Genomic DNA, 70,974 nt, shown 5'->3' on the forward strand with positions numbered 1-70,974 from the left:
TGTCACCATTTATGTCCTCAACAAGCTGATTCCCCCCAGTGGCCTGAATAAGCCGAGGCAGTAGGAGGTCCCACTGATCGACCCAAAGTCCTTCTCTTCAGTGAGGCAGTCAGCTCTGGCCCCTCCCCATGGGCGGGTTTTCTGGAAACAAGACCCCTAGCTCCTGATGCCCACTTCTCCTGTCCTCCCTCCCCCAACCCTCGATAGCCCCAGTTGTGAAAGAACAATTGCCCCAGGCACTTGTTAAAAACAAGCCTTTATTCACAACTATTGCAGCAGCGGAGAGAGCCTGAACTCAACTCAAGGGGAACTAGTGAGACATACAGGGAGGAGATGGATTTTCACTAAGAGGCTCTTGGGTAAATGGTGATCACGGAAATCTCAGGAACCAGCTCGGCAGGATTCTTGCTACAGCTGGGCCCCCAGGCCAAGGACAGGCCCCCGGCAAGAGGCCGGGTCAGACGCAGGCTCGGAGGAGCCTGATGAAAGACCAGTCTGGGAGGCGTCTCTCCAGCACGCATCCCACGAGGCCCTGCGGCTCCGCTACGCACACACTCTGTGGGTGTCCCTGAAGACTTGTCTGCCTGGTCACCTGAAACCTCCTGTTTGTAAAGAATTTGGTTGAGACTCTTTGCTTTAATTATCTGCATTTCACATTCCAAACCCCTCTGCTCATTTCCAGTTTAATCAGCGTCACCCGGCTGTGTTGGGGGTGAGCTGGGTCGCCTTCTCCTGGTCCCTCTCCTTCTCAGAGCTGAGGAGGCTCAGGTCATGCACACTCTGTGATCGTGACCTGTCAGGATTCACTCTGCATGTGAGAGAACAGACGTCAGATGGCAAAGCAAGGCTGTGATTGCTTATCTGTGTTCAAATCACACAAAAAACCCCGGCCAAACTTCCGACACTCTCACAGAGGGAGCGACAGCAACAGTGTTAGAACGTGGTCTCCCTCACGTCAACCGAGGGGGCTGTCCTCATGCTTTTTATTCATTAACTAACCCGATTCATGAATGTATTCAATCAATCAATGAAAAAGTATCCATCGTGCCAGGCACCAAGCAGGCCGTGCCCGGGCAGAGCGTCTGCCTGTGGGACCCCCGTCTGACCGCACCAGGTCTGTTGGGTGAAGCTCGGCAGTGTGCCATGGGTGACTCACTGACTCGGTCCTCCCGATCCTGAGTGGGAGGACGGAGCCTCGTGACAACAGGAAGTGAATCAGAGGTCGAAGGAAACGGAAGCCCTGCAATGTCCACACCCGCTCGGGCCAAGTAGTTCCCTGGGTCACGATGGGAAGTGTCTTGCTGTCAGCAGTCAGAGAGGTGTGCTCTGAGGGACAGAAATGCACCAGGAGTCCTTGGCCAAGTTCTCAGCAAGAGAAAACTTTTAGGCTCAGTTTTGTTCATCCTGATTACAATCTAAATTATGCTGCCTCTCTGCCCAAGGCCCAAGGGAAAGGCCTCCATCTCCACCTCTGCAGACCGAGACAGGAAGGCGAGAGGGTAAGAAGCAGGTGGTCCTTCTATAGCCCAGGGGCTGGGCCCTGAAGGGAGCAGGCACAGGCCAGGGAGTAGACACCACCTCACCACTTCAGGAGCCCCTGCTCGGCCGAGTGGAAGAAGAAGGGCATTCTGACGCCTGGATGGTCAGGCCACCTCCAAGTCACTTGCTGAATTCCCACTGGCTCCCGAGAGAAGATCTGGAAGTGCAGTGGCTGGAACAGGAGGCATAGTAATTGCACTGGGTCTGCAGAGGCTCCACTAACGGCTTGCAGGAAGAGGAGAGGGGTCCCTGAGTCCCTCAAGAGGGCCACGGCCTGGTGCCCACTCAGACGGAAGGAACCTGGATTCCATCACCTTGAGGACGAACCCAGGTGCACTAACAGAAGCCCACACAGGCTTCCCCTGCTGCTTTCATCTTCACTTTCTTAGGAAAAAGGACTTTCTTTATATACAACTTCGGTCTTGCAAAAAAAAAAAACAGCTTCTTTGAAATTACAAGTGCAAATCTCAGCATATTTTTTCAACTGATTCTCATTTCATTTTCAAGACATCATATCTTATTAACTAAGCTGGAGTCTCACCCCAGGCTGGAACCAGTTGAGATAACTTAGTTCAGTTCTATGACCCACCAAACTCCCACAAAATAATTACTCCAAAACGTTAGGACACAGTTGAAGGTCCTTCTGTGAGGGTTTATCTTTGCTCTACAGACTTCGGGGTTTCTTAAAGTAATAGCACACACAAATTCCTTGACCCCACTGGGATGCAGGAGCCAAGGAAAATGCATGGACACAAACACTCAAGTGAACATTCAGGCGGCATTAGTGCTGATGGACAAACCTGGAAACAAACCACATGTCCCTCACTGGCGAGCTTGTCCACAAAGGGTGGCGCATCCACAGGATGGAATCCTACCGGCAATAAAAGGAACAGTGATTCCTACTCCACGTGGATGAACTTCAAACATATTATGTTACAAGTTAAAATATAATGCTGAAAAAAAGCCAGGTCTATTAGAGTATATGTTAAATGATTCTGTTTATGTGAAAATTCCAGAAAAGAAAAAGTATCCAGACAGAAAACTCCAGAAGCAGATGAGATCAGCAGTTGCCTGGTGCTGGGGTGGGAGTGGGAACTGGAAGCTATCACATTATCTGATATATTTGGACACTTAAAACATTACTATCAGGCCTTCGGCAGAATGGATGAACGTGTGTAGAAAACATAGCACTTGTTTCATAGAAAATTAAGCAGTGAAAAGAATCGTGTAAATATTAACTCCAAGAAACATGAAAAGTTATGTAACAAAGGAAAAATGATCACAGCACCAACTGCGTTTATTTACTGCCTTGGCTTGGCAGTAAATAAAAATGATTTAACCAAGACTAGTGACACAAGCATGTTAGGAAGATGAGGGAGTCACGCTGGCAGAGAGACGCAGGGTAGAGCACAAGAGACTCGCGCTCCAACTACCGTGGGAGGAAGTCGCTGGACGAGGTCTAAAAATGGGAGATCGATAAACAGTAAATTCTGTGTTCTTTATAAAATACAGACAGATATCAATGGTTGAAGAAATGGTAACAGAACAGAGAGGTGCTCTGGCGAGCACAACCAGAGGGGGGAGTATGCTGGGGTCAGGGCCTGTACTATAGCTTGCTACAAATCTCTTACATTGTTTCATTCGTAAACTATGTTTGCATTATTGTTTGAAATACTAAAACTACTCCGCAAACAAGGGCCTCAACGAAATCAGTACTTACAATCTACTTTCTCTACCATTTCAAAAGTATATTTTTAATGCCAAAATAGTTGTAAGAACAGAAATTAAATTACTTCCAAGTTAGGCCTGCTTGCTTATTTATTTATTTATTTTCTTATTAGTATCATGAAAATTTCCTCATGGTCTGGTGGCCATCTGAAATCAGCAGCATCACGAAAGAAAATGGCCAATGAGATGGAAGAGGATATTGTAGGGTAAGGCTTTTGGGAAAGGCCTTACTTGCCTTTCTCTCTCTTTCTCTGCCTCTTCCCTGGAATGCAAATGTGATGGCTGAAGCATCAGCAGCCTCAATAGAACTATGAAGAAAGCTTAGGCTGGAAGCCCAATGAGGTGGAGCAGCAGGATAGAAAGAGCCCTGATGCCTGAGGGGGTTGGAGCTCCTGTGACAGCCGTGGCATTGCCTCCGGCCCGTGTGACACAGGAGAAAGCTGCGTCTGTTTTACTTAAACTGTCCTCATTTCCAGTACCTTTTATTAACAACCAAGCTCAATTCTTTGTGCAAATAGCTTTGAGGACATCTTCCTTCTCTTCCTAGTGGCCTTCTAAACTTTCCCTCAGAATAATCCAAGAATACATCTATTTTTTCAATAAGTGTTATGTCCATGAGAGTGAGCAAGGAAGTAACAGCTAGAATTCACTTCTTTTCATTCCTGTTCCAGATCAGCCTCATTAAAAAGGTTTTCTGACTATTGACCAGCAAGCTCCATTTCAGCAATTTCTACTTACCGTCCCAACTCTGTACTAAAGCTCAAGATGCCCCGTCTAATTCCCCTTTCCCAGAATCACACGAGGTGCTGAGCCCAACACCTAAAGTGGTTTCTGCCTTGATCAGTGAGGTGCAGACACCTGAGGAGACTGTCTGGCGGGCTCAGAAAACACACCTGAAGACCCTCTGCTCCACCTGCCGCCCTGTCAGGCCGGCTGCTTCTCTGCTGAGATGACAGCCCATGGGGTCAGCGCAGAGCAGTCAGGTACTAGGCTGATGCTTATAGTGGGTTAAATGTTGGAGTCCAAAGGACACAGTCACATCTTCATCCTCAGACATGCAAATAAGATCTTATTGGACATTAAGTACATTCAGGGTTTTGAGATGAAGAGCTTATCCAGGATTACCTGGGTGGCCCTAAATCCAATGACAAGTGTCCGTATAAGAGACAGAAGAGGAGACACACATACACACACGCACACACACGTACACGAAAGAGGCCACATGAAGAAAAAAGCAGAGGCTAGAGTGACTGACCATAAGCCCGGAACCCTGGAGCCCCCTGCAGCTGGGAGACTCTCACCTAGAGCCTCAGAAGGACCCGCCTGCCCAGTGGCACGTTCGGGACACCCCCCACTGTGCTGCCAGGCCCCAGGCCCCCACACAGCCAGTGCCTGAAGCTGCCTCTGCTCTCAACCTGGGAGCCCCACGGTTGTCCCCGCCTGTCTGCAGAGGCCTGGGTGGAAAAGGACACATTCAGCCAGGGTCTGGCTCTCCAAGGGAGCAGGCGCCCGCAGGCTAGACCCCGTGACTTGCACTCTCATCAGAGCACTTGGCTCCCTCCGTGACGCCGCCCCCTCGGGGCCCCTCAGCCAGGGCGCCCGCAAGAGCAGCCCCAGCTGAGCCAGTTTCCCCTAAGTGACCTTTGGAGCCCTTTCCCCCAACACAGATGCCTGCTAGGCTAGGTTTCCGAGGTTCATTATTTTTCTCATGAAAAGTAATCAGTTTTAAAGCAGTTCACCTTCTGGAGATGAAGAGCTGGCTGGCAGAACACTGACTCCGTCTGACCCTGCGCCCGCGCCGCCCCGCGATCTTTGAAAAGGTCACGTGCCCCTAACCGGGAACCAATCAGGAGGGGAGGATGCTGTGTCCGATATTTCCGTGAAGCGGGCACACAGGTAAGGATTTAAGGGGAGGACAGGAAAAGACCCTTAAACAGCATTTCTCTAATAGAATACTCTCTCAGGATTCAGTGATTTTATTTCGAGAGTATGCTGCCTTTTCAAATACCTGAGGAGCTGAACGTCTGCCACCTGCTTTAGCAGATAGTCTCACTGGGGCACAGTCGTTGTCACCAACCAGTGCCCCCTGGGCCTCTTGGGCTGTGAAGCAGAGCCGTGTAGCTGTGACGAAACCAAGTGGCTCTCGGAGACCAAAATGTTTGCTCTCTGCCCTTATGAAAAAACTCTTGACCCGGCAATGGGCTAACAAGAAGAGGGACGAGTGTGCCACAGTGCCTCACGGAGGTGCACCCTGGTGACGAGCGGATCACATCACCTTACGTCACGGCCATGGAAATGAATGTGGAAAAGAGACACACCCCCAGAGGTCTGTCAGGGTTTCTTGAGTGGTGTGATTATGAGTCACTTTTAATGTTTCTTTCATCTTTTCTGTATTTTCCCAATTTTCTACAATGATCATTTTATCAAAAAAACCATTTTTTCGAAAGTTGCCATGGTAGCGCCAACCCCTGTTGCTGAGCTTTCCTTAGAAGACGGTCTGGTGAGGGGGTCAGGTGAGGGGTCAACAGATGGGCCACTGGTAGGGGAAAGGTGGCACGGATGCACCCTAGACAGCTAAGGACCAGAAGCGAAAAGGGGTGGGGAAGGGAGAGACCAGGGAAGGAGAGGGGGAGGGGGGAGGGCGGACAGGGGGCAGCGCTACAGGCACGGACCGGGAGGGAGAGGTAGGAGGACTGAGGGCTGAGTCCCTGGAGCCCTAAGATGCCTGGTGCTCAGCACTGGCGTTCGCCGTGTCCCGCCCTAGTGCAGGCACAAAATCTGCCTCATTTGCCCCACTCCTCGCACCTTGGAACTGAGGACATCTGAGGCTGCGTGTCCCAACTTGCCCAGGGCACACGGTGGAAACAGGCAAAGCTGGGGTTGGCCGAGGCCGTGACCGGAGAGCCGAGTGTTTAACCTCAGCCTGCGGGAAGTCAGAGCAGAGTGGGTCTGACGGGCAAGGACATCAGGGGAGGACAGGTCTGTGTGGTGACATCTGGGGGGAAGCCCACTCGGGCGAGGAGGCCCCGTCACAGCTCTCCAGCAGCCCTCCCTGGGCGTCTCCGTCACCTGGCGTGGAGGGCGTTCATTCCATGGCCTTGCCTCAGGGTCATGTGTCAGAGCCCTTCCCTGAAAGGCCCCACAGCAGTGTGTCACAGGGGACAATGTATGGAATTTCTTCCCCGGGCCAGATCAATACCCAGCCTTCCAGGCCTCTGCTATGGAGTCACCATGGGAGTCAGAGCCTGGGCTTCCAGGAGGGGGGGCCTCATTACCCTCACTCCCGCCAGACGCACCTTTGGGTTGCAACTGACTCATTTTTCTCAGGGTCAACTAAAGCTCTTATGGGGTTAAATGAAAATACTTACATTAATTTTTTTAATATATAGGAGAGTATACATAGGTGATACTGCAGAGCTAATTGTGAAAATGTGGGCCTCCATGAAGCGGCCCCTTCCCTGCCCCCGGCGCCTGTTCCAACACCAACACCAACACTGGCTGAGCCTCCAGAGAGAACAGCGTTGGTGGCTTTCTAGTCCAGCCACATCAGGGAACCTCCCTGCTCTTCTCCTCCCAACCAGAGGCTCTACTGGGACATTTGACAGGCACAGGCCCACCCAAAGGCAAGCATCTGTCTGTGCAATGGAGTACAGTTGGTGTTCAGCTTTACATGGTGAATTCCCAGATCCAGTGTGGTGCCTGGGTTCCCAGGGGGAGAAGGCTGTCCACGGGCAGATCTCAGAGCCGACTCGCTCAGCGTGCAGGTGACACAAGTCCTGCAACCCAAGAGCAGGGGAGGAGTGGACCACGCTGGAACCCAGCTGCCCACTGATCTCTACCCAGCCCCGAGCAAAGACGTTGCCCAGGGCCATCAGTACCCTACAGTGTTGTCACCATCCTATCCAGGAAGTTCTGCATCCGGTGTCAGGTAATTCATTCTCACTGGAAGGCCGAGTTTACTATGGACCCACCAAATAATCAGGAGTGGAAATAAAAGCCCAGAGCTTCATGTCTAAGGACACAGAGGAGCCGTTTCCCTCTTTGTTGGGGTGTTTGCAGATGAGACATTCCCCTCAGCATGTGCCTGAAAGCTCCAGTGAGTTGCATGTAGCAGGAGGAGGGCTTAACGCATGGAATCAGCTGGGCACGGGACACCCCAGAGGGATTGTTCCCCAGACACGGACCGGCCCACAGCTGGGTGCAGCTTGTGTGCTCTGCCACCACCCTGTCCCTGCTGCTGCCATGACCACGGCTCTTCAGACCCAAGTAACTAACTAGACATGGGTGGCAGGCAACACTAAGGGAGCACCCATCAGCTCTCCCAAGCTGAGGGCACCAGGGTGGACCGGTGGGCCCAGAGATGTCAGGCCCCAAGCATCAGAACAGGGTGCCAGGCAGCGACTCAGTGGGGTCTGACAGGTGGTCGTTATAGAAGTGAAAGGGCTTCTAGGAGGAGGCAAGGACCCCAGGAGGAGGCATGAGAGGCTCAGAGAGGATCCTTTTGGAGTCCTTGCCATCATGGCCACGTGCCCAGACCTGAGAGAAGACCTTTCTCTTCGTGAAAGGCTGCAGGAGGACCTTGCATGTCCCAACTTAGTACGCCCTCTCCTGGGGAATTAAAATGTCCCCAACTCCCAAGTTCTCCACACACCCCTCTTGACTCCAGGGTGCACTGGGCACAGAGCAGAGCTGGCCTTCCCTGCTCCGGTCTCAGACCCACTGGTAACAATGTCCCCACATGCTTGCTCGGCCCCACCTGGCACAGGAGGTGTGGCCCTCACTCACAGCCTGTGAGCACATCCCTCCTGTGCACCCTCAGTGCGTGGGACCTGCCTCAGTGTCCCCAGAGCACCTGGACTGTTGGGTACCAGCAGCATGAGCCAGCCTCCAACAGGAGATCACACTCATGGCAGGGGCGTGGGGTCGGGTTGCTCATGGCATGCCCAGAATCGGCCTCCAGCAGTGATCCCAGGAACCAGGGCTCTATTCCTGAGAGAGCTGCCAGTGAGTGCCAGGGGCACTGGGTGAACTGCAAATGAGGGCTGAGTCCCCTGGGACCTCCAGGGAAGGTGTCCTGGGGGAGGGAGGCCATCATAGGAGTAAATTCTAGGATCCAGAGAATGAGGGACTGTCCACAGGAGAGCACCCAGCCCCCACGTCTGCCTCTAGGGTCTCAGCACACCTCTCGTCCCTCCTGTCCCCTGGGCTGAGCAGAGGGGGAGTGGGCACTGCAGGGTTCTCTGAATGCCAAGGGCTGGGGAGGAACACAGGCAGCTCAGCCGGAGGTGTGTCTGGAACAGAGACTGGAGGTCATGGACATATGGACACAGAGACAGAGACCAGGAACACCCAAGTTGGGGAAGTCAGGGTATGGCCGCCACCACCCACTACTGAACTCCCACAGTTTTGGTTAAGTCATTTGGGCACTGTTTCCCTTTTCTATGTTGTTGCGTAAGAAACCACCCCAAATTCACAGCAGGGGTGGGGGGTCCAGGGCACCCAGTCTCGTGACTCCCTGGCTAGCTCCCCAGTCCCCGTCGGGCCTGGTCTCAGAGGCCCTAGCAGGGCTTCCGTCCAGCTTCTGTGGGCCTCTGGAACATGCACAAAGAGGGCAGCGTTGAGACGCCACATCGACAGAAGTCCTGTGAGGTTTGCTGCCCTGGCCCCATGACCTTGTTCCAGCCCCCAGCCACTGTGCAAAGGAGATGGTCACTGTGGATGGACCGACTGGCAACCAAGAGGCCTGTAGTCCCTGAGACCTGGCACCTGGCCAGCGATGGCCCACCCAGCAAGTGGGCTCAGTGGATGGTTGGTGGTCTCAGAGGCCACAGCAAAGCCCGGCAGCGCCAGGGCGGCCAGGCCCCATCCGCAAACTGGTGGCCATGGTCCAGCGGCCGCTGACATTTCTCCAAGGTGGAGCCGCGCGTCTCTATTTCCCACAGATTGTTTTTCTTGATTAAAAACTGATTTTCTGCTGTGCTCCCAGAATTGCTTTTCATTGCCTTTGGAGGAAAAGAAAAGAGAAGAATAAAAATCTGCTGTAAACAATCTTCCTGGGGAAAGAGACTTGAAGAAAAGGAGACCTAATTTGTCTGATTTTCCCTTGTAAAATGAGCGTGTGTGTAATGAAACGGTTTATGTGTATGTACATCATCTTTATGTTCTGGGGTGAATATGCAGAAATCTCGCTCTTAAACCATCCCTGGTGTCAACACAGGAGCCCAGCCTGGCTCCCTCGTGGAGATGCGCCCCGCCTTGTGCCGATGCTCCGTCCCCCTCGGTCACCCGTGAGGCAGGTAGCGTGCTGTGAGCTAAGTGTTGGGTCAGGATTTGTTATTCTGCTACATAATTGAAATACGTGGGATTAAAGAAAGTGCACTTTTGAAACCATAGACCTCCTGTCTACTACAAACCCTTTATCTTGAAGGAAACTAACAATTTAAAACCACGTCTCCAGGCTCTCCTCAATGGGTTGCCTAAAATATGAGATTCTTAAAAAGAAAAACTGAGCAGACAGAGGGAAGCTGAAAAACTCGGAGGATGTTGCTGTCGGCAGGGATGTGCTGAGGCCCTCCCACGGCAGTTCCAAGGTGGCCGGGATGGTGGGGCGTCCCTGAACCAGGAGAAGGGGTGACTTTAGTCTCCTCACTGTGTCTCCAGATACAAGACAGTCACCTGCAATTGCTCATCCAAGTTGGGGAAGCAGAGTGTGGGCAGGAGATTTCCTCCTGCAGCAGGGTTTGAGAGGGGGACCCCTGGGTGGGCTCCTACCCACAGCTGCCATGCACTCAGACTCTGGGCAGAGACCCTGGCAATTGCTTTGAACACAGGCTTTACCTAATACATCTCAACAAAGCAAACCTGTCTGCATGTGCCAATTGAGAATGAGGAAAGGAGAGTAGGTTCCACTGCAGACTGGAGGCCAAGTCGCGGTTGGAACCCCACAAGAACCACACTGAACCACCAGGCTCCTGTCCAGAGCTTCCTGCTCCCGCTGCGTGATTTCTCCTGGGACAGCGCTCAGGAAGGCAGCCCCATCCAGCACTTACATGGTCACGGCCCCTTAGATGAGGCAGGTGGCTCCAGTGTGTCACATCCAACTGGTAGGTCCCCATCCCTGCCAGCCTTGCCTCAGCTGGTCTCAGGCCTTACCCTGGATGCACGGTGGGAGACAGCGGCACAGTGGGGCCAGGCCAGCCACACAGAGTAAGGGGCACAAACCTCTTCCTGCAAGTCCACGTTGGGCCTCCTGGAGGTGCAGGTGCCCAGGCCAGCCTTGGAAATAGGCCAGTGGGGGGCTTCCTGTACCCCAACTTGACCAGGCATGGCAGAAAGTTTCCCGCTTTTCCTCGACCCTCACCCACTTCCAGGAAGAAGGACAGTCGTGTGTTCCTGTGGCTGTGAACTAATCAGTGCTGCTACATTTATTGATTCCTGTAAATTAAACACTTCTTACTTTGGTTCAGCGTGGGGGAAGCCATCACTGATGAGGAGGACAGCTCTCAGGGCTGAGACAAAGACAGTGTGTACAAACAGTGCGGCTCTGCCTGCCGGCACCTCACACTGCGGAGGCCGCTGGCACTCCGTGTTTGACTGGCACTTCAGGAGTGAGAGGAGACTCCGAGAGCACTGGGCTCTTCCTGTCAGGGGTGGATCCAGCCCCTTCCTGGGACAGAGCAGAGATGAGAGGCAGGAAGCTCAGGTGCAGGACCAAGTGCCCCAGTGGCAGCCACCACACGGGGAAGGCTGTCTAGGTCTTCCCACAAAGGCATGTGACGTCGGACAACAGAACGAGGTGGAGGGTGTGCCTGCCTCTGGCAGGAAGACATCCTGATAACCAGAAAGGTGCCCTCCCTTCACCTCACAGCCAAGATGCCCAGCATGGGGAACATGGCTTTGGGGTATGGACGTGACCTTGCTGAAGGAGTGGGGAGGAGCCCCGAGGTGATGACCAGTTCTCTACCATGGACCCCAAGCTGTGCCTGCCTGCCACCAACCATTCAGCCAATGTTTGCAACAGAAACCGCCCACCTCGGGAACTGGCATGCCAGGTCTGGACGCCAGGTGACGTCTATCTGCTGACCACAGGGCCGCCTTCCCTCTGACCACTCCCACCGCACCAGTGAAGGGGAGTCTGGCTCACGGGGTCACAGATGCACATGAAGCTCGGAGACCTGGTCCACATTTATTGTAGAAACTCAACAAACAGCAGCTATCCGTTGCTTTCGTTCATTAACTCATTCACTCAGAAAGGATTTCTTAAGCCCCTCCCATGTTCCAGGTTCTGTTCTAGGCACTGGGTTACAGCACTGAACTAAACAGACTGACGTAATGTCCCCAGGGTGGCTTCATGGTCAGATTCGGAGAGAGCAGTTTCTAGACCATAATCCCCGCTGATAGAACCCCTTCCCGGGTAGCTCATCACTTCCTGCATAGGAATCTGAGCACAGTCAGTCTGTTCCCTGGGGAAGGGGAAGCAGACAGCAGCGGAGGCCGCGGGCTTTCACATCAGACCAAACGAAACGCCCATCCTGATGTTCTACTTTCTCCCTGTTTCAGTGACTCTGGTAAGTTATTTAACTTCCCTACGTCTATTATCTTGTATGAGAAAATGAATAAATATCCCTAAAGAGTTGTTTCCAGGACTGGATAGGATAAAATGTTATCTTAGCCTGAGTCCTCATCGGCACCTCACCCCCAGCACCACAGGAAAAGCAGACGCTGAGACAAGGGTTTTCATGTAAATGGCTCTTTTGGAAATGTGACCCTGGGCAACAGGAGTGAGGTTTGGGGAGTCTCGGGGACAAGGACAGAGCCAACCTGAGAGTCATCACTGAGCTTGTTCCCATTGCAGGCTGTGAGGGGCACTGCAGGGACCTCACACTGCAGCCACCCACTGCATTCCTACCCTGTCCTTCAACGATTCCAAGTTTGCCAGTGACAAGCCGACGCCCAAAGGTGTCCTGCACTTCAGTATCTGGCATCAGAGAGGGCCCTGGGCGGAGCAGGAAGGACTGCCCAGAGCAGGGGCTGTCAGCTTACACCACCATGAGGCTGCTTGTCCCAGCGATGTCCAGCCTGAAATACAGGCCAGGGGCACAGACGCCAGACCAAGAAGTATCCCAACAAGCGTATAAACACTGCGTGTGTGCTGGGAGCAGAGTAGCACGCAGTCAGTGACCACTGCCCTTAGTGTAGCACTGGGGGAACAACTTCTGATGAGCATTTTCATAAACTAGATGACCAGACACACTGATGGAGTTTACCTCTCGCCTTAAGGCTCGGTTATTGCTTTGGAGAAAAGAAATGTGGACAAAAAGGACTAGACAGGGATAACTAAAGGGGCTCTGGATCGGGTCACATTTGCCTCCAACTGGTCATAACTTGTCAAAAGATTGAGTCGTGGAGAAACATCTCCCTGATAGATGCTGAGTCCCCGGGTTGGCTCGCCTCTGCAGCCTGCAGCCTTCCAGCAGGTAATTTGGACTGAGCAAGCCAACACTTGCCTCGTTCCCATTGGTGGAGAAATGCGTCTTCTCTACACCTGGCTCATTCCCCAACGCAGTGTCAGTGGGTAACTGAGCACAGTCCGTCTGCAGCCTGCAGAGGGGGAGCAGCCCTTCTCCATCTTTCCTTTCACACAAAACTATTCTCTGTCTACTTACTTCCTGCTCTCTCTACCATCTCGTAGAGAGAGACATAACGTAGTAGGTTATGGAGGTGATTAAGAGGTGATTGACAGGTGATTGACTAAACCTAGAAACAAAACCAACCCCGAAAACTAAACTTAACTGTTACTGTTTAATTCCGACTGACATCGCTTTTACCTTATTCTTGAGTAACTGGAGTTAGTGGTAATGATCAAACCCACCCGAGGACCCTTATTGTCCAGGTGAGGAGTCTTAGTTGGCAAAGGGGCTGCACGACCCACCAGGGCTGTAAACTGAGAAACAAAGTAGGAATCTTCTGGCTGCAGTGACAGAAAGCTTCGACTCCAATTGGCTTCACTCAAAGGAGACTTGTCACCACCCACAGGGGACCCTCCCAGACAGGGCAGACGAGGTCCATGTTTGCTCGCCCTTGGCCCCTACCCTCTGTGTCAGCTTCGTCCTCAGGCAGGGAGGAGGACCTGCTTATTCCAGAGGTCACTTCTGAGTATGGCCATGGCCATTCAGACACGTGTACAGAGAATCCACTGCTGGTTTGAGCCTGGGCCTAGTCTTGAGAATGTGTTCCCAGTTCCCTGGGCAGTTCTGTGAGTCTAGGAGTAGACAGTGGTGGCTGTGCCTTGGCAAGCAGGACTGTGATTTGTCCCCCGTGCCTGGCACTGGGCTGAACTGCAATTCCACGCACTGGGGGTAAGGCCGTGCTGTGACTAGCCTTTCTGACAGTCCACCGTGATTCTTGTTACTGGCTGGATCCTCCCGAAGTCCCAGATTAGGGCCGTGGATCAAACCATGGAAAAGCGGTCGAGTGAGCGAAGTTCTGTTTCTGTGTCAACTTGCTGGCAGACACTACTGAAGAATATTTTTCCAGTGAGGTGCTTGTGAAAAACATTTCTGAGTACCATAAAATCAATTGAGTTTATGAGAAAGCTATTGTTCCAGGAAACTTTGCTACACGCTCAGAAGAAAGAGACCCAAGGAATAAGCAAAAGAAGGAAAAGACAAGCCAACAAAGGACTCTCTCAGCCCCATCCTTCAGGCCGGCCCTCCCCAGCCCAGCCAGGAGTGTGCTGCCGAGTGATGCACGTGGGTTTGGGGAAGTAGAACAGCCCCCCGCCAACCAGTTTTCCTCTTTAATAAAATGCTTACTTCTGGTAAAAGGGGAAACGAGAGGTAAATAGTAACAAAAATTAAGGTATCATGTAATGCGAGTGGGTCTTCAACTTGTGGAAATGTCAAGAGTGGGATGGTTATTTGGGAAGCACGGTCTCACGGGGGACTGAGACTGGATGACTGTGGAGCCACAGGAGGAAGGGCTTAGCTGGGGTGCCCACTCCCACTGGCCCTGACCCCCCCAGGGTAAAGTCCCAGGGACCTAGGAGTCCCTCCTGACAGGTTTCTGGACAGGGAATTTTAGGTTCTGACACCAAAAGGGTATTTTACATCCATGTTCCCCCTCCCCGCCACTTGGGGTGGGACAGGAGCCCACAGACGGTCTGCATCGTCAACTCTCACCTCCCCACCACCACAGGACACGCCCTGAAATCACCGAGGCAAACCCCGCCGCACCTTCCCCGTGCCCCTGCGATGAGGTCCAGCATTCTGTGTTGTGTTGTTTTCGTGATAATCGCATCGCTTTTGCGAAGGGGTTGTGAGAGCAAAGGTCTGCTAGCCTCGCTCAGCCAGTGGCAACGAAATCCACTTTGAGAAAGAAAACCACATCTTCTCAATAGCTACCACAAAATGGTATCTCATAATATAAAGTAGTATTTCCTTCTACAGATCAAAACATTATAAATGAATAAATACATTATAAATGAACAAAACATTACAAATGAACAAGAATAAATATAATGTGGAAAATTTTAAATTGTGGATGAAAGCAAAAATGCACCCTTTCCTGTGATGCCCTTTCTTTGGCCATCAGATGCTCAAAGGCAGCGCAGCCTGTGGGGAAGCCCTGCTGCCCATGAGTGGGCCCTGCGCCCCCAGTAAAACAGAGAGGACGTCCTAGAACACTGGCTGTGACCCCTAAACAGACCTTTGACCTTTGACCTACATCTTCCATATCTTAAATGCAGGTGACAGTGCCCAGGCTGTGGCCTATAAATACTACTTGCTCTCAGCATAGCCAGGACTTGTTAGAGAAATGGCGGATCCCACGACCAGAACAGGAACTGTTCCACATGGGTCCAAACATCTTGTTGTGCCAGAAAGTAGGGTGATACAAAGCCTGCTGGGCCATGACAAAGGGACAGGAGAGAACTTGAGGATTTGTCCAGTGGTCAAAAGTGGGGCAACTTCAGCTCCAATAAGGATAATAACTTCAGTGGATCAAAACACATGAACCATGTTTAAATTCAGGGGTTATATTGACTCAGAAAAAAAACCCTCTCCTTTGAAGATTCTGAGACAGTCACTAATTCATTGTTGTTGATTCATCTCTCCTCCAAATGGGGGATCGAGGCAAAGTGTCCATGTAAAAGTCTCCCAGCTAACAGATGAAACAAGGGTGATACGATCAATACAGCACCATCGCCAGATCCTCGTAATGATCACCAATGGTCACCAACATCGCAGAAAAACAATCCTCAGAACTTAACGTCTCGCCATGTATGGCATGGTCTTGCCCGCATGGAGCCCAAGTCTGATCCAATTTCTACACCTAACTGTCAATGTGCATAAAACTCAGGGACAAAGGAAAGACAATGACTGATTCCATGAGAAGAGGAAACAAAGCAGGGACACTGGGAACTTCACAAGACGAAGCCGTTTCTTCTTCAACAACCAGAACAGAATGGCAGATGAAAGAATAAAATACCCGTGGGAAACCTAAAGCCTAAAGAGACTTAACAGACATGTCCACTGAGCTTAAAATCTGACCTCCACTGAGTCCTAAGGTTCAGAAGAAACTGGACAAAGACAAGGAAATGGGAAGTTGCCTACATATTTGAGGCTATCATAGAATTATTAATTTTTAGGTCTAGGTCTGACATTTATCCTAGAATTTTTTATGTGTCCCTGTCTTTTAGAGATACAGAGTGAAATATTCACAGATACAGTGACCTGAATTAGCTCAAAGCAAGTAGGTTGGGATGGGTAAAATTGCACACCAGTTGTTATGCATAGAAACTTGTTGGTGGATGCCTGCTTATTCTTTCTGTTCTATAAAAATATGGAATTTTCCAGAAAAATTAGTCTTAAAATGTGGAGTTGGGACAAGGGGAAGCTACTATTTTCAGGTTCTACACTTCTGTTTTCTAGCTTAAATGCCAGAGTCAAGGACCAAGATGAGAGCTCTGCACATCATCAGTCCACATGGTGCCCTGGCCCGGGTGCAGCATCCACTCTTACTGCCTTGGTCCTCTCTCCTGGGTAGGATGCTGGAAAGCCCCTGCATCTCAGTGATTGGGTCCCTTGATCCCTGTGGAAGGAGGAGCAGGTCTGGCCAGGCTCAACACACTGTGAGAGCAGGCCATCACCATGGCATCACAAGCCACCTACACTGTTGAGGCTACTCTGGCTTCCTGGGACATCAGCCTGTTGTCCACGAGAGTCTAATTAACTATGAAGAGGGGCACCAAAAAATGGCAATCACAAGTGAGTATCGAGATTCTCAAAGACCACCATGGTCTGGCAGCGTGGATGCTGACGGTGCTGGCAGCCATCCAGGAGCAGCTTCACGCACACCAGCCGTGGTGTGTGTGGGTCAGTGCCAAGGGGAGATCGCACAATGCTGTTGTCCAGAGGTAAAAGCACACCATCAAGTGGCAGCATCAGACTCAACATTAAATCAGAGGTGAACACACACAACTGGAAAACAAGCTGCAGGGGCAGCGAGGCTGGGAAGATGTATATTGATTTCCCGTTGAGCGTGTCTTCCAATAAAGAGACCCGGTTCCTCCATCTAACAGCAGCACTTGGCCTGCCTCACCATCCAGGACTCATGGTGCTGACCTAAGTGGCCAGAGTGAACAGGAAAACATGTCAAGTCATAATCGAATGGAAAACAGACACCCATCTCTGAGCTTCTTAGAGAAGAAACATTCTGTCCTGTGCAGCTGACCTGCTGTGGTTCATGCAGCTTCTGGGATAAAGGGGAGCTCCCATCTCCTTCACGCACTCCTGTGCCTCACAGGAACTTCAAAGAGAGATTCTGGCAAAATTCAAGTTTCTGAACTACCAGTTCAATGTGTTTTGAAGTTTTGAGTCCATAGAAAATTTCTCAGAGATCATGACCCTTCAGATGAATGATCTTGTCCTACTGGTCCTGAAAAACACTTCTTAAGAATTAAAGAGAAAACCAGCAACCTTTCCTTTGGGTAATGCAGACCCTCACCTAAATTGTGAAGATAGGAAAACCCAAAATGAGCTCCCTCCTCTGCCAACTGGTGGCCAATGCCCACAGCCAAACTGCTGGTGTTTGAGGGGCTTTCATTCTGACCAAAATAACAACCACTCCACCTGCCCCTCTCCCTCAAAAAAAAAATCTGTGGCCTGGGAGTCTGAGATCAGGCAACAAGTCCCACAAGGACTGTGGATGCCAACCCAGAAGTGGTCTCCCACCCACACAACGCGGCCCATGGGCACAAGCTGGAGTGCAGCCAGGGGGCGAGCCTGATGCTCTCTAGAAAGCCAGCTCTTTGATCAGGGTCTCGACAATTCCAGTGCAAGTTGTCACAAAATGTTAGATAGCCTGGAAAGCCAAATCTCTAATGACTTCATTTCTAACATTCTTCTGGTAATGGAACTTCCTACGGACAAGGTACTGGGCAGTTTCTTGACCAGGGAGCAAGGAAGCCCCACCTGGAGAGTCAGCAGTGTGATTCTGAGATGCACGTGTTGGCCAGGAGAGGATTCCCAGGCTACAGATGCTGTGCAGCCCTGAGGCAAGTGGAGGAGACAGGCGAGCTGAAAGCTGAGTTTTTCTTTGATTGTGAAGCAAGGAATTCACCTGACCTCATACTCACACAGCCTCCAGGAGTCATTTCCACAGATGATACCCAGGCATCTGCAAGAGGCAGATGCTTCAAGAGATGCTGTGAAGACCACCTTCCTGATGTTTACAAAGCCGATGGTGTCACAGCCACCATGGAACCCTGGGCACAAAGACCACCAGGGTTCAGAGATGTGTTAGAAGAGAAAGTGGGTGGGGAATAGCAAACCCCACCTCCAGAAGGTCTGCCGTTATCACTGTTGAATCTCATGCTACCAGGTGTTAAAGAAAATACAAAAGAAATGTGCTTGGAAATATCTAATGATTTACCTTATTGACTTACCTTTACACACTTTTCCCCCCGAGCAGAGCCCTCACCACCACCTTTCTGTAGGAAGTCACTGCATAGTGAATCAACGTGCAGAATACACAGCCGAGAACAATACCTGGTGAACAGTACCCAAGGGCTCTCAGTGACCTGGGGACCTTAGGAACATGCTGCTGCCCACCAGCTCCTTCTCCCTTGAACCCCAGTGACAGTGGCACCATCTCTACCCCACTATCCAGCTGAACCTCGGAATCCTCTCTGACGCTTCCCAAACCCCACATGCCCAACCAGCCGTGACGTCCACTCCAGGTATCCTCCTTAACACCCTTTGATCGTCCTGACTGTGCTGCCTTAAGTCAAGCCCCTGTCATTTGTTGAGTATAAATATGGGAAACAAACATACAGCAGCTTAAATAACACACAAGCTACCTCTCTGTCATTTCAGAGACTGGAAGCAGGTGGTAGTCCAGCAGGGACAGCCCTGTGAGCTCAAGACCTGGCTGCTGCTAGTTCCGGGTCCTCAGTTCCTGTATCTTCTACCATTTCCCAAAGAGTGGGGAATGAAGAACAGGAAGAGGGGCAAGCATTTCTCTTTTAATTATTCCCATGGCAGCCACATGCATCACCACCATTTGTATTCCAAAGGCAGAAATGTTGTTCATGATTCACACGGAACAAGGGAGGCTGGAAAGGTGGCTGCTGACTGGGCAGCCACTTCTTGACTACAACTCCAAGCTTGGAGGGGAAATGTGTCACCAAAAGGAGAAAAGTGGCAGGGGTTCAGGGGCCATCAGCAGACCTGTCCCCACTGGACCACTGGAAGCCTCTGGGAGCACCTTCGCCTCTAACTTCATCACATGCCCAGGCAGCTACCTGGCCACCTGTGCTGAATCTCATCACATCTGTCTCTGAAGTCAGTATGCAATATGGAGCCTTTGATAATTCTGCTGACCAGTGACAGGATTATTACTCCTGTGAGTGAGGCTCTCATTTTATACAACTGGCTTTTATTAATAAACAGTTATAGTCAAAGAACACAAAAATGATTTTAAATCTATGTAATAAAAATATTCTAATGAGTGATAATAGAAAAATTGTTACCACTACAGACAAAAAATACCAATAAATGCCTCATAGCATATAATAAAAAAAAACAAACTTTATATGGATCAAAGGCCTACATGAGAAAACTGAAATTATAAATATAGAATGGGGAACACAACTATAAAATATAAATAGGTAAATAAATAAAAGACATTTGATAGATTTGACTGCATTACAATATTTCTTTAGACAAAAGACGAGTGAATAATATTAAGCATTAGTTAACATTAATATTAAAATTAATTATTGGATTGTTAAAATTAAAGAAGATACACAATAGGTATTATTTAATATTATTTGTTATTAACATAATAATTTAAGTATTCTGATCTACCTTAAACTATAAGAAATAAGGTTCCAGTTGTTTAGGACCATACTAGCATTCTAGCATTTCGCTCATTCTTTGTGTATTCGGACTGCTAGTTGAAAGGACTTAGTCTCATCCTTAGTTTTCCATTAGCTCTTCAGAGCTGTCAGATCAGTCCTCCCCCCCCCACAGTGTTTGTAATTCTTGTAACTAGTAACCAGTGTGATAGCCAGTTTGTCTCCTAGAATCCTGTCTCCAATAGATGCCACAGTCCAAGCTACCAGCTGCCACACTGGATGTTTAAGCAGCCCAGTGAAGAGGCCCACTGGACAAGAGGGTATATCTCCTGGTGCAAGGACACAGGGTGCTAGAAATGTTCATAAGTAGAAGACGTTAATTTCTAAGTTGAGAGATTTTCTTGAAAAAATTTGTTTGTTCCTGACCATGGAAGTAATGAAAGAGAACATAGATTTAACCTTCATCATTTAAGAGAGTGTTTTGGTCTGGTTGCTTTCTCTCTATTGAAATTCTTATTATAACATATAATTACATAATAATATACTATTATAATTATATAACTTACAGTTATTATATAATCACATAATAATATTCAGTTATATTGTAACATTATTAATCTGACTTGCAAAAGAATCATACTGTATCAGTCAGGTAGGACATGTTGTGCTGCTATAACACACAATCCCAACATCTCAGTGGATTAAAGCAGTGGTCGGTTCCTGCTCCCCTGGTCTGTTCACCAGACACATCACAGTCAAAGAGCCTCCACCATCTGACATGCCGCTGTTTGCTGTAGCAAGGGGAATAGAGCAGTGGAGTGCTCACTGGCTCTGAAGGCTTCTGCTTACATCTCACTGGCCAAAGTCAAGACGGCAGGAAAGTGCAATCCACCCAGAGGGCACCAAGAAGGGGCCTCCAGCACCAGCCAGCAGCACGAACTCCCATCAGCTTGTCACCAACTCACCACCATTCCCTGACCAGAGAGCATCAGAATGGAGCAGCCTCGGAACAAGAAAAATCTAGAGAAATCATGACCAGGGAGAGTCCAGCCTGGCCACCGTGGCTGCATGTACAACCTTGTGTGAAAACCTCAGAAAGATCCAAGGTCACAGAACTCAATTGCCAAGGGTCTGCTGGTTCTCGGCCATCTCAGTTGGAGGCCAGGAATGAGAAGAATTATCTGGAAGGCAATCCAACAGAGTAAATCCCAGTGAAACCCACAGCGGGCCCCAAAGTTCCTGAAAAAGGTGTTCCAGCAATAATGATGGCAGTGCAAACCAGAGTGACAGAATGAGAACCAAAATGAAAGAAGACTGTTGAGCCCCCAGAATGTTCTGGCAGGAGGCAGGCTGATGTGACTGAGTCTGTGGTGATTCCATTATGTCGTAGGAGGCACCCTCCCCCAACAGTGGTGATGAGGCAGAGGGGAGAGGAACAGTCAATCTAAAGAAAGAAACCAAGGCCAAGATGTGGCATTTTCAGGGTACCCCTCTGTTATGGGTTGAATTGTGTGCTCTCCCCAAATTCATATGTTGAAACTCTTATTTGGAAACAGGGCCATTGCAGATGCAATTGGTTAAGATGAGATCATAAGGATGCTTCCCAATCTAATATGACTAGTGTCCTTATAACAAGGGGAGGTTTGGGCACAGAGACAGACACGCACAGGAGACACTGCATGCAGATGGAGGCAGAGGTCAGGGTGGTGTGTCCCCATGGGATGCCAGGGATGGTCAGGACCACCAGAAGCGGGAAGAGGCCTGGAGCACATTGTCCTGCACAGCCTCAGAGGGGCCAGCCTGCCCACACCCTGATCCTGGACTCCTCACTTCCGGACCTGGGAAAAGAATAGCCTATCGTGGTTTAAGCCAAGCACACAGCCCCTGGACACTTCTGCACTCTCCTCTATTGAAAAGAGATGCCACCTGCTTCCCTGAGCCCCATGCCAGAGTCAGGTCCCAACCAAAGACAGAGGAGACTCCAGTGAGTGTGGGAACCGCAGTTCCTTTCCAGATGCTGTTAGATCGCGGAGATCGCGGCGGGGAGAGCATCTCTTTCTGTCATTTTCAAACAGAAAATGGAAAGGCTGCTAAACGTATAAGTAATTTTGACTGAGTCATTGATCTGGATACTTTTAAAGTAAAACAGCGAGTATTCCTTCACACTTTGAAGTTGGCTCTGAGTTCCCTCTCCCCCCCAGGGCTATTTTAAAGCCATTAAGAATGTGTTCCTTTTATCTGGAGCCTTCAATTAATTGAATTTCAAAAATACTCTGAAATGGCTTTTTTTATATTAAAAAAAATCATCTAACTCCTGGGGGACATTCCTGTGTGATTTGCTGCCACAGTAATTAAAAGCTGGTGGTTATGCCGGTCAGTGCCGGGGCGCCACCGCCTCCAGCTACACTGGGCTTAACGTGGAACGTGGGACCTTCCACAGACATCCGAAGACAGGAGGCGTATTTTCATTTTCAGAGCTGCTTTGCATTGCCTCACACCCTCCTGAATCACCCCTTCAGGGGGACACGCCAGTATCCCCAGGACAATGAAACACAAGCACGGTGAGTGTCTCAGCCGCAGACGATGGAACGGTAAGCAGCCCTGCTGGTCAATGTCCCCCAGATTCCTCACTCCTTCTGGGGCCCCTGCTGCACAGTTTCCCACAGTCTTCGGAAGCCCAGCCCTTCTCAACGGCAGCTCCCCGAGACCGCTCAGCTGAGAGCAGGTGCCCAGTGGGCAGGCCAGGGTTCAAACCAGCGGGCGAGCACTGGCCACTCTCACCCCCAAGCCCTCTCATTTACTTGCTGGCCTGCGAAGATGCCAGCTGGTAGCATGCCGCCTCTCCTCACACGACTATTTTTTGCACACAGTTGCAGAAGAACACATGGGAGAGGGGTCAGGAAGTAGGACCTGGGCTCCTTTTCACCATCGTGACTACGCTGTTTGCGCCAACTCCACGCCAGACACTCAGTGAAGCTCCTAGGTTGAGGACCTCCAATATCAGCTGTTTCATATTGTTGAGGTACCTTACGGAAATGCCAGCTCGTGCATGTAGGATACATGTTTTCATGTCTTCCCTCCCTACTGAAGAGTTCCCTTTCTGAAACTGTCGGAGAATTCAAAGGGACATTCAAACTACCGGGCGACGGAACATACTGTTACCTCCCTCTGCGTTTTAAAATGACTCCCTCTCATGTGGACAGCTTTTCTAGCCAGGACATTTGTGACCTGAGCCTGTGCTGGGTAAACATTTTAAATTTAAACATACAGAAGACAGACATTATCTAAATTAACAACCTTTCACTCTTAATAATAAAAGCCTGCCTAACATCCACTGGCATATTTTGGCACTATAGACACAACGCTGTATTCATTCCTGAACTGAGGAGAAGGAAAACACTGTCTAACCCTTGTTCGTTCGGCCTCCTTCCAACCTCACAGGGACCAAACAGCAAGAAATGAAAATGAGACCAGAAGCGTGAGGCTCCCTGCCCCTCGGTCCACTCCAGGTCACCCTGTGCAGTGACCACAAGCACCTCTGACCTGTGGCCAGGCCACACATTGCTGTCTCTACCCAGGACACATCTCTGCTTTCAAAAAAGAAACCCCTAGGACTTCCTCCTTTAGCGAATTCCGTGTTTGGCATTGCACTACAAAGGGTGAAAGCCCCTCCCTGCACACCGAGGGCCAGCTGGACCAACAGACTGGGCACCGCACAAAAGCCAGGGGCTTCAGGGAAAGGTGCCCCTCCCCACTCTAGACCCCTCGGATCCTGGCTCTGAAACACTGCTCTGCTGCTAAGTCAGGGGAAGGAGTCCTTTCCGAAGGCAGACCCTCCCTTTGGGAGGCCTAAAGGGCATCTTTAGAACACCAGTGCCTGTGTGTTCCCTGAAGCTGCCTTCACTCAAGACCAGTTCCTGGATCCTTCACTTTGACCCAGGTAAGAGCCTCTCTCCCCTCCTGGGACCCAGGAGTGGGAAGACTGAGGCTGGGGGCCCCTTGGCCACAGCAGGCGCCGGGCAGTGTCAGAGCCAGCCCAGTCAGCTTCAGCACAGCAGTCTCAACCAGCAGATGCCTCTACATGTTGCAGCAACATCCAGGCCAGGGGGAGGTGCAGCAGCATGGCCAGGCCCTGGGGCATGGAGACTCTTGTTTCAGATTGCACTCTGCAGCTCTGCCAGCAGGAGAAACAAAGGAGGGACTCAGAGAAGATGGATCCACCAGGGAGCAAGTACTGACCAGAAGTGGGGGCATGGCCAGGATGGGGGGCGGGGGTGCTGTTGGCCTGTGACAGCACAGGGCCCCTGCCTGAGGGGACTGCTGTCCTTCGGAGGTGTCAGCAGCCGCAGTCTTGTTTTCTGGATTAATCACTCACTGATGCCAAAGTGGGACTTTCCCTGCCAGGCCCCCTCGCCAAGACCGAGGGTATTTCCATCATTGCCTCAGAGCAGCAGCTTGGGGGGGCCTGTGAGGTGGTGGGAAGCACGGGGCAGTTCCCTGCCCCAGAAGTCCAGGGCACAGGGCAGAGGATGGCCGCTGATGCTTCCAGTCACATGAGCAGGGGTTCAGGGCAAGGCCAGATCTTTGGGGGTATCAGTGAAAGAGAGGCCTCCCTCCCAAGAAAGGGCAAGAGAGCGCCCGCGACACCTGGTGTTGTTGGGCTGTGGATATCCTGGAGGACTGGGAGACTATGGCACTTCTGGCTGCCCTGGGCTCCTTTCTCAGCCGGCCTGTGGTTTGCTGTTCTTGTGGGTGAAATTGCAGTTTATCTCCAAATCAAGGTTGAAAGCACAAACTGCCTTGCTTATCTTCAACTATGAAAAGAATCTAAATCCCAGGTGAGCTCTGCAGGGAAGGAGGGTCCAGCTTGTCCCCTTGGCCCCAGGGCCCTGCTAAGAACATCCTGCGTGGCCTGAAGGAAGAGACAAAGGTGAGGAAGCAGAGCTAAGCAGCAGGATCTGGGCTCAAGCAAGGCCCTCCCATCCCAGGTGTGGGTGCCAAGGGGCCTTTCCTCCACTGCCTTCCAAGCAGAATCAAATGAGCCCCCCACCCCAGCCCCACCCCCCAAGGTACCCCCTCCCAGAACCCCTTCTGGCAGCCCAGGGAGTTGACCCATGGGCTACACTGGTATGCACCTCTGGGAGGATGCCGATAGATCTGTAGCCCAGACAGTGCCCGCATTTGTGTTTCCAGACACCAGAACTTCTGGGCAGGTGGCGCTCTTCTCCCCCCTGCCCTGCTCCATGGAAAAACCAGAGGGCTGTGTGAGGCCCAGGGGCAACACCTTCCTGGCCTGCCATTGGCTGGGGATGTAAGCAGACCTGCATTGCCTTTCCAGTGACTGGAGGTAGCTTTGAGGAAAGAAAGGGGGGAAAAAACAAGCAAATGACTTTTCTTCAGACATTATCCATAACAACAGACCTCATGTCATTGCACCATTACAGATCACAAGGAGAAACTTTGTAGTTCTCTGAATGCGAATGACCAAAGTGCAGGATGGGGGAGAGGGAGTGACCGGAGAGAGGGAGCGACCAGGGCGAGGAGTTCTGGAGGACTGAGGGTCAGGGAAGCATGGACCTGGGACTCAGAACACTACCTTCCCTCCTGGACACTGCCACAGGCTGTCTCCATGTGGAGGTGTGTTTCTGGGCCAGAGGTCCAGCCCAGTAGGGCTCTGGACAGCCCTGGAAAGTTTCCATGTTAGGTGTCCTGATCTTGAGCAGGCCTGAGCCCTCAGCCCCACCCCTCGGTCCCCAGTAGTTTCTGTTGCGTTGGTAGCACCCACACCAAGGTTTTCCACAATTGATCTGCCTGCTGCCTCCAAGAGCCCAGTGGGTGGAGTCCAGTGGGGATACCACCATGAGGGGTCCCTTCATAGGATGATATTGAGGGGAGAGAGGGAAGTGAAGGGGAGCAGGAAAGAAAGGGAAGGGCCTAACAGCCAGGGCGGGACACCCCAGCCTATTCGGAGGAGAAGCAGGCCTCATGAGCCCTGAACCTGACCTCCAGGGCGGGGATGCCAGAGTCAAGGGGGGACTCTGGGGAACTGGGGCCAAGAAGGAGAGAGGCTCTGCTGCAGTGCGGTCGCTCCGACCCAACAGCCCTGACCTGACAACCAGGGTACAGGAAAGAACCTCCTGAGGGCCCCGGAGTAGCCCAAGGCCCCGTGGAGCGGTACAGCTGGCAGAGCGTTCGGCTAAATCGAGGCGGCGCGCCTTCCCGCTGTGCTGTTATGCTCCGTGTCCTCTCTGGGCTGGGCGTCCCTGCCACCCCAACCCCCAGGGCAGTCCATCCCAGCGCCTACACCTCGAGTACCCTGAGCGCAGGCCGCGGAAGGGAAAGTTGGCAAGTGCGCGGCGCCCGCGGGGGAAAGCGTTAATGGGAGGCCGGGTGGGAGCAGCTCGCTCGCTCGCCCACGTCACGCCGGTGCGGGCTCGACTGACGACCGCGGCGCCTGGGGACGCCGGCGCGCTCTGCTCGCCAGGTGCTCCGCCTGGAAATGTCTCCATTAGTTGTCGCCTGCTCCCCGCCGGAGCGCGCGCGGCTAGTGGCTGCGCAGAGCTCTCTCCGGCCGGCGGTAGTGTCCGGGCGCCAGCGCAGGTAGGCGAGGTCCTGGCGCCCGCCCCCGCTCCGGGGCTTGGAGACCCCTCCCCCCTAACGGAGAGGCGGAGGCTCCGCGCGGCAGCCGAGGGGCGCGGGCGGCTGCGACGGTGGCGACTCCCCGGTGCGTCCCGGGCTGAGCGCTGCTCCCCGTGGGCCCAGCGCCTGAGCGGCGCTGGCGGGCGCGTCCTCGGCGCAGGTAGGGAGTGGGCTCGTCCGCACAAACTTTGCGAGGATCGCTCCTGGGCTGGAGAGCACAAAGTTTGCTGCCTGCCGGTGTGGGTCTCTGGAGGCCGCCGCGTTCGCTGCAAGTTGCAAAAAACGGGGTGCGGGGGGACGGCGCGGGGCTGGGGAGCCAGCGGGGCCTGCGCCAGGCACCCGGACTGCGCGCCTTCCTCGCTTCGGCGGGCCCAGCGGGGGCGCGGTGGGGGCGCGGCAGGAGAGCTGGAGGGAGCCGGCTGGGATGGAGGGCGTTTCGGGGATGATTCAACGCGTGTGCCTGCAGCTCGCCCCACTGGCTTTGCGGGAGACCCCAGAAGACGGGCTGCGAAGGAGTGACCCGCCAACCTCAGGGTTCAAGAGTGTGGTGCCACCGACAACCAGAAGGCCACTTAGCCCCTCACCCTGCCCGGTGTCCGAGAACAGTGAGCGGGCACTGGAGCCCCAAGCCTCGGCCCTAAGCCTCAGAAAAGAAGGCCTTTGCCTAGTGTTGCGTGCTCCCGCCTCAGTCCTCTTCCTGGGGTCAACTTCGCTGGACTGGATAGAGTCCCCCGCCAACCCCCCCCCCTCGCTCTCGGTGCATGAGGGACTGGGGGGTCTCAGAGACGACTCCGGGAACAGGGAGTGCCTGGGCTCAGCTGATGACAGAGTCGAAAATCCCACCCGAGCGGAAGAAGGTCAGGGCGGGGCCTAGCTCCCCGGAGGCGCTGCAATGTTCCGAAGCCTGCAACATCCCCGGGCAAGAGCGACCCACAGGCCTCTAACATTCGGGACTAACGGTCTACAGGCAACCTCATCCTTGGCTGCTTCGGAATACAGCAGGCCAGGGGGCACCTCATCCTGCCCACGGGGAACGGCGCGATTCCAGCGGGTCCTGCCCAGGGGTGTATTTAGAACCGGGGGTCCCTTGAGGAACATGGGTTTAGCACTCTCGTCTCCACGGGTGCGTTTGGCAGGTGACACCGGAAGTGCTGAGGCTCCTGTTTAGGCCGCTCTTGGAGGAAAACCGAGGTGCCTCACCTCCAGGCTTGGCCTTTTAGAGAAGGGCACTTGGTAGTTACTGCGGCTTTATCTATGGGACAAAGATGGCACGGGAAACAGCACAGTTTGGACAGGCGGGCCTCATCGAGCAGCAGGCTGTCAGCGGGATGTTGTGGTGCAGCGTTGGTCTGGGGACAGACTGCGCTGACCCAGCCTCCGAGATTGGTTCGCCGGACCTGGGTGCGAACCCAAACAGGGCGGCGGGGGCCCGCGCCCGGCAGGACACAGAGAATCAGTGGTCAGCCGCCTGAGAAAGTAGAGCCAGGAAGCTGGGTTTCAGCTGGTCGCCCCGCAGAAAAAGGGCAGGCCGGTGGGGCTAGGAGTGTCTGTTTACACGCTCATTCTGGAAAGGAAGTCAGAACAGGGCAGTGACGGCCAAAGGGGGCTCCTGGAAGCCTCCCCCAGATGCCCAAGGGGGGTCTGTGCCTGCCATGCTGCCGGGGTGAGCACGCAGCTCAGAAGACGAATGGTCCAGGGTTCTGGGGCGCCGCGGTTTCCAGAGAGCGGTGGCGGAGGAGTCTGGGGGAAGGAACCGTGGCTGTCAGGCCTGGATACGACGCTGCCAGACTTGGTGGCTGACTCCGCAGTCCAATGAGCTGTCACAATCGCCAGGCTGGGGCCACGGGAGTGGGGTGAGGAAAGGATGCCGAGCGCCAGCCTTGCATCGGGATTCCTGCTCCCTGAGCCCTCAGCCACTCCGGCCTGACACCCCTCCCTCGGCCAACCAGGCCTCATTACTGGGAGAGAACGAGTTGTTTGTAAACAATAAATAATGGAAAGTAGGAGGACGTTCTGGAAAAGCCTGAGCGGAAGCCAGAAAACTGGAAGGAGTTGGGAGGAGGGACGATGGGGGAAGGGAGGTGTGGAGGAGGAAGACGGAGAGAGATTGAGAGATTCATTTCTGCCAAGAAACCCCGGTGGCTAGTTTCTTATTATTTACAGGAATGTGATATTAGCAATTCAGGTGAGGAAGAAATAAACACGGCCGCCGCGAAATCAATACAGAATTCAAAAAAAAAATTATTAATGTCATTTGACTCGTGTTCTTTATATATCTCTCCCGGCTACAGACGCTAAACTGTCTGAATAATTTGCATGGAGCGGCTATTCATTATTTCCGATGGCTTTCCCGTGCAAGCAGCTCGGACGTGGCCGGCTGCGGTCCAATGCGATCCGAGAACTCGTATTTTCATCTGTAAATTAAAGCAATTACGCAGCAGATATTATATGATGCGTACTGTGGTCTCCAGATAGTCATCAATCACCTTCAACTGAGCTGTCAGAGTGGGCAGATTTCGTTTCTGGGAGCCAGGCTTGCAGCTGGGGAGAGAGTGAGAACGTCATCATTAATTAGTGGGTGACCCTGGGGCAATTCACAGGTCTGAACCCAGGAATCTCTCCCAGCAAGTCTGCACAGCGCCGCCGAGCGCGGCTCCCTCCGAGCGCTGGAGGCCTAGAGGGGCGAGAGCAGCGGGGGGCAAGCCCGGGCCCCGGAGGGTGGCGGGCACACAAGTCCCAGAGCGAGTTCGGAGCGGCCCGGACGCTCCTTGCCATTGCTTGCGGGCCTCCGCTTTGGGCTTGGGCAAGGTCCCGTGGCCCGGCCTGGAGGCGGAAGTCCTGGGGTGGGCAGTCGGCCCCCTCCCTGACCGATCAGTGCGCCCGGGTCTTGGAGCTATGCAGAACGGGCTGGGAAGGATGCCTCTGTCTGACGCCCAAAGCCCCTCCCTCGTGCCTACCCCCGAAGGTCGCCGGGAGGAGGGAGGGCAGCGGGAGGCGCCCCAAAGCTGAGTCTCCAAACCGGCTCCTCGGAGCGCACAGGATTTTTGGCAGTCCCGGGTTTAGCCGCGAGGGGCTGGGGGGGGGGGGCGGCTGAGGGACTGCCCCCGCGGCAGGAGGAGGAGGAGGAGGAGGAGGAGGAGGAGGAGGAGGAGGAAAAGCAGGGCTAGGCGCTGAGCCGCAGCTCTCAGGAGAAGGGGGCGCGGGTTGGGGGGGTGCGTTCCCCGGGGACACGGCGGCCGAGTGGGGCAGGCCCGGCAGCCCTTGGGCCACCAGCCCTGCAGTGGCGGGCTCTGGGGAAGACCCAGGACCCACACGAAATGCCCTGCATCTGAGGGCATTTTGACCTCCAGGTGCAGACACTGCTGTTGCCGCCTCTGGACCTGGAACCCCATCCCGGAGTGGGATTCGGGAGGCGTCGCCGACTCCCAATTAAACAATAGTCGGGCGGGCGCCGCCACACGCCCGGCGCGCTGAGCGGCTCTCCCTCCACCTGGAGAGCCACCGGGAGCCGAGGCCGCGAGGCCGCCTGCGCCCGCGCGGGTCTAATTTTAACTGTTGATTACATCTTCATGAAGACTCACTCGTGTGTCCCTCATACGTCTTATTTGTAATTGAGACTAATGATTATAGTGGCGCGGGGAGGAGCAGCTGCTCATTAATTAAATTCTAATTAAAAGTGCCTCCCGTCCTCAGTGACTAAGGAGAAACGCTGTTCATTGGGACGATCTTAACTCCTCGGATGAAATTCCTCCGTTAAAGCGCATTGGATCCTCCGCGCGCCCCGCCCGGCCGGACCTCGGCCGAGTGACCCGCGCCCTCGCGGCCAGGCCAGGCAGAGGCGGGGGCTGACGTCAGAGCCTTCGACGCTTAAAGCCGCGCACATCTCACTTGACGAGTTCGCGAGACCGGTTTTTTTTTTTTTCCTTTTTTGCAAAATATGTATTTGTGTCGCCGCTGTGAGGCCGGTCAGTCCCAAAGCCCCCTCGAGGCTCTGGATTGCGAAGCTAAAAGGATCGCGGCGGCTGCCGCGGCTTACTCTCCTGCCCGGTTGGAAAAGTTTTCTGAGCGTGTGGGTGAATTAACCGGATACCCTGCTTCGCTCCCCCCAGCGCCTAGGAGCGGGCGGCCCCGGAGCAGTGGCCGCGCCACGCCGGCCCCCGCGCACAGGACCCCACCAGCCCGCCTGCCGGCCCCGGGCCGCGCTCGCCATGTCCTACCCGCAGTTTGGATACCCCTACTCTTCGGCACCACAGGTAAGGAGGCCACGCGAGGCTGGAAACACTGGCTGGCGGGCAATCAGCGATCCGATGTCACTTCCCAGCGAGCAGAGCTTGTGCCACGTGCCCCTTGTGCCCAGGCCCCGGGAGGGCAGGAATGCCGAGAAATGCCGACGGGCGGGGACCCCAGTTCCCGCTTATTTGACCTTCGCCCCTGGGCTCTGAGGCTGCGCCTCAGGGTTCCCCAAAGGACCCAGGACAGATGTGGCACGTGCGGGAGTGCGTGGCTTTGGAAATTCCTCGGGGAGGGTGTGAACACTCCTGGGCAGGTCTGGCTGGAACCCACGTGGCTGGAGAGGGGCCTGGGCGCAGGCTTCCCACGGGAAGGAGCGCGCAATCGGGCGTGGACGGTAGACCCAGGGGACAAGGGGTACGGCCTCCTAGGCAGGGAGGGGCGGGTGGAGGAGTAGGGCCCCAGCCTTGCGCTGGTGGCCCGCCCTACCTCGCGGCCCCTCTCTCCCCCAGTTTCTGATGACCACCAACTCTCTGAGCACGTGCTGCGAATCAGGTGGCCGCACGCTTGCGGACTCCGGGCCCGCCGCCTCGGCCCAAGCGCCAGTTTACTGCCCGGTCTACGAGAGCCGGCTGCTGGCCACTGCGCGACACGAGCTCAACTCGGCTGCGGCGCTGGGTGTCTATGGGGGCCCCTATGGTGGCTCGCAGGGGTACGGCAACTACGTGACCTACGGCTCCGAGGCCTCCGCCTTCTACTCGCTGGTAAGGGTGGAGAGGGTGTGCCTCCAACCTTCCCTGCCACGCCACGCCACGCCCCTACCCCTCGATTTGCCAACTTCACTTTCCCTAACTCCCGAGGAAGAGGCCTGAGGCCCCTGGACTCAGGACTGTAGGGGGTGGGAAAAGCTTCCTTCAACTTTGCACCTCCAGGCCTGGTCGCTGGGAGCACCACCAGCTCCGCCCCCACCCCACCCCCACCCTGCCCGCGTTGGGACCACCTGGCAGGTGCGCTGCAGTATTTAATGCATCGATTGCTCTCAGATGGCTATTAATTTCTAATCAGATTTCCGGGTCTGTCGGAGCCGGCCCACTCCCTCCTCCTGGACTCCTTCTACCACTGTTCTCTCCTCCCAGCACCCCCCTGACCCCTCCTTTTCACCTCCCTCCCTCGCCCCTCTCTCTGCAAGTCCCCTTGGCTCCTCCCCATTTCTCTGCTTCCCCCCCCCCATCATTTCCCGTCCCTCCTCACCCCTCGGCTTTTCTGTTGTCCCCCAGCCTCCGCCCCCTCCCCTCCTCCAATCTCACCCTCCGGTCCACGGGTCCTCTACACTCACTTCCCATTCCCGCAACGAGCCCCAGCGGTCTGCTCATCCAAGTCTTTGGGCTCCTTCGCTGCCTAGGCACTAGGGACAGTCTGGGAAAGGGAGCGAAGCGCGTAGGACCCGGGGCCTAGGGGAGGAGCTTGAGCGGGGCGGTGTCCTGGAAGCCGCGACCCCAGGCTGCTGTTCCCACAGAACAGCTTCGACTCCAAGGACGCCCCTGGATCTGCGCATGCGGGCCTCGCGCCCGCCGCCGCCGCCGCCTACTACCCGTACGAGCCGGCGCTGGGCCAGTACGCCTACGACAGGTGAGGAACCGACCTCCTCACTGCCGCCGGGGCCCTTGCACTCTGCTCAGCCACCCCCACCCCCTCGCAGCCCCACAACGCCCTCTGGAAGACTGGGGGGCAGGGCACGGGGCGTTCCTCTCCTCGGGTCCTGCTGAGCTGACCAGGCCTCGGTCCCAGCCTGCCACCTGGCGAGCCCGCGCAGCCAGGGTTAAAAGTGCCTCCAGTCTCCGCAGGACCGCTGACTCCCAGCTGTCTGGACTCCCAAAGTGCTCGCTGTGCTGCGGTTTGAGGGAGTGTGGCCTCGGTGCCCAGGCATCGGATGCCTCCCTCCACCAGAGTAGTGCAGCGTGGGGGGTGTGTCTGGGCCCCGCCTACCGCCCGTGCAGGGGGAACGAGATCAGGGAGGCCCTGGTGCACTCGTAGAGAGCATGCCCCATCTTCCAAGGGGCAACAATTCCGTTTGTTGCCACAGAAGGGCCGTGTACACCCTGCGGGCGCTTTTCTGTGACGACCACTCTGCCCCTGGGTGCCCCGCAGTCTGGCTCACCACAGCTCTGACACATGCTTGTCGGGTTTCAGAATCAGAGGGGTAGAAGAGAGGCGAGGCAAAGGGACCGGCCCGAAGACATACCAGTCTGTACAGAGTGACAGACACCTGGCTGGGCCTTGTACCCGTGCACCACCTCTGACCTCTCTGGCTGAGGAAGGAGCCCAGGCTTCTTATACCAAATATAAACATTCTCTTTGCCCTTGGGCCAAAAACAGCTGCCCCCATGGGCAGCAGCCTGAGCCAAGACCTGGCTGCAGCTCAGGTCTTAACCATAAACACACCCCCACGACCGGGACCGGAAGCTTACTTGTGCCTTGTCCTGGTGCCCCACTGCCACCTGTCTCCAGATACGGTACCATGGACAGCGGCACGCGGCGCAAGAACGCCACTCGCGAGACCACCAGCACGCTCAAGGCCTGGCTGCAGGAGCACCGCAAGAACCCCTACCCCACCAAAGGGGAGAAGATCATGTTGGCCATCATCACCAAGATGACCCTCACGCAGGTCTCCACGTGGTTCGCCAACGCACGCCGGCGCCTCAAGAAGGAGAACAAGATGACGTGGCCACCCAGGAACAAGTGTGCTGATGAGAAGCGGCCTTACGGGGAGGGTGAGGAGGAAGAGGGGGCCGAGGAGGATGCCCGAGAAGAGCCTGACAAGAGCAACAAGACTGAAGGTGGGTAGAGGCTGGTGATGCTGGGGCTGAAGTTCAAGGTCAGGATTCCCTGAGCCTTCTCTGTTGATTCTAGAATTGCTGAAGGCATTGAACCCTTGGGGCCCTGGGCAGCAAACGAATGAACTAACCCAAGCAGGGCTGGGAAGGGCCTGGGGGGGGGGGGACTGTGGTAAACCAAGATCATGTTTAAAGAAATCCAACATTATGTTTAAAACATTAGACACACCCTCCACCACGGATCTGAGGTTGAAATCCACTCACAGGTGTTGCCAGTTTGGGGACTGGATGCCTCTAAAGATGAGAGGTAGGAAGAAAGGCACGGCTGCTTTCTCTAGCTCCAGTGTCAGGCCCGATAACCATGGACTCAGAGACAGGAAGGAGAAAGAGGTAGGGGTCTGGTTAGCCCACCACCCCCTCTCCCTCCACTGGCTACTTTTTCTCTCCTGGGCAGAGCCCACAGGCAAAGAGGAGAAGGATCTTGAGCTCAGCGACTTGGAGGACTTCGACCCACTGGAGGCCGAGCCCCCAGACTGTGAGCTGAAACCTTCCTTCCAGCCCCTGGATGGTGGCCTGGAACGCATCCCCACTGCTCCTGATGGCCCCAGTGCCCCTGGCAAAGAGGCCTCGAGCGCCCACCGGATGTCCCTGGCTGCCGATGGCCGGGCTGCCCTGGACCAGGACCTGGAGAGGGCCCGGAGCTGCCTCCGAAGCGTGGTAGCTGGGCCAGAGCAGCAGCCGGGTGCGGGGGGCGGCCCGCAGGCCTGCGAGGCCAAGCTGGGCTTTGTGCAGGCTGGGACGACTGCGGGCCTCGAGGTCAAGCCGCGCATCTGGTCCTTGGCACACACAGCTACCGCAGCCGCTGCCACTAACCTGAGCCAGACTGAGTTTCCTTCGTGCATGCTCAAGCGCCAAGGGCCCTCTGCCTCTGCAGCCGTCTCCTTGGCGCCCCCCTCCTCCTCGCCTGCGGCCCCGGCTGCCGCTGGTGCCCTAGACAGGCACCAGGACTCCCCGGTAACCAGTCTCAGAAACTGGGTGGATGGAGTCTTCCACGACCCCGTCCTCAGGCACAGCACTTTGAACCAGGCCTGGGCCACCGCCAAGGGTGCCCTCCTGGACCCCGGGACCCTGGGCCGCTCGCTAGGGGCGGGCGCCAACGTGCTGACGTCGCCCCTGGCTCGCACCTTCCCGCCCGCCGCGCCCCACGACGCCCCTGCCACCGGCACTGCGAAGGAGCTGCTGGCTATGCCCAAGGCCAGCGGGAAGCCCTTCTGTGCTTAACTGGGCCGGATCCCTGGGCCCGGGAGAAAACAAACGGTGCTCAGGCTGCAGCTCGAAGGTCGAAGACTCTTTTTCTAACGAGTTTCCAAAGCCAGGCGAAAGCGAGGCGAAGCTCAGGCCACCCACCCACCCTAGAGGGAGGGTCTGAACTCGGTCTCCCGGAACCATGGACAAACCCCTGGATATGTCCCACGCCAGGTCCACCGACCACCCTGGTCATTCCCAAATTCAGGAACCCGTGGGATTAGGCTGCGCCCAAAGCAGAAGGCAGCCGCCCTGAAACATAAAGTTTACATCCAAAAGTTTACAAGGAGAAGACATTTTGGTTCCAGGCTTTATTTGTGCAGCTGTCTTCTGGGTGCGAGGCATGCCCGGTTTCCTTCTGAGGACCCCTCAGCCTGTTGACCTTCTGATTTCATCCTCGGCACATCTCACCTGAAACACTCCCCTGAATTCACACTATTGCACACTCTGGACTCGACAAAGTTATGTTTTTTAAATGTATGTTCACACCAGTAATTGCCTGCTTCAGAGGCTGATATAACAAAACCAATAAAACCGAGTGATGTTTGCATTGCAAAGTGAACACATCGCTGAGGTAGACACTTGAGAAATTGTTGGAGAAAAGGTGCTGATCACCACAGGGAGGAGCAGGGAAGGGCACTGACCCAGGAGTCCCCGAGAATTTGCCTGCAGAGCCTAAGACAGGATTTAGTAAGGCTGTTTAAAAAAAAAAAAAGAAAGAAAGAAAAGGAAAAATGAAAAAAGGGGGGTGGGGCAGTAAACTTTCAGTATTCTGTTGAACTCCCTAACAGAAGTGGATGAGTGCACCAGTGCACTCCCAAACCTTTTAAACTGTCCCCTATTACCAGACTCCAGAACTTTGAGTCAATGGGAGTTTCTCTGGCGAGATTAATTTTAATGACATTTAAACTTTCCAAACTCCCTGGGGACTGTGCTTTGGTGGGGGAGGAGCCAGGACTTCACAGCCCTAAGAACTCTCTGCACTGTGCTCTGAGGGAGTGTGGCCTTTCCGGCCCCACCAGGCTCCTAATCCAGCCTCCCCTTCCTCCTGGGGCCTGGGGCCTTGCCAGCAAAGATCTCCCACTGCTAGCTGGGCAGCAGACCCGACTCTGGGCTAGGTAGGAATTAGGGGCAGAACCCAAAAGTAATTCAGGGTGGGAGGGCACTGGTGTTGCCCCACCTCTGCAAGGGTCCTGGGAAATGCAGACCCCTGGCTTCCTTCAGAAACCGGGTCCCCCCACCCCACCCCCGTCTAGCTTCACGCCTGGGAGGGCGTCGTTAGAGCGCAGTGAACACTGGAGTCGGGCTGGCCCCTGGCCTGCAAGCGCTCTGCTTAAGGCCCTACTGTGCCTCATTCCACAAGTGCCTAGGACTGACGGATCCGCAAGCCAGCGAGCCTTCAAAGGTGGAGAGGTTCCTAGGTGCAGCTGTGAGTCGATGGCGGCCCCTGCCCGGGATGCCGATAGTTTGGCCACCACGGAGACACCAGCTGGAGAAGCGGGTCCTCTCCGGGGGCCGCAGGCAGCTTTTGAAGGACAAGCCAGGCCTGGGCTTTTTTTCTACGAGGGGCTGGGTGGGACTGGCCCAGGGCCCTGTGCGGTAGGGGCCAGGGGAGCTGGAAAGCTGTCCTGACTGGCGGATAGGACCTGGCCATGGGGAGAATTTACGCACCCGAGGGAGAGAAACCTCGCGGCCAGATGCTGGTCACTCAGACTGCCGGGGCACCCTGAGTGGTGAGACCTTGATGGCTGGGCCTCAGCCAGACCCCCAACTCTGAATGGAGGGATCTGGAAGTTCAGTCCTTGAGCAGAGGGAGCAGTCCCGGTACCCGGCGTGGGGACTCACTGCGCGCTGAGGCTGCCCCGGCCGCGCGCAGTAATTGGATTGTATCCGCCCGAGCGCTGTCACCGTATTGACTTTCGCTCTCTTGGATGATATTATCCAGATTCGGAAGCTCGCCGCTGATGTGCCTGTCAAAAGGCTGCGGCGAGAGCCCCCGGCCTGGCGAGCGAGCATCAGCCAAGATAATTTGAAGTGAAATTTTCATTTTGACAGTAAACCCCTCAATTTCTAAAGGCTCGGCGCTCCGAGAGCCCGCTGGCAGGGGGAGGCTTTGCAGAAAGCCACGTCTTAGACTGAAAAGGGCAAAAGAACTCGAATTAGTTGTAATAGATAAAAGGGCAAAAATAAAGAGTCAAGGGTACTTGACAGTAATAGCGAAAGTGGAGTCTCAGGGGAGACGCTGCGGCCGAGGCTGGGGCGCCAGGAATTTTAATGTGGTTGCCCGAGCGCCCCCACTCCAGCCGGAGACAAAGCCAGGCGTTTTCCGCGGAAACAAGGCTTCGAGGACGCGGGCGGCTCGGTGAGGAGGACCGCGGCTGCGGATGAGGACGCGGATGTAGCCGGCTGGACACGCCTGGCCCCGGCCTGTGGACTACGGGCTGCGGGGGGCGCGGGACTTCCAGGGCTGGCCTGGGGGGCAGGTCGGTGGGCGCTGTGGCCCAGGCCTATGGCCCTAGGACCTGGAGCTCCAGTACCTTGGTGCCTGGGGACCCCGCCTGTCCCCGAGACCCAGGCCAGGGCGATCCCGCACTGCAGGGGCACCCAGTTCTCCGTGGAACTGGCTGACTGACTAAAAGAGGTTTACTTGATTAAACTGGAAAATTCTGTGAAATAAAGACATCAGAAAGGGAGGTGGGATTCGGCCACGCCCCAGGGCGGCTAACCCGAAAGGACGCCCGAAGCTGCGACTGTCACTTCGCCCCACACCCCGACGTTTGGGGGAGCATTGTGGACGGTTTCACTTGTGCGCCTTACCGGCCCACAGGGCCGATTTTCGCGGGGCTGAGGGCTGGGGGACAGGCGAGGAAGGCCCCGAAGTGGGGCGGGGGCGGGCGGTGGATGGGAAGGGGATGCTGCGGAGAAAGGTCGTGGTCCCTGGGCGGGGCCCCGCTTCGCTCCCAGGGCGGCTGTCAGAGAAGGAGCTGGGGACCGACGCCCAGCCACTCAGGCGTGGCGAATTCAAACACGCCGAGGAGGGTGCTAAATTAACGGCGCTCTTTACATAGAGCCCAAATAAAACTGCAATCAGCGGCGCGTTACTTTTCATTAAGCGAGTCTGACAGCAGCAGATCCAGAGCCGACAGGGGAACAGGCGCGGGAAATATACGGCAGGGGCGCGCATCTAAGATAATTCCTTAAGCTCCATTAACAACTCTTAGCCGCAGGAAATGGGCTCCCGGAAACCGTCTCAAAATCTAAAAGCTTTATCGACCCTCCAACCGCTGCTGATGGCTCCATTTTTTTCTTCTTCTTTCCTTTCCTCACCCCGCCCCTCTTTTTTTAACTTAAGGAAGAGACGTCCAGCAAGGTAATAGAGTTTGACACAACACCTTCTTAACTAGAGAGAGAGAGGCGGGGAAGCAGGCCCTTAAATGATATTTAAAAGGCAACCAATTAAGATTTAAAGTGGTCGTCTAGAGAGACTGTGCAGGCGATTCATGCCACCTACTTTCCCCCGACGCTCCTGCCGGTGCCCCTGCAAACAGCCCGGTGTCTCTCTCCCTCTCCTTCTCTCCCTCTCCTTCCTGCTCATCCGTTCCTCTCTCCAGCTCCCTCTCCATTTCTCTCCCCTTCCCCACCCCCAATAAAGAGAACAACAGAAGGTGAAAGGCGGCAAGTTCTCTCTGCGCCCGTGCCCTTCCCCCTGGTCACCTGTTGGAATGGGCAAACTGCCTCCCAGGAAGGACAAGATAGCAAGATAAGGAACATAAAGCCCGGACAAATGTCTAGCCGACCGTGTGGTGCCCTGTGTGCCTGGGATCTGAGGAACAGGCTCTCCAGTGGGGGCAGGAGGCCCAGACGGCAGGGACTGGTACGATGGAGGCAGCGGTGTACCCCACCTTTCCACTGTTCCCCACCCAGTCCTGTCTTCCCTACCAACATTCCAGGAAGATGCCTTCTCCCTCCTGCAGCTCTATGGAAGCCCTTCACCTCCAGTCAGTTAAGGTGACCTTTCACTCTGTCCCCTCTCTTAAGGTGATGCTGACCACAGCATTTGTTCCCATGGGTGTCACTGATTTGAAGAATCCAGAAAGTCCTTTAACCAGGGTCAGGTTATAGGACGGTAGCAAAGCTCAGGGGAGGAAAAGCAGGGACTTCAATTTTACCCCAGTCCCAGACCCCACTGGAAGGCACAGGAGCCATGGGGCTCTGGAGACGGAGGGGGGCTGGGAGAAGAGGAGACAGGAGGGAGGGAGAGGCAGAGGATGGCAGGGGAGAGGAGGTAGCAGCCGGGAGGCGAGCAGGGAGCAGGAGGGAGGGGAAACCTAGTGGAGGGTGAGAAGACCACCTTCCAACTTGTCCTGCATCAACTGTACGAGAAATACTGGTACTTGTGGAGGAAAAAGCGTGGCTTTTCCCAGAAGGACTCTGACTCGTGGAGTGAGGCATGAGGTTGACCTGAAGTCCGTGGACAGACCGGCCCCTGCACACTGTGCCTGACTAAGCCCTATGCTCCAGGTCTCTCCATTTTCCGTTGGGGAAAAGGAATAGGCATCTCGTCAGGGTCTCCCACATCAGCCAAAGCCCACTGAGGGCTTTAAGAAGTGGGAGTCCTGTCCTGGGCAGAGAAGGCTCCAGGATCCCCTTCTAGAAGGCCCACTCCAAGGGCAGAACGCAGGGAGCAGAGGGTCCCCTCCCTAACTGGGACAAGAGGCTGGCAGGCTCAAACTGAACCCCAGATGCAGGAAAATGCCCGGTGCCCAAAGTGAGAATTAGACCAAGACAGCTTTTCTTGGCTTTGCTGGAAGCCTCGCCCACAGCAGGTGGCTAACACAGTTATTCCCAGCACCCACGGTGATTCTGCTTTTGTTACAGAGACTTGGTCGGTGATTTGGGGGCCTCCCAGAGAAGATGAATTTCTGCATGATCATCTACTTCCCACTGCTGTTCTTGTGTAGATGTTCTTGTGTAGACTCGACTGAGCAGAGTGGCCCATGTGATTAGGGACCCCCAATCCAATGGAGAAATAATAATAATAGAGAGTTGGGTCCGTGCAAGGGGAGGAACAAACTGGCAGGAAGGGCACCAGCCAAGGGTTTACCCCTCCCCTTCTCAAGGCATCGTGTTATTTTAGGTGCCCAATCAGTGTGTCCATGTCTCATCCAACCAGTAAGGGACACACCGACAGAGTCGTGTGCACAACACTGTGTGAAATCCCAGGTTGCACTCTTCCAGGGCTCGTGGCTGCCTGTGCTGGGCACACGAGGTGCCGAGTGACTGTCCGCTCCAGGCCCCCACCGATGGCACCACTGGTTAGGCCAGGCTTGGCGGGGGGTGGGGGGCAAGAGAGGTCTGTGTGAGATTCTGGAAGCCTTCCCAGCAGGTTTAGCACGTTCTCTGTCTTTGTCCCTTTCCCTGCTTCACTAGTTCTCTGTGGAATGAGCTCCCACCCCCCCAAACATACCCTGTGGTGAGCAGGAAGGGCCCACAGCTGGCCCAGCTGGGGTCTCAGTGAGCAGGTCACACTGTGACAGATGGGACAAGAGGAGTTGTTAGATGCCAGGGCACCAACTAGAAGGACAGTGTTCATTTTAACGGGAGACGCATGGGGCAGGGTAGGAGGGTTGAGTCAGGGACAGCAACACCAAGGGAGCCTCCCACGGGGCTGGACTGGGAAAAGCCTGGGGGACAGTGAGCAGGGGCGTAACCTCAAGTCATTTGCTGCAGCTGCCTTGGGGAGGGAAGTCCATGGTGGCCAGGTGCATCAAGCTGGGGGCTGCTGTCCTGAATTTGGCTTTGGGGTGGCCAGGGACAGAAACAAAATACCCAATAACCCACCAGAATGAAGGCAGCAGGCACAAACCACAGGACAAGAGGGAGGGTGATTTTCATGTGATGATTTAACATATTAGTGACCTAACTGGACATGGCAGGAAGCGATCTTGTGTCAGGAAGACTAGGATAAGCTGATTAAATCAGGACATTTGGGGGGACAGAAATGCAGGGAACCAGGTGCACAAGGACATGTGAGTGCCACAGGGCAGATCTTGCTTTGCTGCTGATTCAGCAGAATGCGTGACACAGCCTGCGGTCTCCTCTGTACCAGGCAGCGAGCCTTCCCCGAAGGCCCACAGGCACAGAGCTTCTCTTCTCACAGGCGGCAGGATGGGCAGAGGTGGAAAGTGAGAAGAGGAGAACGGAAGGTCCCAGAGACTTAGTCTGAGGAGCTGCCACTGGGAGGAGTGGTCCCTGGGGAAGGGTTAGGTCCCTGTGACTTGTTGTCCTGGGAAATCTTCTGAGGAAGGGACCTCCCACTGTACATGAACATGCATATACTCACACTTGCACACAAGTCCACACGTGCACGTGCAGCTCTCACTATACACACAGGCACACATGTCCCCACGTGTACGTGCATGCTCACATATAGGAACAACACACAAGCATGTGTGCTCACTAAGACAGAAGCACACATGCACACTTGAACATACTCACACACATACTGTGGAGAGGAGAGCTTGTGCTGCTACAAAACGGGCCAGGTTGTACCACTTCTCCCTCTGGAGCACGGGCAACAGGGCAGGTGAGGCAGAGGCAAGGAAGGAAGGGGCTCGCAGGGCCCCCCTCGGCACAGAGCAGCCTCGCAGGGACCAGGGCATGCAGGTGCCGAAAGAGGGTTTTGTGCAGAGGATGCAGGAGAGATCTTGTGGAGTCAGGGTGCCCTCACTGGCCCCCCTAGAGTAGGATTTCACCAAGTGGAGTGGGGTGACTGAGATGGGATGGAAGGGAAGAAGAGGCAGTGGAGCAGTTCCTGGTGTGCAGGGAGATGACCCGGGAGGCAGCCCGAGCCCCTGAGGATCTGTGGGCTGGGCCGTGCCCAAGTGAGTCCTCTCGTGCACCTGGCAGCAATGCACTGAACGCACAGGCCTGTGAGCAGAGAGACGCCCTCCTGGCCTGCCTTGCCCTGAACTGTCCAGCCTAAGAGTGTCTAAGTGCAACCCCTGCGACTTCACCTGACCTGGAATCAGAGAACAGGTGACAATTTTCCCGCTCCGTTCCACCCTGTGCCTTTGAGTGTTTGTAGCAGCATCACCAGCAGGGAGCAAGGCCTGCCCCTCGCACAAGTGACTCCCATTCACAATCCTGATGCAAATGGAACATTAATTGATGTGTTAATGATAAAGACTCTCTTCATGGAACATTAGTGCAAGTTCACGATAATCAGCCTAAACACCAACTCCAGAATTGCAAGAGCACTGGCCTGGGGCAGGAGCATAATTTACATCGTACAAGCAGGTGGGTACACCACACACGTCATGGTGGCTCACAGGGCCTCTGGGCAAAGGGCTGTCCCAGCATTAGGGTGGTCGGCTCCAGTGCAGGCACATGTTGTCATCTGCACCGATGGGTCATGAGAGTCCACTGCAAGTGGCAGCAGGCTGTCCTCTGCTTCCAAGGGTCTGTGGGCCTCTAGTGGCTGCTTCCTTTCTGCTATGGCCCCAACTCTGTGAATATGTGGCCACAAAGTGGGAGGTGGGACACCAAAGATGGGGAAAACATCAAAATTCAGGGTTCACACCTGGCCCCTTCTGCCTGGGATTTGTCTAGTAAAAATCAGTTGTGTGTGTGGCTGGTCATGGGGAAGCACCTGGGAAACTGTTCCAGAGACAGATGTCAGGCCACCAGAGAGAACCAGCTTTTGGGGGCGGGAGGGAAAGCTCTGCATAGTCAGTAGCTTGGCAGGGAAGAGGTGCTGCACATGCACCCACCCTGGGCCCACAGGACCCAGGAAAGCAACCACAGCCCTGGTGGAAAGGGAAGGCCTGGACAAGCATTTTCTCCTTCCCTCTTGCCCTCAGGACAGCTCACCAGCCATCTGCAGAGCTGGCTGCCTGGGGCACAGTGCAGGCAGTTGAAGATCAGAGGGGAGTAAAGGAGCAAGTGTGGCCACACCAAGGTGCACTGCGGAGACCTGGTGAGACTGGGCCTGCAGGGTTTGGAAACCTGAGGGCAGCTCCAGCGTCATCCTGCTCAGGCTCTGAGAGGGTGAGGAGTGGAAGGTGGAGACCATGTGTTAAGTACTCATATGCCTGCTCTGGCCTCCTTTGTATTCTCAATAGTGTTCTAGCCTAGCATGTTTGCTGCAGGAGGACGTGGGAGCTGAGCCCTCCTGGAAGCACCGCACGACTCCAGACATGTGCCAGGGAGACAGGGGCTGCGTGGTTTGAGGATGCCTCCCAGCAAGGTTGCACTCCAGGGCAAGGGACCACAGCCCCTGGCTCAGGCACCGGTGCTGCCCCAAGCAGAGGCCAGCCACCCCCACCCCCTGTCCAGTTTTCATTCCTTATCTGGTTTCATTCCAAAACCGCTCCTCCACCCACTGCTGCAGGCACAGGAGGCTGGTTGGGGGTTATCTGGGCATTAGTAACTTTTCACCTGTTTCTGTGGTTCAGACATCGAGCTGCTAGGGAGACAGCAGTCACAGGGTAGAGGCCAGGAGGGCAGCCTTCTGACTCACGCCCTTTGTTCCAAAGGTCGCCCGCCTCCTCTCCCTCACCATATAAACCATGTTGAGTTTTCCTTCCCCTGCTTCTGGAAATCAGAGACCATTCATTTTATTCTTCTGGGTTTGAGTATAAAATAAGTTATTATCCTTGATATTTAACATTTTCTTCCCTCATTTGAGGTAACACCCCTGTTTTGAATATCTTCGCTATAGACATATCTACTTGGAGAAATCTATGAAATAAGGAGACTGAAAAAGAAGCAAAGTCTGTTGTTGCCCGACGCATCCTATTTGCCGTTAAGTTCACTTCAGAATGCTATTCTTGTACTTAAAGTAGATTTGGCTTCCCCAAAGCCTGAACCACGAGAAACCCCCAGCTGTGGGCGTGCATCTGCATCTTGCACTCAGTCATTATCCATCGCTGGACAAACACAGCTGTTCATAGCCCTCGCACCCACCAGGACCCTAACCTACTCCTGGCTTTGGTGGACCTTGGTGAGCAGGATGATTACAGGATGGTGAGATCATGTTCCTTTGTGAAGGCATGAGATACAAATATATAGATACTTAAAAATAAAAGCATTGTGTCGTTTAAACATAGGGAACACGGGCAGATAAGGGAGAAGCGTGGAGAGCATCTCTCACTGTCCCCCCAGGTCCCCTGCTACCCTCGCTGGCCACCTGGATCCCTGCTGCCCTCCTTGGTCCCTCCTGATGCCCCACTGCTGAAGCTCCAACACTCAGGACTGGTTCATGAACCTGCATTTTCTCCTCTTTCCTCTTGAGTTTCCAGTGTCTCCCCTTCATCAAGAGTGCTCTGAAAAGGGACATAATTAATGTCCTTACTGTACAGTGACACCAATAGTCTACAGCATCAGATATCACCCTCCCTAGTTCTTAGGTTTAATGAGACAAGTGCATGAAGACAGGAACACGGGCAGTCAGACCATGATGAGGGGTCCAGCCCCACGTGTTGTGACTGCACGGGGCCTGTTAGGGCCGCCCTGTGTTCACGGTGGAGCACCAAGCACCTTCTCCGCGTTACTCAGGCAGGGCTTGGGAGCAGGGCCTCCCTGGGTGTTAAAGACTTTAGGACCTGGTCATGTGTTAGAACATTTAGGAAAAAGGTCCTTGTCCAGACAATGCTTCATGCAGACCAGACAGTGCTGTGGTTAGTTTTGGGGGGTCCGCCACGCACCCATTACATGGAATGTTGCCGGGTGCACCTCCACGCAACTCTCCCTACTACCCCGAAGGGCCCCAGGTTGGCGTGTCATCACAGGGGCTCCGAGAAGTTGGGAAAGTCAGAAGAGAGGAAGCCTCTCTTAGAAGGTAAGGGAGAGAGCCAGCAGGCTGCAGCACACCTGGGGAAATCAAAGCTACAGTGGCCCGCACACATCCGTGCTCAGGAGCTTTCCCCCTCTGCTCCAGGACCTCAGGCTGTTTCCCTCGCCCTATGACCACAGCTTTCCTGACCGCAGCTTCTCCCACTTCTGTGTACGTGCAATTTCTCTGTTGTGTCCTGTAACCATGTAACAGTCATCACAACTGCTCAGCCCAGGTAATAGGTCCTCTAGGATAAGAATGTGGAAGGAGCTTCCTCATCTGATTTTGGAAGGCCTTAATGACCCGGTCACCATGGTAACTGGAGCAGGGTGGTCTATAGCTCACATAACAAAATACTTACTCACCGTCACCTGTGGTCATCCAGAGCTGGCCCCTATTTAGGGCAAGGTTCTGCTGACCATGTGCTTGCTGCGCACTAAGGGCCCTGACAACCCCAGGCACTGAATTCCCAGCTTATCTCACAGGACCAGAGACCTCTGTGCTGGCCTGAAGGAAGCCCTTATCCCCACTAGCTGGAGGGTCACTGTATCTGGAAACCAGATTCTCAAGTTGAATGTGCTGCAAGCTAAGGCAAGTCAGTTTACTGCCTATGGGGTTGGGAACATTGGACCTTCTGATTACTCTACATTCCCACCACCGTTCTTCTCATCCGCCTGCTTCTCATCAGAAAGAACCTGTAGCCTGTCACCTCTCATGGCTGTGAAACCCAGAACCAGTCCCAGGGCCCCAGGGGTCAGGCACAGACTATGTCCCAGGAGGACAGCCATGCACACAAAAGGAGCCACAAGATTTTACGAGTTTTATTGACACAAACCTTGAGAAACTGTACAGCAGTGACCCTAAGGGCAACAGGCCAGGCTGAAAGGTATCTGCATTAGTCCAAGGCAAGTGTATGGCTTTGGTTGCCATGGTGCTGTATCCTGGCTTCTCAGCATTGGCGGGCAGGAAGAGCAGCTCTTGGTTTTTATTGGTAGATTGAAACATGGACTCGATCGTTGCCTGCATGGCATGAAGTCAGAATGGCAGTGGGAAAGGACACCGGCATGGGGACCTAGGATTGCTGTGGTGACTAGGTTCACGGTGCACAGCCTGTTCCACGGTGCACAGCCTGTTCCACGGTGCCTATGTCTTTTCCCGTGCAGAGCGCACCCATTTCCCCAGGATGGAGAACTGATGGGTGAAGAAAGAAGCTCCGTTCTCAAAGACTCTGCCACAGCTGTGACCACAGGAGATGTTCCCTCTCAGCGTGACCTCAATCTAATGGGACCAGAAAGCCAGAATGGCAGGGCCAAGGGGTAGGTCTTGACCATCAGAGGCAAGGTGTTGGGCCCAGAAGGTAGCAGGACTACCCAAGCATGGCTGGGCCTACAGAGATCTTCAGGTTACCTGCCAATCATGACCTTTCCAGCACTCAGGTAGACAAGCAGTTCAAATTCTAATTTGTGTAATAAAAAGGAAAAAATAAACAAAAAACCCAAAACAGGTTAAAAACAACACAAAACCACCTACAGGTCTGATAAACAGGTTGGACTTGAATCAGAGCCTCTTCCCCGGCACCAGCCTGAGCAGTTCAGGGGGCCAGACCCGCTGAGTGAAGACACAGGGCACTACCAGAAATTTACACCACAAACCTCTTTCCCCGGGATGACCAGGGGCTTATCCAACAGGGGAACTATGCACCGTAGGGGGATATGCCCAGGCCTAAGCAGTGGCTCAGAATTGACACTAATTCCTAGAAACCCTAAATGCCACAGCCAGGACAGGAACTCATGGAGGCAGACAGAGAGGCAGCTGGACTATGGGGCCCTCTCCCAGTGGTCCTGTGTGTCCCTGGACCAGCCTCAGTTATCTCCTCCAGGATGTAGGGAGGGAGGCACGGACTCTGGGATGAGGGCCTTGAAGGCTTTCCTGCCACGTGGGAGAATTAGAACTGCTCTTCTCACAAAATGGTACTCGAGGTAGTTCTATTTTAGAAGAACCACAAGGACTAGCCATCATCAAAATCCTGAGAGTTGCAGGGACAGTGATCACTGCCCAGCACTGGCACCCTCCCCTGTCATCTGTGCAGAGGACAGTTGGGTCTTGAGGAAGGACAGTGAATTATCACAAATGCACAAGGGTAATGAATGCTCCTTGGCTGATGTTCCAGCTGTAGTTTCTTCAGTGCAAAACCAATACATTCCTTGTTACTGATATATACCAATGACCTGGGAGCAGATTGTCCCTACACTGGTTATCGGAGACAGTCCACAGGTTGTTTCACTGGGAGGAACAACACTGACAAAGCCCCACTGGTCACCTGACGGTCATAGCCACTCACCAGCCCTTGGGTGTAACCTAGTCAGCCTGTGAGGGCCCTGGACACTCAGACTCCTCACTTGATGACTCAGGGACTGAATGACCAGTCTTAATTACAAAGGGGGAAGTAGATTGCTACCATGCATGGGCCAGAGAATAAGCCTGAAATCCAGGACTCTGCTGTCCTATGGCTGAAGAAAAGTTATAGAACCCAAATGGGGAGTGATCTTATTTGGAGACAGGGTCTTTAATGAGGTGACTAAGTTAAAATGAGGCCATAAGGATGGGCCCTAACCTCACATGATCAGTGTCCTTATAACCAGGGGAGAGTAGGCCAGATGCACAGAGAGATGACTGTAGGAGGACCCAGGGGAAAGGCTGCCATCTGCAAGCCAAGGAGAGAGGCCTCAGAAAGTACCAGCCCTGCTGACATCTTGAGCTCAGACTTCCTGGTCAGTGAGAAAATAGATGTCTGGTGTTTCAAGACACCCAGAGTGTAGAGCTTTATTACGGCAGCTTTAGGAGACTGATAGTAAGGGCGTTCAACAGAACCTTGTGGGCCCCACCACAGAGAGTGGCAGGGCCCCAGGTGCCAACAGTGCTGAGGCAGAAGCAGCCTGGTTCAAGCAAACCAACAAGTTGAAGCTCACAAACGTGTCGCATTAAGAAGCCGTTAGAAGTTTTGTGGGAAGGTGTTTCATTTTACAACAGGATTTGTCCTAGAATTCCACTGAGTGGGAACTCCCTGTGAACACTACAGATGGTCCCATTTGGGAAGTTTGGTTGGCTCATGTGCCTCCTTGGATGCACTTACGAAAAGCAGAAAGCACTGGGTGAAATTGGCAAAGACGCCGCATTTCAGAAGATGATAGTGAAAGGCTACTTCTTTGTTTTAGTATTAATTTCAGGGCCAACGATTCAGCCCTTGTAACAATAGCCTAAACTGAACTTTACACGCCTCGGAGAGCCAGTGCTCCCGCATCATCCTGTGACATCAGAGTGGGAATCAGTGGAGCCGCTCTAGGACCAGGTTGCTCCAGGAACCATGGTGTGAATGGGGCCACCAGGGTCCCAATTACATGCTCCTTTTGGTGTCTTGACCATGGTGGTCTCTCAAGAAGCCCTGACCCTCTGACCTTCTGACCCACATAACTGGCACTGAGCAGCCAGCAGAGCCAGAAGGCCCTCAGGGTACCAGATTGCCAGCCCCCAACACTGGCTGTCAGCCCAGAAGACCCAGAGAAGCCTCCCCACCCATATCTGGGGGAAAAGGGGCACAGCAGCATTTCTGCGTGCGGTCAGGACAGAAACAAATCCACCGGCAGAAACTTACACCCCTTTGGGGAAGCGTCCTTTGGCTCCTACTGATCTCTAACAGAAACAGGCTGAGTGTCGGAACATAGGGCATCAGCTGACCTGACACATGAGCTGCCTGTGCCAAAGCACCTTCACACGCACCCCAGTGAGTAGAGCTGAAAACTGCAAACAAGTGCAAGTGGTAAGGAGAGAGAGCTCAGGCAGGCTTAGAGGTACAGTGAGGCCAGGAGGTACAGTCAGGTCGAGAAGTCTTAGGTAAGTGGCGTGAGCAGGTAACTGGGACCCGTCAATACCTCCCACTGCAGCATTGCCTCCTCACACCTAGAAGATGCCCCAGAACCACCTCCAAGCAAACTACGTCACTGCTTCACTGAAATGTGACCAGGTCAAGAGGTCTCTCCACAAGTGCACCACAGACCATTCTCTAATCGTGGGGTTCACCATGGGGACAAGGTCTCTGCACAGGTGTGAGGCATTTGTCAATGTTTGCAACTCCATGTGGAAAGATTTGGACAATTTGAACCCATGCTCCCTGAGATGCTTGTTCTTCCTGTTGCATTCATATGGGCCTGACTGTGGGGTTCAGTGCGGAGCAGCATTGCCTGCATCCATCCTACTCTCTGAATCCTATCTTCACCACTTGTGTTCCTGAGAACCCAGCACAGAGGAGCACATAAGGGAACTGTGCCATTGTGACACAGTGTAGATCTGGTAGTAACTTCACTCTCCAGCTGTCAAGTTCAGGGGCACATCAGTCTGTCCCTTTTCCAAGCATTTTGACACAAGCATGGCTCAGTGTCCTTTCAGCAAACAATGGAAGTGCGGGTTGGCAGAGGACCTTCTTTCTAGATTAGTCCAGGCAGAGAATAACCCAGACAATTCCTGGGCATGTTCTCCACATACACGCAAGGCTGGAAACTGACACCATGATCTCGTGTTCACAAATCTGATTGGATGACAAAGCCTGGCAGTTGTGCATCCCCCTGCTCACCTTGCTCAGAGGTGTCCTGTTAGATGGCATTGCCTCACCAGAGGCGGCATCACAATGCCTATCCGAGGGCCCTCCCCACAGGGGACAGGGTGCCTGCACACACAGTTACTAAGACCAAGCCCAGAGGGACTGGCTAATTTTGCATCTTGCCCAGAGACACTAGGGAAATGTCACCAGACAAGTGACACTGTTGAGTGAAGCAGCAGCCATGAGTTGTCTAGTTATTATAGTAGGAAGTGACCCTGGGACCAAAGGGGATGAGACACAGGTTCCTGTGATTGGTGAACATAAGACAAGTCATGCAGAGTCCTTGAGTCAGGGTCAGCAGACCCTCAGGCTCTCTTCCAGAGCACAAAACTGTCCCCCCCAGAGCAAAGTAGAGCTCAGAGATCATAGGACTCAGGTGGTATAACCAAGATCAAAGGTCCTAAAGACATGACCTTGGAAGGGAAGTCTTAGCAAAAGTTGCTCCTCATGAGAGAAGCAAGTATGCGGTTCTGCATCTAGGGCTCCACAGGGAGCAGCAGTGAATCATCCTCTGAGGCTGGTCCCCTGCTGGGTGCACTCACGGCCCCACCCTAAGCAAGCCCCTCTTATGCTGTCCGGGCCACCCCCGCCTCTGGCCATGCTAGCTGCGCACTGAGCCAGCCTGTGTGATGCCCCTGGTCTGGGAGGCGAGGGGCTCTTACCAGTAAGGCAGCCCCCTTCTTCCTTCAATTCACACTGACAGTTCATCAACTCCACCAGGAACTGATGGCTGCCCAGGTCATTCTACACAAGTCAAATTGTTCTTTTACCTTGCCCACAGGACCACCCCAATGCTCTTTTGTGTCCAAAAGGAGCAAATGAATTCCTCCTCGACACCCCCACCCCATGTTCTTCCCCATCACCAGCTAATGAGGGAGGGACCTACGCAGCTGATGTTGTGTGACTCGTGCCCAGCAATCACTGCAGACTGTGTCCTTGGGGTCACTGCAATCCCTCTCCTTCCTTCAGATCCTTCCACAGAGAATTTGGAAATACAAAGGAATTTAAGAAAAAATAAAAATCATGTTTGAGACCCTCACTTGGAGCATAATCTTGATGAATTTTCCCCAATTGTTCTCTTTACCTCTTTGCCATTACTTCTTGCGTGACACTGACAAGCCTTTACGAGAAGATTGGCTCCAGGAAAACGTCTGGCAGTGGAGGGTTTTCTGGGAGCACCAAACCCGAGATGCCTTGGGGCTCTGGGTTAGAACTGTGAGAATCCCTGTGAGGTCTGGGTGGAGACTGTGGAGGTGGTGGTCCCTGCTGGCCTCTCTCCACCCACTCTCATCCTGGAACCTGGGTGGCTGAGTGCCACGAGGGACCCAATTCCCAGGCCCTCTGGCTGTTTCCAGATTCCAAACTGTTTCAGGCATTCCTCAATGCTAGGAATTGTTAGCACTATGGTGGCGAGAGGATGAGGTGGGAGCCGCTCCACACCAGGGGCCTCAGTGGCCAGACAACCACCTGAAGGAGCAACAACAAGGGGAGTGGGCTCGGCTAGCCAACTGCTTGTCTCTCAGGTTGCCTTTCAAGCTGCCAGGAGGCTTCCCACCTCCCTAGACTCTTTTCAGGTGTCATAAGTGTACACTGCCTCCCAGGTTGTCCCTTGAGATTTCAAGATGCAAGGGCTCCCGAGGGTGTCCCTGCCTCATCAAGCCACTGGTCAAAGAGGAGAAGAGGCTCCAGTGTCCCCAGGGACACTGGTCCACACAGCACGCACTACTCACCACCCCTGCAAGTGGAGCAAGAGGGCAGGCTTCGAGGGTTGTGTGGGACCCAGGAGGCCTCTGTCTCCCCCTTGACCTCCTTGTGCCTCAGTTTCCTCTTGTGTCAAATAGGCAGCATCACTTGCACCTCACGGGGCTGCTGAGCGAGGGTTGAGCTCACCAACGTTTGTGAACACGGTCCCACCAACAAGTGGGCCCCTGCGCTGCCCACCCCCCAGCCTCTCCCATAGGCACTGAGGTCTGTGGTTGATGGGGCACCAGCTCCAGCTCCCATCAGGGAATCACTGCTCTCTGTCCTGCCCTGACTGTGCCAATGGAGCAAACTGGGCAGGAAGCTGAGGTTGGCTGTCTCCCTCTGTGGATACTCTCTTCAGCAGGGGCTTATTTTGTTCCTTACACAACAAAATAAGGCAAATCCATATTCCAACCTGAACACCAAACTCTGCTTTCCCTCCTGTCCTGCTGAAGGCCAGGTGGTGTCGGTGTCTACTGACCTGTGTTGGAACATCAGACTGGAGACCCCGTGCTTTGCTAAGACCCCCAACACTGTGCATCCTACCTGTTAAAATGTGCTTGTCAGATGGCAGAACAGGATGGAGTGCTGCAGGGGAGGAGACGCCATCCAGACAGTGGTGGGCACTGAGAACAAACACATCTGTATAAGCTGAAATGCCATGGTCATGTCTACTCAGGGAAGCTGGTACAGCCCTGGAAGATCAAGGTTACCCCCAGGAGGGAGGAGGTTCTTAGCATGTCCAGGTCACTTCACACAAAAAATTAGACCTAACCACCCTCCGAGGTGCTCAGAACAAACCCCAGCCAGGGCTGGCTGCTCTACTCCTCCCAAATCTCCCAGGCACAGGACTGTTGGGCTTGGCCTCGGGGTCCCAGGCCTGTCCTTCACAGGGCCAGGGCCCTGCTGTCCTGAACCCCCCATCCCACGAGGCAGCCTCAGTGCAGAGGAGGAAGGTGTCCTGCCAGTAGTGCTGAGAGGCCCTGACCTGAGCTGTATGTAGACCAGCGAGCCCATCCCTGTCGGTGACATTTTTGCCCCCTGGCCAGCCCTTGGGTCCTGGGACTGTGCTGGGACCTTGTCTCCAGGACCTTTTCCCGCCCCCGCGTCCCTAGCAGGAACCCGTGGCTGCAGCCCTGACCATCAACCCCTCATGGCACACATGGATTATGTCCCTTGATTTTTACATCCTGGGGGCCCTGCTTGGCTCTGTGCCCCTCTCCCTGAATGAGGGGTCAGCTGTGTAATTAAGGAGAAACACCCACATTGAGCCCTGCCCCTGCGGCCCACAGGAGGAGAGTCAGGCAGACCCAGAAGGGCTGGGGACTCTGACTGGCCCAGATGTTCTAGTCTCCTCTCATTCCTAAGCCTGGAGCACTGCAGCCACAGAACTCACGACCTGGGTGGAGACGTGTTAATCCTTTAGAGAACCATGCTCATCAGGAGTAAGAACTCCAGGCTCCTCTTTGCTGGAACTGTCCCGTGGAAGCCAGGCCTCTGCTGCTTGCGTTTTAGTTTGAGGATACTTGTCAACACTGGTGTCACAGCTGATCTTCAGAATAAAAACGGATGGCTCAGCTGCACTGGTTCATGTTGTTGTTTTCCCTTCCCAAGTAAGAAACCTTGCTGTCCAATGAGCGGTCTTCACAAAGATTCATTTTTACGTCAGAAGAAAGTTAACTTCACCTTCATCAGCCCCAGCGGTACCATCTCTCTCCAGCCCACCGGGTCTGGCCACCTCTCCTCATCTCAGTGCAGGTCGGTTCCCAGGGGCCCCATCCTTCCAGGCGGCTCCATTCTCAAACCCACCCCATCTATCCACCCGGTGCGTAGTGTCAGAACCACACCCCCCTGAGATGGCTTGGCTTGCAAGTTTTCCCAGTGTGGAGAAAGCTCGTGAGCCAAGCAAAATTTCTAATTCAAACTTTATTATGTAATTACAGTGTGAAACATATTATTTTTCTCTTTATTTTCCTCTCTCAGTTAACAGTAAATTTTATTGCCTAAATAAATTACACATGCCAAAATGCATGCCTCGCAGCCTACACACCAATTAAACCTGAAGCTGACACAGTCCGAGCACAATTACATGTAACTGCAAAGTGAAATCGCCATTCATTTCCTCTGCAATAATAGTCAGTGCCATTAGCTCTATCACGGCCGTAAGTCCTGGGTGGCAGGGCCCCCGTGGGAGTGATCTATAGGACCCTCAGAAAGGGTGCTGGCAGCACATTATCTCACCCTCAGGCTGGGCATACCGTGCAGTGACCACACAGTGACCCCAGAGAGTCCCCAGGTAGCAGTGTGACTCAAGGAGAGGCAGCTACCTTTATTCTCTCCAGAAAGACCCCAAAGTCATGGATCATCAGCAAGTGGCTGTTCCAGCTGTTGGCTCCTACTTCCTGGGAAAATGCCCCTTCAGCCCTGTTGGAGTGCCAGCCTCTGAAGGAAGGACTTGTCCTCAACTCAAGAAGCATCATCAGGAGACTATCAGCAGAGTGTCCTAAGGAGGAAAGTGGGGGCCATGCTCTGCTAACAAATGCCCCATCCTCCCCTTTGTCTCTCTGAAGACGTCTCTTGGGCACAGAGAATGAACATGTCCTGATAGCTCAACAAAGGCCCTGGCCCCTCTCCCTGCCCAGTCACCTCCTGGGCCCATCTCACGAGCCTTGTCCTCTCCCTGAGGGTCATCACTGGGGGTCAGTGCCTGTGAGGAGCAATGACCAGAGGTGAAGGCAAATCAGAGCAGCATGAGTGGAAAATAGGAGGGGCAGTGCAAAGAGGTGAAATTCCAATCAGGTGAATTGGGGACTCTCAGGCAAATACAAAGGGAATGAATCACCACTCTAACCAATTATGTGATAAGAGACCTGGACAAGAAGCCACAGAACCACAGACTTCCATGCGGCACAGGAATGGTGAAGAACTTTGAAAAGCCCAGTCCGTGCACAGGGCAACGCCAGTCGCATTCCACTGGACACAACTGGCACCCATTCGGTGGCCCTCTGCTGTGCTTGGGTCCACATCTATTTCTGCAAAGTCATAACAGACCAGAGACATGGCAAAGGAGCACAGCCACGGGGTCAGGTCAGCCCAGAGGGCCCAGCATTCTGCTGCTAGGATTTCCCCCCATTTCTTCTGCTCGTTCTGTAGTCCTTGAGCATTTCCTTTCACGGGTAAAAAGAAAGACAACTAAGAATTTCAAGGAGAACATTATAATGGGACCACCAGCAAATGTCTCCAGGTCCCACCAGGTCTCTTTAAGAGATTTCTAATCATTTGCACTTGAGAGCAATCAAGTGTGTTTAACAAGGCTGTTTTGGGGAGCAGACCTGTGGAGGGCAAGGTCAGAACAGCACCTGCCTCTGCACACACCACTGTATGGATAGTTCTGGCTCGTTGTCCAGGCCCACAGGAGAATGGGTGGGTGTGCAGCACCCAGACCTGCTTGAGACACTGCCCACCCACTGCAAGCACTGCAGGAGAAGGACCAGCCTCAGACCTTCCCACTGCTCCCCTCTGTGGGCAGGGATCCCCCTATCCCAGCCTAAGGTCTGACTGCAGGACTCATTCGCTGGGAGGCTGTGGGAACCACCTCTATCCCCACAGCTCCCACTGTCTGAGTTCTAAAATCAGATTGCAGCCAATAATTCAACTTTAAATATGTGATGAAAACTAAATGTATACCAATTGTTTCTTTTAATCAACCCATTTAAACTTACTGCAAGCTATTCACGTGCAAAGTATCTGTAAAAGGCCTCGATATTAGTTCTAGTGAACTAGTGTGATGTCTATTCCATATTTGTTATATTATTAAAGAAAAGCATGATATGAGCGAGCCTCTTCACTGCACAGAGATGCCACCCGAAGCTGTATTTATGTGGCCACCTTTCCAATGCTACACACCAACAGGCGTGACATGCAAACACTTCCCTCACAGTGACGAGCCCTTGTACCAATTCTGAGGGTTCATTAAGACCCTTCCTGGAAAAAGCCCATCCCCTGTGATGTCACCTATGGGGGACCAGACTGCGGGTTTGGCCATGTGTTGTGCTTTAGCCAATGGAACATGAGCAAGTACAACCAGAAAGTCTGAGAGCTACTGCAAGTTCTACCCTCTCTCCAATCATGAAGATATTTTCATGCATCCAGTGATGACTACAGACATGCACCCATATATGAATCCATATGTGAAAATATCCTCATGCCAATTAAGTAAACGAGCCTGGCTGGGAGGAAGTTGCGCTTCCCACTCCAGATAAAAGGGGGCCAGCAAGCAAGGGGGCATCAAGAGATCCCCTCACGACACCTGGGTTACACCCTGCCCAGGCCAGAGGAGTTCGAGACATACGATTTGAAGACCATAGCTTGAAATCCCACAAATCTGATGGAAGGCATGAATATTAATATTCAAGAAGCTCAACAAATTCCAACTGGGGTGAACTCAAAGCCATCCATCCCAAGACACATGAAAGAGAAAAACTTGAATTAGGAACAAATTCGCAGCTGAAGTATAATTTTAACTAAAGGCCTATGAACAATGCTCCCTGTGACGGAGCAACATTGTTATGACTGACCCAGGGTCCCTCCACACCCTACACAGCGAGGAGAGCACACACACACACAGTGACCGCATTAAACCATCCGCTACGTGAGAAAATACCTTCATAACAATATGTTCCCTGCCTCCTACTCCTACCCACCAACAAATTGAAAATCACTGGGGAACTCTGTCTAGTAAATTAATTTAATAAAAACATTAGATTGTGCATCTAATAACAGAAAGTAAAATTTATTTACTTAAAAAGTATGCAACTGCTAACTAATGTCTTCACATATAATTATTTCTTTTTAATTTTTAGGAATTTTATTGTCCTTTCAACATTATGAAACAGTGTGCGTGTCAAATACAAACGGAAACAATGCAGGAATGGGGACGTGGGCAGTGAGACTCCTGGCCATGTCCCTGGTCCCGAGGAGCCCTGCTGACCCTCCAGGCCCCTTCCTGCAACCTCTCCCCACAACCAGAGCTGTCGCCTACGCTCGCCCCACCGAGTGGGGAGCTTCAGGGCCTGCACTAATGGGGTAGGCTGTGAAGAGTTAAAGTTCTGGGTGTGATCTCAGGCCCTCTATTTTGGCTGGTCAGTGATGCGTGACACGCAGCACACGGAACGGACCTAAGAAGTGCCAGGAGGCACCTGAGCCAGGTGCAAAGGAGGGGAGAGGCCAGCAGGCTTGGACAGGCCCTGACAGGCCCTGTGGTCCCCCTCCTTCAGCAGGGAGACACTCATTCCAGCCCCCCAGTTGAGGGAGGTGTCAGCCTTTTCCGCATTCAGGCCTGGCCAACTGGTGGCTGGTGAATGAATGTCCAGGGCCCTGCTCGGGCCTGGTTCTCCTTGGAGGGAGGCATGGCCTTCGGATGAGGCGAGGTGTCACCTGTCACCCCCCTCCAAGTCACCAAAGCCTCTGGAATGTGCCAGATGGCCGCTGAGTGACGCACACCCCACTGTCCACTTGCGGACCCCACCCCCCGCGCATGCCTACGAGGTGGAGCACCGCTCTGGCCAGCTGACGCGTGTCATCTGGCAGCCGCTGGCTCACATCCTGAAGCAGGGCCCATGGTGGGGGGTGGGGGCCTCCAAATACCACAGTGGCAGAGGTCAGACGCGACAGGGAGAGGTGAGGAAAGGTTACTGCGCTGACACCTCCCTGGCCTCCCAGCTGTCACTGCCAGCACGTCTGTGTCCCAGGGTCACCCAGGGAAGAAATGCAGGTCCAGACGGACCCAGCTTCCCTGTGCAACTCAGACCTTCCAGGGACTGTCACGTCATACCCCACACACAGCTCCAGTAAGTCCCAGGAAAACCATGGTGTTACAAAACCAGGCCACATAAAATGTATGTGGTGCAAGTGTGTGTGTGTGCATGGGTGGGTGCTGTGTGTGCAGGTGTGAGTACACGGTGGGAGGCAGCTCTCTAAGGTGCCATAAGGTAAGTCTTTGTAAATGCATGAAATACCTTGTGATGTGGGTGACCCCCCCCATCCATCCACTTCACCAACGCAAAGTGTGGTGTCCAGGCTCTCATGGCACTGTGGCCCACGTTCAAAATAATGTGGGTGTATGTGCTTCGTGGGCAACGTGGTGACCCCCAGCACCACACAGACTCAGGACTCAAATCCTCTTCACTTTGGGAGGAATCTGAGGCCCAAGTGTCATTAAGCAGCAGGGCCAGGACCAGGGGAAGGGAAAGAAGAAGAGGAGAGGAGGGAGGGGAGGGGAGGGGAGAGGAGGGGGGGAGGGGAGAGAAGGAAAGAACCACTAGCTCCTGATGTTTTGGCCACCTCTTCTCACCCCCTTCCTGCTTTGGTAGCTCAGCAAAGTGGCCTTGAGTCTCGGGTGTGGCTGAACCCCAGGCTGTGGCCCTGTCCAGGTATGCTCCCAGGCTGATGACAGATATTCCTTCCATCCAGGTCCCTTGGGGGTTGGGCTCCCTGAGAGGCTGGGATGGGGCAGAAGGGACCTGGAGGCCAGGCAACCCTGGAAAACCCAAGCTGGTATCAACAGTGGCAGTGGACAGTGATGAAAGGTAGAGTCAGCATCACTCAGGAGCTGCCTGGGCTCCTCAGGGCCCTACTGGTTCCCAGGACATGGGAGACTAGCACAAGAGAAGCAGCAGAATATTCTAGCACATCTAGTGTATCCAGACTTCAAATCCGATCTGGCCTTTAGTCTGCCACCTCTAAGTGGACCCAAGAATCAAACACCTGGCCAGCCGTGACACCCAGAGTATATGCACACATGCACATTCACATGTACACGCTCACACATGCCACACCTTCCTATTCCCACATATATGCACACAATCACAAGACATACACTCATATGCATGCACTCATGGGCACAGTCACATGTAGGCACACTCAGGCTCACAGACACACTCATAGCACACACACCATACATGCACTCACACGCACACATCCCACAGTCCAGCCGGGACAATGAGAGGAGTCGGTGACTGAAGTGCTACAGACTCTCCCTGTCCAGACACCACTGGAGTCAGTGCTGGCCGACACCTGCTGAGCAGGACATCCCATCTCAGACCCTTTGCCTTCCTGAGAAAACCATCTCCTTTATAAAAACAATTGTTTGCTCATAAACTGACAAGAACACTGTCTGCTTTTCACAGACCTGCCCCTTTTGCCCTTGAGTCCCATGTTCTGGAACTGGCTGGAAACCGGCCCTCTGACCCCACCCTGCAGGGTGCAGGATGGAGCACTCTGTCTGCAGACAAGGGTCAGCAGCGTCTGACCTTCAGAGCAGAGCAGTCCTGGACGTGAGTGTGTGAGTCAGTGAGTGTGGGAGAGTGTCTGTGTGTAAGAGACAGTATGCATATGTGTGTGCGTTTGTGTGAGTCTGTGTGTACCCATCCCTATGGAGCACAGAGTCCACACCATGTGTGCACATGTGTAAGGGTGACTGTGTGCACACACATGCATGCATACTGTGGGGGATGAGTGCTGGGCCCTCAGCTCTTGCCTGCTGGAATTTCCTCAGAGCCAGCAGGGACAGTGTCCTCACAAGATGACATATATGTAGTCACGCACATGCTACCTTATGCAAAGAATCATTTTCATGTAATTTACATGTGTTGTAATGTAGATCCTCGGTGATGTGACCATGTTCACATGGCTGTGCATATGTAGCAGCATGTATGTCATGGTACATGTAGTATCATGTGTACATGGCTGCTCCATATAAATGCATATACACAACTGCATGGGTTACCATGAGCAGCCATGGATGCATGTGCTTGTGGTCATGTGCTAGTGATCATGCAATGTAATTATACACACGGAATCATGAGTACGGCACACATACCACTTTGCTCTATTTTGTGTGGCACACAGGAGTCCTAGCTCCCACACACACTGAGGGGAGAGGGGTCAAACAAGGCAAGAACATGGGAAGGGTCACGGGGTCGCCTTAGCGTCCCTGCAACCCACTCAGGTCAGTACACCACACCACGTATAATAAATCAACAGAAAGCAAACGAAAGGAAAAATCCTCAAACTCACCAGAAGGTACCTTTTATTTTTGAACATGTGACCAAGCCCAGATGGCTGCACTCAGGGTCCCCTGAGCCCCGGGGACACTGGCACAGCTCTGAATCCCTGAGACCACAGAGCGCCCTGCTGCGGAACAGTCTGCGTGTGCCCCTGTGGAGCAGAGCGTCCGCAGCACAGACCGCTCTGCTATATACAGGGGTTGTCCCCCACAGTGTTGGCTCCTCAACCCACAGCCCCTCAGGCCTCAGCTCAGGGTGTTTTAACAGACAGGCCCTCCCTGTGACTGAAACCCAAGAAATCAACCAGTCGGTGAGCGGCACTGGAAATGCTACCCCTCCGTATCAGCTGCAGCCCCATGTTTCATATGTGGATTTGAACAGACAGCGGTTAAGCCAATGAAATGTTTATTCAAAAGGAAACTGGGCAAAGATGGCTCAGAAGCAGCTCTTGCCTCAGTGGAGGATTGGAGACTCCCCTTCCTGACCAATCCCCAGACTGCAGTGTGGGCTCTGGCCTCATAGCATGGACCACCAGCTGAGTCACTTGTCCTCCAAGTCCCTGAGAATGACAAGACCCATCTGAATGGCATTAGCCAGTGCACAGAGCAGTAAGTGAACCTGCCTGAGCTGGGAATATTCATGCACACAACCGCGCTTCTCACACTTAGGGACAATGCCCACTTCCCCCTTACACAGGGTACGGCCAGGACCTTGAGTCACACGCCTATCCCACCTTGGGCCAAATTAATCAGAAAGAGGCCTTCATCAGCACAGTGAAGAGCAGGGGTGGGGGCAGCTAAAGAGCAGGAAAACCCTGGGAAACACTGGAGGAGTTTTGCTCTCCATCTTCCTGAAGACGTTAAGTTTGGGGATGACCTTCAACCTTACACTTGCGTCCATCACTCAGCTCCCTGTCAGGGAACAGACCCCACAAAGGAGACTCCCATCATCACAGACCGGAGCAGGCCGGGTCTGCACTCCTCAATCACCTGGTTCCATTGCTTCAGTCAATGACCTTGGAGCTGTGTGCTTTAGAACTGACTGCAAACAGCTAGGTTGTGAAAGAGAGATTTCATATGCATGGAAAGCAGGCTAATTATTAATAACCTAGAGCAATGCCACCATTCTGCCAAGGACCCTTTTACCAGGGTTGTTGTCTTCTTTGAACGTAGAAAACCATCCTACTGCTTTTCAGGGAACAGTGACAGTAAGCAAATGGCACCCCAGAAAGGAGGGGGGCATTCCCCGTTGCTTATGTGTTTCTTGCATTTCCAGAACCCGTTCAGAACCGGCATAGCCCCTTGGCAATGATGGAGGCACTGAGTGGGTGAAGGAGTGCAGGTGCCAGCATCTTTCAGCGTTCTGACCACGGCTTTGCGTGGGCTCCAGCATGAGACGTGGGGTGTCCGTGCACCTGCACCTGCAGCTGCCAACGGAATATCATGAGCTTTGACTCCTCCTGCAAGAGGCAGTGCCGTCTTCCTGTGTCCGTAAATGGGAACCCAAAAGACACTTTGTCTGGGGAGAAGGAGCAAGAGAAAGTCACCGGAGAGGCCAGAGAAAGTTCCCAGAGGCCTAACGTTTCCATTCAGCTGTCCTAATGCCTTGTTTGTCTACTGAGACATCATTACAAAAGCAAGGATTCACAGGGGGAAAGGGGTAAATACAAAATGCCACTATCAGGGCACACAGCACTGAATTGTCACCTGTGGCCTTCAGGGGACAGAAGTAAAGCATCTCAGTTGGAACGGCACACTCGCTCCTTTTGGGGCGTCCACAGCCGGCCGCACCTGCCTACGTCTGTCTGACTGGTCAGTGTGGGGGTCTACTTTTCTCACTCATTCACTTCCTCCACATCATAACAGAAACTACAGTTTTTATCTTTTTTAATTTATCAATGTGCTTACCCTCAGTAAGGATTTGTCCCATGGTCCACACTATTCCAGGGCTTGGCTGACTCAACTGCTCCCGCACATTTCACAAACACATTTCTTGTTCTGTCATTTTTTTAGCAGAGTTTATAGGATATAATTTAAAGATTTAAGTTAGATAAAAACATTTCTCCCCTCAGTTGCCTATCTGGGTATTACATTTTTTATTAGTTTGGTAAGTTTTTAAGCTAGAGTGGAATTTATAATCTAGAAAACTTCTCTTTAAAAGATTGTACATCACAACTCTTCAACCCTGAAGTACTGTTTTCACTTGGGGAAAGCATATGCAAGATATGCATAATAAAATGTACCTTATAAAACATTGCCAAGGCGCCTTTAGAATGATATGAGAACCAGTTCTAATCCCAATGAATAAAGTCATTTATTGAATCCCAGTGAACCTAAGACATTTTTATTAAGTGGTACTCAAGAATTAATTATGCCATACAACTGTGAATAAGTTGCTCAACAAAATACAATGTATTTTAGGGTGCTTCCAAAATACCTTAAATTCTAGAGAGAAGGAAGCTTTCCCACCCGACCTGACAGCCCCGAGTGCACAGTAAGTGTGAACGTGACCATGTGGAAACATGTGCACAGAAGCCACTTTCGAAAACCACTATTTAAAGCTGTCCCGTTGCACTGAATTGTCCTCTCTCTGCTGTGAAATCAGTTACAGGAACTTAGAAAGCAACAGCTGAGAAAAACTTGCCTTCTGACTCTCCTGGACCCATCAAATGAAACCAGCACCTGATGTTTGGAGGACTGGGACGTGTTCAGGCTGCACGTGGCAGGAATAGAAGGAGATTATTCTGAAGTCTTTGCGGGGCAGGAGCCTGTTTACTTACAAATGAATGCAGAACTCACAGAATGTGAGTCATGTCTCTATTTTTAAATACTGAAGCTGCATCTGGCCTGGCCTCCTCCTTCCCACACTGGGCCATGTGTAATCTTGGTGTTGCCAGATTTGATTAAAGCCAAGGAGAAGCCCATTCGTGGACGCCCTGTAACGTGGCTCCCTCTCTCTGTTATTATTTGGGACGTGCATCCACAAAAACAACCGCCTTGCTTCTGTTCCGTTGGACCCCCCCCCCAAGCCACTGCCTGCCCCAGGCCTGCTCAGTGTGTGGCTGTGTCTGCGGAGCTCCTTTCAAAGGCAAATTCATGCAGGCGCTCATGCATGCCCTGCAGCGTGTCTGGGTGTCTGGGAGCCTCCGCGCTGACAGTGTGCTGACAGCGGTCAGGCCCCACTGGGCTGTCTTTTTGGGACCCTGCCGGCTTCCCGCCCAGCAACCCCTTTGTGCCCTCAGGATGACAACACTCCCATTTCAGCCTCTTCAAGGGTCAGCCAGATAACCTGCAGCAAGAGGGCTTATCTTTGCCCTTCCTCCCCTGCTGTCCCCTGAGAAGGGACAGATCCCAGAGGGCCCAGAGAGGAGAGCCCAGAGAGCTGGGGCCAGGAGGGGCCTGTGCAGGAGCCAGGGTGCCAGCAGCCTCAGGCCAGTGTCCATGGATCCTGGGTACCCACTGGGCTTGTGGCCTTTCTTCCTCCTTCCCAAACTGGGCCATCATATCTTGAACTCTCACTTCACACTGGCCTTGGATATGGCAGGATGACAAGCACTGGGTGTGATTTTCCTGGAAATGGCAAATGAACTGTTCAAGGGGCCTCAGCCTCCCACAGGGATGAGGAGATTCCAGAGGGAGCAGCCGCCCCACCCAGCCCCCACGGCCTGCGAGGCTCCCAGGCTGTGCCTATGCAGGACGCTGACCCTCCACTGCTTTGCCTGGAGACAGGGACCATCCCAGGGCAGCAGGCAGTGTCAGGGCCTTGAATTCCTGACAGAGCCTGGAGCATGTGCCCACCTAGTAATAGTTCACTGGGTGCCTGACAGGACCCCCAATTCTTGTGTATGACCTATGACCTCCAGGAGAACTCACAGTGGTATGTATGGGGAGCTTGGGGGACACAGAGGGCAGGAGCTGCCTTTACCCTCATTACCACGGAGACAGCCTCAGTGATCCCTCTGCTCATGAAGAGGACCCTGTATTAGATTTCACAACCCAGGGGGCTTCAAGCTACTGAACTATGTCCTCTCACAGTTCCGGGGACTGGGAGTCTAAGATCAAGGCGCAAGCAGGGTTGGTTTCTTCTGGAGGCTCTAAGGGAGGACCTCACCCAGGCCTCTCCCCACGCCCCGTGGCTCCCAGCATCTTCGGTGATTCTGGTTTGTGACCCACACACTCCAATCTCTGTCTCTGTCTTCATGTGTCTTCTCCCTATGTCTTCACATGGCTTCTCCCTGTGTGTCCCTATATCCAAACTTCCTTCCATAAGGACAGTGGTCACATTGGTTTTAGAGCCCACCCTAATCCACTAAGGCCTCATTCTAACTTGATTACATCTGCAAAGACTCCACTTCCAAATAAGGTCAAATTCACAGGCTCCATCCACATGGACATGAATTTGGAGGACCACTATTTAACCCAGTCCGGGCCCCAACCAACTTGCCCAAAGTCCTGATAAGCCCCTGACATCCTGACCGCTGCCCACCTTCAGGTCTCAGACTCTCCACTCGAACCCCATCACAGGCACCATTCCTGCCCTCTCCCTGGACCTCAGCAAGGGTGTATGCCCGTAAACACCTGACATGTGGAGTGGGGTGGCCCTCAGGCTTTTGTGGGAACATAATCCGAAGCCGCTGTGCAATGGGGGCCCGACACTGGATACCCTCTCGGGGTTTATGTACCACATTCCAGGAGCCCCCGAAAGTGTTCAGCACACCCTGCAGCAGGACTGGCACCAGGTCTGTGTCTCAGCTCGGGACAGTGTGGTCTGTCATGGGCCAGCCCTGTGCTCTGATTTCCCATCGAGGAAAACATTCCTGCCTTATTGGCCCCACAGAGGAAGCTACTCAGGCTCTCCCATGAGACTTTTGTCCCTGGCACATGTGGCCAGCCTCTCCACAGGCCCTCACCTACACGGGGCCAGTGACCTGCAAGAAGACAGGGGTATAAAGTGCCTATTGGTGGGGTTCTGTGTGAGTCAGTTTCGGTGGCAGAGAAAATATCAAGCAAGGACAATGGCCCACCAAGAAACCCAAGAAGACATCTTGTTGCCACATTAGAGAGAGTGAAGACAACCATGTACTAATTAAATAGGAGACTAAACAGGACAAACATTTTGAACAGGAGACATAACATTTAAGCATAAAATCAACATGGCGGGGGAAAGGTCGCAGAAGATCAAGCGAGGCCTCACAGTTGAGCTTCTCCATTTTCCTATGGATCAATATTACATTTTTTCCAAGCTAAAATGCAACAGCAGAGTTATTGCTGACCTTTCTCTCACCCTTCCACTGTGAATACAATCACAACAAAAAGAACAAATGACTTTATAAGCCGCAGAATTTTTTCTGATCCAAACCCCCAGGTGAGCTGAAATCTTCCTCAAAATCCAGCCTACTGGAAAATAGGAAGAACGAGCTTCTCCTCTAATCAGATGCTGGAGAACCCCGTCGCCGTGAAAAATGAATCACCCATCCGAGATAGTGGCCATCGCTGCTGTGCCAACCTTCCTACAAGTGGACCGTGTGGTTCCAGGAAAGCCAGCTGCTCTCACACACGCCAGGGTCACGTGTGAGATCCATGCCTTTGCAAGCAAAGCTGGAGTTACCACAAGGATCTGATGATGTCTTCTTCACCTGAGAAATTATTTAGGTGAATTACTTCTTAGGAACCCAGAGGAAGAGCCCTCCTGGAGTGAAAATCCAACATTTTCTTCGAGGAAGCCACATTCAGGATCGGGCCGTTGCCCCAGGTTTCATGGGAGAGAATCCAAACCAAACTGGCTTAGATTCAGACAAATTTTGTTTCCAAATCTTGAAGGTGGACGTTGACAGTTCCAGTTTAAGACGAACTCTGGGGCCTGGTGGGCTGCAGGCCCCGGTTTCAGGGCCTACTCATGTCACTGAGTATTTGCACGTGTTGATTTTACAAGTTCCGAGTCCTGGGTCTCAGGGCTCAGAGTTGATGGAGGGGTGTTCAGTTTCCACGTAGCTTGTCCCCACAGTTTTCCTGGTAAAAATGGCAAGATCTGATTTTAATAGGCTTTTGGATTCATGGCAAAATAAAAACAATTTCCCTAATATTAAAAAAATGTGAATTTTCTTTAGATCTTAGGAGTGACAACAGCTGACCTAGTGTAGAAACTCTACAGCCATGTTATAGGGAAACTCACCTGGACGTGAGTGGTTGGCTTAGCACAGTCCAAAGCTCACGTCAGACTCATGGAGGCTGGGAAGTGCCAGGCCAGTGCAGGGCTGCGTGGTGGTCACTACACACTGGGTATTACATTCATGTAAGTAGCGAACTGCCTTGATCCTGAGTCTTGTTAACAGAGAGACTATTCCCCATTCTGAAGTGATCATATCATATTCTTAGGGAAGGTGAATTAATTTTTATACTATATTTATTTGGTTGTCCTTCAAACTAACAGAGTTCCAGTGGTGACTGATCTTAAATAATTGTTTTAAAGTATGTACCTGTGGGCATAACTTGCCAAGTAGATGTGCCTGTTCGTTGAGTTTATCTTCTCTTTTATTTGTACTTCAAAAGTTAAGATTATGTTAAGAGAAACATTTTCCTATAAAACGATTTCAATGTATTTATTGCAGAGCATTGTAAGACCATGGCCAAGCCCTTGGTATGTCAGATCAGCCCACAGAAACGTGAGCGACTGTGCAGCACGTGGGGCAGGGGAGTTCTCGGGGGGCAGTAGGCAAACCTCTGGCCAGGTCGGGAGAGGTGAAGGGTGATGGGAAGCAGGTCTCCGGGTTGAGTCAGTCTTTGCCAGAACCCCGGTGTCTGGGAGAGCAGGGCAGTTCAGGGCTGCAGGGGAGGTCAGACAGGGGCTAAAATGCAGGGGCCTGGGGCCACTGGGACCCTGAGCTCCCTCAGGCACTCTTCTTCCCCCTTCTCCTTGCAGCCTACCCAGGACCATCTGAACAGGGTCTGTGAGAAGCTAGGCAGGCAGGGAGAAGACAGCTGCCTCCCAGATCTCTGTGCACTGGGGGCCAGGGTGGCTGCCTGCTCATCTGGGTCCTGTGGATGAATTTGAAAGGGCATGCCTTGGTTCCAGGGGCCGGAGCCCCCAGGCCCATGTACTGGTGGGCAGAGAGCCCCTACCACGCCAGAATCCCATGAGCCAGAGCAAAGAGCACAAGCAAATACCTTGACCCCTCCTGAGTCTCTGTGAACCTGCGACCTGGGCCCCAGTCTCTCTGTGGAAAAGCCATATGCGGGCTGTGAGCCAGGCTGCAGGGGGCAGTCCCTGCTGCCCCTGAGTGTCCGGCCCTCTGATACAGCAGGACAATGAGCAAGAGACATGGGTCCACAAAACACAGCTCCAGGTGACTGTGTGAAAGTAGAAAGTGCAGGACAGAGTGGCCAGGCGAGAGAGGGGTGGTCACCGAGGTTTGGTGGGATGGAGTTTTGGTAGCCAGTGACTTCGGCAAATCAGTGTTATTAGTGCACGCTCCAAGGTTCAGCAGAACCAGCAACCCCCTCTAGGGCAAAGGAAAAAAATGGGAAATTGTGATTCATTTGTGTGTGGTTTTCAATGACAAAAAATACTCTGCAGAGTTTGCCATCTTCAAACTTGGAAGCTAATTTCACCCACTGGTTAAAGAAAAAAAAACTTATAAATAAAATGAAAAACTTCACAATTTCTCTAGCCTAGTATTTTATTTACATGCAGTTGGGATTTAGTTGATAAGTATTTTTGTTAAAGCCAAAAATATATACTTCGGTATTCATATTTTTAACCCTAAAATCCAAGTGAAAACTAATTGACCTATTTACAAATTAATTGGTCTCATGAAAAACTACATTTACCAAGAAAATGTGCTGTGAACGATAAAGACCTGGTATAACATGGTTTTTCTTCTTTCAAGCAAAAAAAAGAGAGAGAAAGTATTTCATATGAAAGATGATAGTTGAGTATGTACCTCCTGACTCTGTGGGAGGGTCATTTACTTGGAAGACACATTCCTGGCCTTCAGGATGCAGGCAGGAAGGACCTCATGTGGGTGGCTGCCATTCAGATGCGACCGAGGCCACCAGAGCAAGTGGGAACCACAAAACACCGCCAGTACGAGCATCCCTCACAGTAGCCAAGCAGCACTGGGACCTTTATTCGCAGTTCCGGGAACATTAAAGCAGTGCTGAATTGGCCACACTAATTCAAACACAATTGACCTCCCGCCTGCCTTCCACAGAGCAGGCACATCAGGGTTTGAAAAAAGAAAAAATAATTACACACAAAAATGTGATTCAAAGAATGTCTGCATTTTTAAGATGTGACATTTCACCTTGGTTTTTATAGATGATGAGATTTCATGACACACGGGGGACCTGCTGTGACACTGGAGAGCAAGCAGCATCGTCTGTGTCAGGCCTTGGACTCAGCCACGCCATTCCCCGGGCAGAACCAGCTGCGAACATCACAGCCGGTTGGTCTGCAGCCAGGCTCGCTCCTGTCCGGGGAAGGCTGGATGAGGTAGAAGGAGGCGGACCCCCCATTTCCCTCCCCTTTTCTCCTATAAGCGGATCTGCGAAGAATCTCTCATGTTGGCTAAAGTGGAAGCTCACGAGTGGTTTTAAGTCTCATCTGCCAATTTCCCCCCAGAGTCCACTGTAGGGTCTCACTCTGCAGCCTCACCTGACCCTGTCCTATTCCCACCACCCGGTTAAGCTGCCTCCATCCCAGCCAGAAGGGGCTGGAGCCTGGGTACCTTACATTTATTCACGCACACAAGCACCTGCCCAGCTGGATTTACTTTCCTCTCTTGATAACATTATAGAATCTGAGAAAACAGCTCATATGCCCTCATTTTTAATGATATAATGAAATCTCATTTTTAATTACCTGAACAAAAAGGTTTCAAGTCCATCAGATTGCCTCTCAGGGCCTGCAGAGGTATTAACGGGCTCCAGAACCAATTACCTACATTTCCTTTTTACTTATTGCAAATGTGACCTTTTGTTAGAATTTGATTGCGAGTTTCCTGCTGTGAGTGGGTAACCATCGGCCTCTCAGGCAGGCTCCCCTCATGTCAGGACGGCTGTTCATTTTAATTCCCTCTGATGGCTGGAGGACAAGGACGTGTCTGGGACCTGGCGCCATAATGAGAGGAACCAGGGCTGTGTGGCCCTTCCAGTGGCAGAACCAACATCCACAGCACGGACGGGAGAAAATCGTCTGCCTGGAGGAGAGCGAGACGGCGTTCTGCGTGGGGTGCGAGTCCATCGCAACTGTAAAGCTGGGGCTGGGGCCGGGGCAAGCGCTGTGGATGATGGAAGGAAGAGACACGGAGCCTGTGGGGCAGGGGCGGCTGCCTGAGAGGCTCCCAGCTGTCGGTGCCTGAGACACAGGAGCCTGGATGGAGACGGCGGGGCTGGGCCAGCCCAGGAATGAGGATCCCAAAAAGGGCATGTGGTGTGTCAGCTTCCTGCCCGGAGCCATTTCCTCAGCCTGCCAAGGCTCCTGGGTTTCCACCCCCAGGTTCATGGGCCGTCCTAGCTGCTCGCACCCACCTCTCTTACTCCCCAGTGCCTATGGCTGGGGCAGGGGCTCATCGGGGAAGTCATGAGAAGAGGGCTTAGGGGCACCCCGGGGTGAGGGCAGCTCCTCAAAGAGAATACTGGGACCTTGAAGACCAGGAGGGACAGCAGGGCTCACTGAGCCATGCTTTCAGATTCCGAACAACCACAGCCTGGTCCAGCGCAAGATCCGCCAAACAAGCGAGGATGGATAGGCCAGCCTCGGGGCGGGGTGGTGGGCAAGGCCTTCAAGAGGCAGAGGGCAGTGACTCCAAGCCAAGGGAGTGGTCATCGCAACCTGCAGTCCTGGACCAGCCTGCCTGTTGCTACTTAGGGAGCCCCCTGTTTCCACAGTGTCCTCAGATGGCTGAGCAGAAAATGGGTAGAGGTGACCCGACTGGAACCCAGACTCTGACCTTGGGCCGGGGGCCAATGGGGACTCCTGACTCTCAGGAGGCTGGGATGAGCAGGCTGTAGCTGCTGGGGCTCTCTGTGTAGTCACCTCCCCAGGTTGAAGGGAAAGGCCAGGGCTGCGGGCTGCCTCTTCCACCAGCTTCCTGGAGCGGTCAGAGGACAGGGGAGGAGCAGTGGACTCCTTGTGTCTGAAGGGAGCCTCGGCTGTGTGCCAGGAGTCCCGACGGGCCCAGGGCCCCAGGCCCTTCGCAATGCGTGGACTGCCCCATGTTAGATGGCCCAGGTGGTGGCACTTTCTCAAGCTCTGATCTGAAGGCAGACTTGGGGGAGCCTCCTGGCTCGGCCCTGAGATGCCTTCCAAGCCTGTGGCTCCAGCATGAGCAGGACGACAGGAAAATTCATGGGAAGTGGAGCCGATCCACGTTAGGGAGCACTTGGGCCACTTAATGTCACCAGAACAAGAGTCACAAATGGAGCTCAGTTTAGCTCTTACATATTGTAAGCATTTGCAATCAGAGGTTTTTTCAGGATAGTGTTTTCTGTAACAGAAATGACTGATTTTGTGATTCAGACAGCAGTGTAGTTACAGACAAGCCTCCCAGAGCAACAGGTGCCTTGTAAGGGGAAGCCCTGGAGAAAGCAGAGACAAACTTCCTTGTCCCAGAGTCGCACCTGCTCAGGATGCATGAAGCCCAAAGTGCCTCCTTCAGAGGAGACAGGCTGGCAAGGTCTCACCCAGACGGAGTTCCTGCGGGTTCCAGGACTGGAATACTGCGGTCAGCTCCGTGGCACGACTCCTCCTAGAGACCCTTGGCAGGAATACACTGTCAGGACAGCAGGGTGGGGACACCAGGCTGGCAGCTGGTCCCTAACTCCTGCTGATGGAGACACAAGCCCTTAAGAGGAAGTGACTCCATTGGCCAGGAGACCCAGGAGGCCCAAGTGACCAAGAGAGGGACTGTCAGTGCCAGGAGAACGTGACTTAGGTGTAGTCAGTCTCCAAGTCAGCAGAAGAAAAGGCAAGGCCCACGTGTGGGGGCTGTGAGCCCCTATTTAACCCTCAGGCTGTTTCCTAAGGAAGTTCAAGGCTACCTACCTCGGGAGAGTATTGTGATAGGAGACGGCAGGGCTCCAGCTGCAGGCCCAGGGGCTTCCTGGGAGAGGAGGTGAAGGGCGAGCACAGACAGGTCTCAGGAGCCCCAGGACCGAGGACTAGGCTGGAGGGCAGCAGAGAGAAAGGAGCACGAAACGAACCCTGAAGAGAGTCTCCCCTCTGCAGCCCTTTCTAGCACCACACGCCTCTCTCTGTGTTTCAGAACAGCTGAATAGCTGACCCTACCCAGTACCCCAACTCCATACCTGCTGGCCTCACACCCCTGCCAGGGCCCTCTTCACCCTCCTGAGGGAGCCTTGAGGACCATGGCCATGGCGAGATTACAGAGAGATGCATTTCCGGAATTTTCAGCAGGACTGGCAATGAGTTTTACCCAGAACACCCTCTCCACGGAAGCTTCCTGTGGAGTCCCTGGACTTTCAGGGCTCAGACCTCAGCAGCATCGTCTCCTATAAAAAACACAGGGGAGGCACCTGCTGACTCGGCAGACAAAGTTTGGGAATCATCCCACTCGTGGTCAGGGAGCCATCAGGGCACATGATGGCCATTCCAACGGCCAAACAAGCTCCGTTCATTAACAAGCTGCCATAATTCATACGGAGCATGCAGAGGGCGTGCAAAGGAACGCATCCTGCCGACAGTTTATAACACAACTAAATTAAAGGAGCATCAGCACCATCACTGCCGCGAACCCACGCCTCCCGCAGTCTGGGGGAGAGGTGGGGAATGATGGAAATGCAGCACCATGGCCCATAGCCTGCCATTCACACTGAAATAAAGAGCTTCAGGGGAAGATGAAGACAGGGAGACAGGAGCGCTGTGTTTGCATGATGACTGTGTTGCAAAGTTAACTGTTTCTGAGGCAAAGAGGATGTGAAAAAGTAGCCCTTGAGGGTGACAGTTGGAAGCTGTCCCCTGGAACAAAGAAGGGCGGCATCCTGGCAACTGAGAGTCATGAGCAGGAGAGGGCTGCGGAGAGATGG

The 70,974-nt window shown here is 53.4% G+C and overlaps 1 protein-coding gene across 1 annotated transcript; it reads left to right on the forward strand.

Annotated features, from left to right (window-relative positions):
- The first annotated feature begins 25,905 nt into the window (after positions 1-25,905).
- Positions 25,906-35,189, forward strand: IRX4 (iroquois homeobox 4). Its single transcript, XM_037137400.2, has 6 exons — positions 25,906-26,224; positions 30,373-30,516; positions 31,006-31,257; positions 32,010-32,122; positions 33,002-33,330; positions 33,782-35,189. Exons 1-6 carry the CDS (start codon positions 26,003-26,005, stop codon positions 34,606-34,608), a joined length of 1,887 nt encoding a protein of 628 aa, XP_036993295.2. The 5' UTR covers positions 25,906-26,002; the 3' UTR covers positions 34,609-35,189.
- Positions 35,190-70,974: the final 35,785 nt, after the last annotated feature.

The sequence above is a fragment of the Artibeus jamaicensis genome, unplaced genomic scaffold (assembly GCF_021234435.1).
Source record: "Artibeus jamaicensis isolate MK-2021 breed Jamaican fruit bat unplaced genomic scaffold, CSHL_Jam_final scaffold_369, whole genome shotgun sequence".
In the NCBI taxonomy this organism is placed as follows: Eukaryota; Metazoa; Chordata; class Mammalia; order Chiroptera; family Phyllostomidae; genus Artibeus; species Artibeus jamaicensis.

Excerpts from the sequence above, each read along its gene's own strand:
- IRX4 (XM_037137400.2), top strand. The coding sequence starts at position 26,003 with ATGGGAGGCCGGGTGGGAGCAGCTCGCTCGCTCGCCCACGTCACGCCG. Across the intron at positions 30,517-31,005 it reads CCTACTCTTCGGCACCACAG|TTTCTGATGACCACCAACTC; the intron begins GTAAGGAGGCCA and ends TCTCTCCCCCAG. Across the intron at positions 31,258-32,009 it reads CCTCCGCCTTCTACTCGCTG|AACAGCTTCGACTCCAAGGA; the intron begins GTAAGGGTGGAG and ends CTGTTCCCACAG.